This window comes from Podarcis gaigeae (genome assembly GCF_964106915.1).
Source record: "Podarcis gaigeae genome assembly, chromosome: 3".
In the NCBI taxonomy this organism is placed as follows: Eukaryota; Metazoa; Chordata; class Lepidosauria; order Squamata; family Lacertidae; genus Podarcis; species Podarcis gaigeae.
In genome coordinates, this window is record NC_139680.1 from 9135360 (window position 1) to 9207448 (window position 72089).

The 72089-nt window shown below is 44.9% G+C and overlaps 2 long non-coding RNA genes and 1 pseudogene across 3 annotated transcripts; 1 reads left to right on the forward strand and 2 right to left on the reverse strand.

Moving 5' to 3' along the window:
* Positions 1–12135: 12135 nt before the first annotated feature.
* On the reverse strand, positions 12136–12608 carry LOC310841228 (protein mago nashi homolog pseudogene; annotated as a pseudogene). The gene has a single exon. The product of its transcript is annotated as a protein mago nashi homolog pseudogene (transcript).
* A 10497-nt stretch (positions 12609–23105) lies between these two features.
* LOC310840696 lies at positions 23106–29957 on the reverse strand. Its single transcript, XR_014562003.1, has 3 exons — positions 29741–29957; positions 24055–24217; positions 23106–23284 (listed from the first exon to the last, which is right to left on the reverse strand). It is a non-coding gene; the product is annotated as an uncharacterized lncRNA (long non-coding RNA).
* A 162-nt stretch (positions 29958–30119) lies between these two features.
* On the forward strand, positions 30120–33562 carry LOC310840790. Its single transcript, XR_014562138.1, has 3 exons — positions 30120–30241; positions 30530–30709; positions 32784–33562. It is a non-coding gene; the product is annotated as an uncharacterized lncRNA (long non-coding RNA).
* Positions 33563–72089: the final 38527 nt, after the last annotated feature.

Here is a 72089-nt window from a genome sequence, read left to right on the forward strand (position 1 = left end):
GTTGAGGAAAGAAGCAATATCTGTATTTCCCCTCCTTTTTTATATGCTGTAAGCCACCCAGAGAGGCTGGGGAAACCCAGTCAAATGGGTGGGGGTATAAATATTATTATTATTATTATTATTATTATTAATTTCCTACTTTTATTTTGTTTGTTATATTAGTTAAATTAGTTAAATATATATTGTTAAATTAGTCCCCCCCCCCATTGCCTCCAGAAAGAGGATTCGGTCAACCCCACTACAGTACTATATATTTAGGGTACAGTTTGGGGCAAAGGGAAGATAGAGGGTAAGTTGGGAGAGGTTGGGGTATGAAAACCATAAGCCAGTGATTATTTTGCACTTCATTTTATATCAGTGGTTCCCAAACCTTTCCCCCCTATGGACCACTTGAAAATCAGTGAGTCGCCCTTTCCAGTACCTGCTCCTGGCTGCGCTGTTTGTTGGGAAGAAGAAGAAGAGGAGGAGGAGGAGTTTTGATTTGATATCCCGCTTTATCACTACCCTAAGGGGTCACAAAGCAGCTAACAATTTCCTTTCCCTTCCTCCCCCACAACAAACACTCTGTGAGGTGAGTGAGGCTGAGAGACTTCAGAGAAGTGTGACTAGCCCAAGGTCACCCAGCAGCTGCATGTGGAGGAGCAGGGACACAAACCCGGTTCACCAGATTAGGAGTCCACTGCTCTCAACCACTACACCACACTGGCTCTCACCACAACTTTGTCCAGATTTTCACTTTGGAGAATATGGCAACCCTATAGTCTGCAATCCACAGTTTGGGAACCCTGGTTTTATGTGATTAATAAACAAAACAATGAACTGCCAATCACAACAAAATCTTGGAAGTATCTGCATAATAACTGGGAGCACAGGGCTGGAGAGTCTAATTGAGATGGGCTTTCCCCAGAATAAAGCAAAGATCTAGCTCTGAAAGAGGCCTAAGCTTCGTGTAGCACTTCTGAGCATTCAAAGTGCTTCAGTGCATATTGTCTTGCAGTCCTTTCAAAAGCAATTCAGTTCATGTGTGTGCTTCTCCCCTCCTCTGCATTTTTAGTGATGTACACAAATGCATTGTTCAAACATGCACTGAGGTGATTGTATGTTCTGTGCAAGAGTTGCCAGGGCTCAGCAGCACATGCGCACCCACCACACCAGACAAAAGAGAAAAAGGAAAATCTTGATATCTCCTCATGCAACCACATAAAGGTTGTTGTTGTTGTTTAGTCATTTAGTTGTGTCCGACTCTTCATGACCCCATGGCCCAGAGCACGCCAGGCACTCCTGTCTTCCACTGCCTCCCGCAGATTGGTCAAACTCATGCTGGTAGCTTCAAGAACACTGTCCAACCACCTCGTCCTCTGCCGTCCCCTTCTCCTTGTGCCCTCAATCTTTCCCAACATCAGGGTCTTTTCCAGGGAGTCTTCTCTTCTCATGAGGTGGCTAAAGTATTGGAGCCTCAGCTTCAGGATCTGTCCTTCCAGTGAGCACTCAGGGCTGATTTCCTTTCAGAATGGATAGGCTTGATCTTCTTGCAGTCCATGGGACTCTCAAGAGTTACTGGTTGCCTTTCTGCAGTTTTTTTGCAATCTGTGTATGTACATTTATCAACATAATTCTTTTTAGAGTGGGAGAGGCACAAATTAACTGAAAAATGCAGCAAGCTGCACACATTCCAGTTCCAGAATTAATGGTAAAGACACAGAGTGAAATTCCAAAACAATATTGGAATTCAACAGGGAAGATCTGTATAATAATATCCCCATGAGTTACTTTCAAACATGTTCTAATGTAAACCAAAGTCTAACTGCTCACTCCATCTCTTATTCTTTCTCTCCTACATATACAACCACACACACACAAACCACAGGGAGGTATGTCAATTAGGGAAGTGTGGGGCATGTAGAGATAGGTGTGCCTATGGCAGTGATGGCCAAACTTGGCCCTCCAGCTGTTTTGGGACTACAATTCCCATCACCCCTGACCACTGGTCCTGTTAGCTAGGGATTATGGGAGTTGTAGTCCCAAAACAGCTGGAGGGCCAAGTCACTATGGTATGCTTAAACTGGTCAACTCAGGTAGCATGTGCTAGAGCAGCTATTGTAGAATGAAACCACTGTGTAACCACAGAGTATTTTAGCTTGTATTTATACGTATTGTTACATATATCTGTGTCCCAAACTTACTAGGTTTTGGGAGAAAGTGCTGAACTACATAAACAAGACACTACAGAGAAGAAAAAAAGATTTTTGGAGTTGTCTATGCTCTTGAACTCTGTACTTGCTGTGTGGAAACTGACAAGAGAACAGCAGAAATGGATTATGCACAGCCTAATGGTGACCAAGAGACTGATACTGATGACTTGGAAGAATAGAGATAGATTTCCCCTTAATGGCTTGACAGCAAGACAACATTGGCAATATATGAACAGACAGCTTGCAGACTTTCTTTGGATAGATGCAATATTTGGAATGAGTTTACACACTGGCAATTATACCTGCATTAGGATAATAAGAATAGACACATCTGCATATTAATATATGGTAATGTGGCAGTATTTTTTCCCTTTCTTTCATTCTCACTCACTTTGGGGTCCCCCTTCACTCTGCCATTTAAAAAATGAAATTCTCTTTTTAAAATGTATTGTTGCGCTCGCTGCTGTTGTAGTGAGAACCTACCTCTCATACAGCTGCTGATAGTTTTGTGCTTTGTTTGTGGGAAAAGAACAACTGTGGAATAATGTGCATTTGAGGATTTTGAGTTGCAGTCAGCTGAGCTGACCAGAGGGTGTGCTCCAAACTCTGCCTTGTGTGGTGTTCTGGAGCACTGTAATCTGCCTTAGATGGAGGGCAGCCTTTCTCAACAGAGAGCGAGGTTTTTCTTTTCTGGTAATCATCTCCATCTTTATCTGGGTGGAGTCTAGTGTCGAATCACAATGAGGTGGCTACAGCTAGCTTTGGGAGGACCTATGATATGCCTTACCACCAAGTATCAGGAAGTGGGCCAAAGGTGGAAAGGAGTGTCTCCTACTACTAGAGTATAGTTCATGTGTTTTGTGTCTTGTTTGTACAGCTAGTATGTGATTAGGGGGTTGAGTGGCTTTTTTATAACTTACAAATGTAGTTCCACTCGTAAGGCTTTCCTTGTTTGCAACGGGTTGCTCCCCAGCTGTGAAAACAACAATGATGCTCTGTCATTTTGGGTCCCCATCAATATAATTTCAGTTTCCTTCCCCTGGGAGTCTGCTGTACAGGAGTTCCTGTTTGAACAACTGAAATACAAAGTATTAATTTAAGAAAGCTAGGGGTGGAGGTTTCAAATCAGTCCCAAATATTTTGACTTTTTCCAGATCTCTAAAATCATTAAAGGGACCCTTGACCATTAGGTCCAGTTGTGACCGACTTTGGGGTTGCGGCGCTCATCTCGCTTTATTGGCCAAGGGAGCCGGCGTACAGCTTCCAGGTCATGTGCCCAGCATGACTAAGCCACTTCTGGCAAACCAGAGCAGCACACAGAAATGCCGTTTACCTTCCCGCCAGAGCAGTACCTATTTATCTACTTGCACTTTGACGTGCTTTCGAACTGCTAGGTTGGCAGGAGCAGGGACCGAGCAATGGGAGCTCACCCCGTCGCGGGGATTTAGATTGCCGACCTTCTGATCGGCAAGTCCTAGGCTCTGTGGTTTAACCCTCAGCACCACCCGCGTCCCCTAAAATCATTACTTTGCATAAAAGCAGGGAGAGATGTCCCTTAGGCTATCTTACGCATCCATGCAGGTTTTTAAGTAACAACTCACCTATAGCAAGGAAGACTTGCCTCAAGGCCAACAGGAGGGGATTTCTCTGTAAAATGGGGTTTCTTTTTTTCCACCACAGTTTCAGATCTGCAGTTTCCCATATGGCTGAAGAGGTGAGATCATTCTGTCCAATAGGTGAGATCATTCTGCCAGAACATCAGGTTCAGCAGAATATTAATTTTGTGGTCTCTGTCCACAACTGGGAAGGTGATAGGAATAGAGCAGGGACTGGATATTCATCTCAAACCTAACTCCCAGAATAAATTGCCATCTGTGATGATACTATCAGAGTTGGCTTTTATTCACAAGTTTCTAATCTGCAGTGCTCTTGGCTCAACAGACTCTGTGGGATACTTGCTAGTGACATTGAAATAATGCAGAGATCCCTTGTCATGTGACACTGATCAATTTGCATGTCAGGGCTGCTGAATCCCCTGCAAAGCAGTTTATGGCTTACGGCTGTCACCATTTCAGCCATGGGTGGCTGTGTGGGCAGGTTCACTGCAAGGTTCATTGTGGAGCCTTCTCCATGATTTGCATTTCCCACATCTGAAGGCAGCCCTGTTCAGGGAAGTTTTTAATATGTGACATTTCAGTGTATCTTTTATCTTTGTTGGAAGCCACCCAGAGTGGCTGGGGAAACCCAACCAGATGGGCGGGGTACAAATAATAAATTATTATTATTATTATTATTATTATTATTATTATTATTATTATTATGTTACCTTGCATTGATGCTCACAAGACACCTGCAAACCGAAGACATCATCAGTGTGGCAAAAACTGTTCATACTTAGTTTGCACACATTTGAGTTTGTTTTTGTTTTTTTTCCAAAAAAATTATTAAGTTTCACAAAATTATACACAAACAAAACACGCAAACAAACAAACATAAATCATAACCTCATTAAAATTATACTTATTAACATTGTTAAGTGACTTCCTCGCTTCCCCTTGGTTGAATTTCCATGCATATCCTTATAACGGCTTTCCAAATCATAATTCTTATAAACTTAACTTAGTCCATTAACATATTTTTTCAATTTGAAATTGTACATGTTAAACATCTTTTAACTTATATACATTCCTAAGCCAATCTGTTGCCTGCAAGCTATTTCCAATTAGTTAAACTTAACAAATTTAGCTAAATAATCATTAAATTTTGTCCATTCTTCCTGATACTCCTCCTCCTTCTGGTTGCAGACTCTTCTGGTTAGGTCGGCTAGCTCTGAAAAATCCATCATCTTGAGTTTGAATTGATATGAATCAGAAAGGCAATTTGTTGTAAGTAATTACAGAGCAGAACCAGCACTATAAATTCAGTATCTTCTACTCACTGCAACAGTTTGACCTTATAACCTTAAGGCTACAACAAAGGTCAGCCAGCAGTGGGTGGTGGGGCTCAATTACCCATACTGACTTGGACTATCCAACCAGTTATTTGGGTCCATCTAATGATTTGTTGTGTGGTTTTTATGGTGTATATGGTTTGCTTGACTTTTAAAATCTAGACATTCTGCCTCTTCAGAGTTGTATGGGTGCATGAGGAGGGAAATCTATGAGACGTGGATAACTGAATCACTTCATCTATTTTTAAAAGACTTTTTAGTACGCAGGGAAAGGGTAGGTAGACTTCCAAGCCCATTGGCTCTTACGATAATGGTTCAGATAACACAGTATAAAGTAGTAAAGCAAGTTCATGCAGGCATCTAGTGCTCTGTTGACTTCTGCTAAGCTAATAAATGGAGAAGTCTCTCCTCTTTTAACTCTGGGTGGCTAGTTTACTATAAATTCCTTTTGGCTCACAAGCAATTTGTGGTATTTTATCTCTGTAGCTACTGGCAATCCTGAGGTTGCCATTGGTGCTGTGCAGATCGCTTTGCAAAGCACCAGACAGCCACAGAAACCTGCCCAGAGTTGAATGAGGAGGAGTAGATTGGGCCGCATTCCCTGCACAAGGAAGTATCTCCTTGTTTAACGAGGGTTAAAACATTAATTACTGTAATTAACAGATTCATTAATCTGCAGATGATTACAAATTTTAAACAGAGATCACATAAGAATATAAGAAGAACCCTACTGGATTAAAACAAAGCCCTTTCTAGTCCACCCTGGTTCCCACGGTGGCTATCAGCTGCCTATGAAAAACCTACAAACAGGGCATGGGCACAACAGCACTCTTTCCTCTTATCCTGGAGGTAACATATACAGTTGTTAACATAGCAAGTAGCAGCCATATAAAGTCTTGCCCTCCAGGAATTTGCTTAATCTCCATTTATAGCCCTCTAAGTTGGTGGCCATCAACACATCTTGTGGTAGTATTCAGTACAGATAACACCAACACATCTTATTAACATTTGCATTAAGTGAGAAAGGACTTCCTTCCACCTGTCCTGAGTCTCCCATCATTCATTTCACTGGATGGTCTTGGTTTCTGGAATTATGAGAAAAGGAGAATATGTAGTTTGTAAAGGATATAGCTTGTGGTAGCTTTGACCTCAGTTCTCAGGATTATTTGGGAAAACTCATGTGCTTTAAATGTGCTTTCAATGTATGCTGTAGATAAGACAATCCACAAGATAGTGTACCCTACTACTATTGGATGCGGGTGGCGCTGTGGTCTAAACTACTGAGCCTCTTGGGCTTGCCAAGCAGAAGGTCAGCAGTTCAAATCAACTCAACAGGGTGAGCTCCCATTGTTTTGTCCCAGCTCCTGCTAACCTAGCAGTTCGAAAGCATGCCAGTGCAAGTAGATAAATAGGTACCGCTGCGGCGGGAAGATAAAGGGTGTTTCCGTTCACTCTGGTTTCTGTCACAGTGTTCTGTTGTTCCAGAAGTGGTTTAGTCGTGCTGGCCACATGACCCGGAAAGCTGTCTGTGGACAAACGCCGGCTCACCTTTGACTGGACTTAATCCATCCAGGGGTCCTTTTCTTTTACCTTTCTCTATAAGACCTTAGTCCGTCCACAAGAAAGTGTACACTACTGCTATCAGTAAGTTACAGTACTGCCATGGATATTTTGAGTTCTAAGTGCCCTTGAGTGGGCCCACCACACCTCTGTAAACAGGGAAATCTAGCCATTCAAGATGTCCACATAGCAGAGATTGTGATTTCACAAACAATATTGGGTGTGCAAGCACAGTAGCCAGAAAAAGGCAGTGTGGGCTGCAAATGCCTTGCAGATTTTGATGTGAGGTGTTCAGCATTTTGGAAAGAATACATTGAGGTGTTTGCAGAATGCCAACATACTGATTTTAAAGTTCTCATGGAGAAAATCATGCCCAGAAAAGATCCTTAAACCTTCAACTGCTCAGGAAAAAGGGTCATCACCCTCCCCAAGTTGAATTGCATTGCCCAGGACAAATGCAAATATTGTAGCCCTACTGGTAAGGACAATTATCCTGGGATCGTCTTCAGCATGATTGTCTAAAGGTTTATTTACTTCAGGAATAGGGACAGAACATGGATAGGTGCACAATCTTTTTCCCAAATGAGCCACAGGTTTAAATGTGAATCTGGACTCACAATCAATTGAGAGCAATGGAAATCATCCACATTTACATTTTGCATTTTGATTTACGGCAGCAATTCCTAATGTAAAGTCATGATAAACATTCCATGGAGTTTTTGTGGACGTCAAAAGGCAAGACATAGACAACTCTGCAGATATAAAGAGACATGATTGACAAATCCCTAGATATAACTATTCCAATATAGTGCATCTCCCACCCCCATGTCTTCAAGCCACGGCACGAAAAAGCACGAAGAGTCAGGCCTAGAGAAGTTGAACCCCATAAATTTGCAATTGTTTTAGCCACTGAATGTTGATAGTACTAGGAGAAGGAAAGGCATGCAGTGCTTATCACTTAATGAATTTAATTACTATCTGCACCTGCTCTAATTTAGCAAAGGCCTAGGAGATATTCTTAATAACTTTCAGGCATAAAGCAACTTTCATCCAATATTCTCAAGGACTTCTCCTCCAAATTTTAATTAATGAAGACTCTCTCAACATGCCAGGAGGCATGTGAATATTAATAATCTTCTGCATCCTTGATGGGTTCATGAAGGTATGGAGGTCAAGTTTATTCCCATATGGTCATACAGGTGAATCAGCAGAACTGAACAGAACTGGCTGATCTGAGAACTTGTGTTGCTTCAGCAACTACATAGACATCTAGCACTTTAAAGGGGTTACCAGCATTCCACAACCTGGTGGCTTCCAGGTATTGCTAGAGACCAACTCCCATCAGCCCTAACCAGCATGGCCAATGGTCAGGGCAGGAAATTTCAAAAATATATGCAAAGCAACAGACTGGGGAAGGCTAAGACAATCTATTTTTCATTATCTGTGAAGAAACTGGAATCTAATAGAAACCAAAAACTTGCAGCCAGAGCATTTCAATATGTAAAAGTATTGGTGCTGACCTTTCAAGCCCTAAACGACCACAGTCCAGCATCTCCACCCCCAATCGTTCAACCCAGACAACTGAGGTCCTCCTCCGAGGGTCTTCTGGTGGTTCCCTCACTGCGAGAAGTGAAGCTACAGGGAACCAGGTAGAGGGCCTTCTGGGTAGTGGCGCCTTCCCTGTGGAACACCCTCCCATCAGATGTCAAAGAGATAAAGAACTACACAACTTTTAGAAGACATCTAAAGTCATTTCTAATGTTTGATGTTTTACTATGTTTTCATATATGCTGTAAGCCGCCCAGAGTGGCTGGAGAAACTCAGCCAGATGGGTGGAGTACAAATAATAAAATTATTACTATCATTTATTAAAATTTGGCCCTATCACATGCTGTTTCTTGACCTCAGTTACCCTCTTTAGGGTTGCCAGGTCACAATGTTGCCTCCTCAGCTAAGGATGAGCAGAACCTCCTGGTTTTCTCCAATTCACATTAACCAAAAATAAATAATATCAGTGGTTGCTTCACTGACTGGTTTCTCAGGCTTCTCTCAGGGGGGCAAGGGTCTACTCATTACAAAGCAAGTCCTCTGAGAAATGCTGTGCCCTCAGAAAGACAACGCTCATTGGCCTTAACCCCCTGAGCTTGATGCATAATAGAACCAGCCAGGGCAGTTGGCCTTCTCTGTCCTGCATAAGAAGAGCCTAGTCCCAGAAGCTGAACGTGAGCACAAGAGCTGTCTCTCCTGTGGTTTCCAGCAACTGGTATTCAGAAGCATTGCTGCATTACCAGCCATTGTGGCTAGTAGCTATCAATAGCCTCTTCTCCATAAATTTGCCTACACCGCTTTTAAAGCCATGTGGGTTGGTGGGCATCCTGTAGAATCAAGTTCCATCGCTTAAATATGCACTGCTTTCTTATATCTGTCCTATCCCTCGGCTGTGTGCATTCCTTTCTTCTATGGCTTCATTGCCCCGGGTCAAGTCACATATCTACCATGATCTGATAGCTTGCAAATGTGTGAGCAACATTGTTGTAAAAGCAATGAAGTCCTTAGCATTGGTGATGGGAGAGAGGGTGTTCTTAGCTCTCTGGCACTGAGTTGTTTTGTGCCTTGTGAGATGTCTGGTGCTGTTTGGGCTACCTGTTCTAGGAATCCATTTTGATGCGCTACCCAAACTGGTGTTGAAAGCTACAGTACTGGGTAATTTAAATTAAATGTAAATACCCAGAAGAGCCATGGGATGCACTTGGCGCTGTGGGTTAAACCACAGAGCCTAGGAGTTGCCGATCAGAAGGTCGGCGGTTCGAATCCCCGCAACGGAGTGAGCTCCTGTTCCTCGGTCCCTGCTCCTGCCAACCTAGCAGTTCAAAAGCACGTCAAAGTGCAAGTAGATAAATAGGTACCGCTCCGGCGGGAAGGTAAATGGCGTTTCCGTGCGCTGCTCTGGTTCGCCAGAAGTGGCTTAGTCATGCTGGCCACATGACCCGGAAACTGTACGCCGGCTCCCTTGGTCAATAAAGCGAGATGAGCGCCGCAACCCCAGAGTCGGTCACGATTGGACCTAATGGTCAGGGGTCCCTTTACCTTTACCTTTTTTACCCAGAAGAGCCATTTATAGAAAAAAGTGGTAAATGCAGCCATTGTAGATTGCCCTCACACTTTTTGAGAATTTTGGTTGCTTGCCTAGATTTCACAAATCATGTAGTGGATTAGGAGATAACACTGTGGGCAACCCTGCAATCTCAATGGTTGCTTTCTTCTGAGGAAAGAAGCGGGATCCATTTGGACTTTGCATAATTACACAACATAAAAATACACGTAAGTGCTAGTAAAAAAGGGTTTTCCATACATCTGTATATTTATTTACTTGCTTAAAAATGCTTATCCCCTTTTTTTTGGGTGTGGGGCCTCGCAAGGCAACTAACTAAATGAATCTTAAATAAAATAAGCTATTTCAGAAAACAATTAGCAAATCATGGCACAGGAGTTAGAGGGTCAGGTAGCATCTTCCTCCCTCCCTCCTTGCAGAGCCAATTCTGCCATTCCAGTTTCCCCTGTATGTATAAGGTGGATTCAGAACTTCCCCATGTACTGCTTCTCACACCAACTGAATTGAAGACATGGGCTGGACTTGGTCTCACATAACTTGATTTCCACATGAAAGCAAGAGAAGTGTCATCTGCATACTGCCTTGATAAGCTCCACACATACCCATACATATGGCTTCTATCTCCATTTAACAGTGTGTACTTCCCATTGTGTAACAGAGGAGGTAAGCAAATCTTTTGAAAAAACAAAAACCCATTCTCACCTCCATGCCGGTGGAAGTTTGTTTTCTGCATTCTTTTAGAAGTAACTTTAAAAGCATATTATTCAAACAGGCCTTTGCAATGTGAATTTCTTCAGCCGGTACTTATTGGTGTTTTAACTGATTCTTTTATTGACCTTGCAATTTGGTATGCTGTATACCACCTTGCTTTCTTTACTTTACTTTCTTGGGCTCCATGATCACTGCAGATGGTGACAGCAGCCACGAAATTAAAAGACTCCTGCTTCTTGGGAGAAAAGCAATGACAAACCTAGGCAGCATCTTAAAAAGCAGAGACATCACCTTGCCAAAAAAGGTCCATATAGTTAAAGCTATGGTTTTCCCAGTAGTGATGTATAGAAGTGAGAGCTGGACCATAAAGAAGGCTGATCGCTGAAGAATTAATGCTTTTGAATTATGGTGCTGGAGGAGACTCTTGAGAGTCCCATGGACTGCAAGAAGATCAAACCTCTCCATTCTGAAAGGAAATCAGCCCTGAGTGCTCACTGGAAGGACAGATCCTGAAGCTGAGACTCCAATACTTTGGCCACCTCATGAGAAGAGAAGACTCCCTGGAAAAGACCCTGATGTTGGGAAAGATGGAAGGCACAAGGAGAAGGGGACGACAGAGGACGAGATGGTTGGATAGTGTTCTCGAAGCTACCAGCATGAGTTTGACCAAACTGCGGGAGGCAATGGAAGACAGGAGTGCCTGGCGTGCTCTGGTACATGGGGTCACGAAGAGTCGAACACGACTAAACAACTAAACAACAACACAATACCACCTTGTTGTATTTTAATGAAAGCGCGGTCTATAAACATTTCAATAGATAAAATTATATGCAAATACACATACACACACAGTTAACTGTTAGATTAATAGTCTAATCCGGTCTCTCCTCTACCACTCGGGTAGCTTGTATCTTTCTGTTCTCACCACCACAGCAATATCCTGCCTTGCCACATCTCTGTCAGTGTTAGCTAAAGCTGGCAGGGGATTTGCCTCTAGTCTAGACTTCAGTCTAACTGTAGTGTTAATTGTAGGTTGCAAGAGGCTGTATTCTGCATTTGCCATAGCTCTGGCCACTGACATCACTTTGATCTTTATCCTTGGAAATCACGTTCATTGAGAAAAGCTAAAACAAATTTCTCCCTCAGAGAGCTACCATCAAAGGCTGCGCTCTTTCAACTTGAACATTATCCCTGAAGCTTTGAGACTGCAATTAGAAATCAAATGCTGACTAATGTTCATCTGCTCTCAGTATCTTGCTGCAGAAATGTCAAAGCACCACAGGGCCTTACTCAGGGTACAATGCTGAATTTCATATCTACGTGCCAGGTTTAGATAGCTTTTAGAAAATGTAGGCTCTAAAAGGGAATAGCAGGAAAACATAGTATTTTATAGTTACGGTAATACTATGATCACTTGACACCGGAGGGCAAAACCATGGCATAAAAGAAATTAGCTGGCATTAGACAGGCATATTTATAACTGATGCAGTTGTTTGAAGGGGTGCCTAGAGAATTTTATTAAGGTTGCATTATCCCTGGTGTAGTGTGGATCTTGTCCTCACATCTTTCTTTTTTTAAGCTTTTTAGCATTTATTAAATTCACTCTGTAAAAAATCTGACACACATAAAACCAATGAGAGATAAAGAATGGAAAGTCACCCCACCGAAAGGAACTTTACAGTGCAAATTTAAATCCATACAATTTAATCTTGAACAGCAATTTAATCTTAATCTTGAAGTGTAATACAATGAGACTGAAGACAACACACTTGAGGTCCAGGACAAGGTAGTAAAACACTCTTAGACCTTCTGCATCCTTGGACTGATTTACATCAATAAGAGAACCAATTTTTGATGTGGTAAAAGAGATGTGTTCATCACCAATTACAATTTCAAGCTCCGGCCGGCCAACTCTGTCAGGAGGCGGCCATAATGCATCATCTTCTTTCGTGATTTCACTGTCATCGATTATCCTCTTTAGCTCTTCCATCAGACTTTCGTGTATGTAGGCTTCTTTTCTGATCATGACATCATTTTTATAATTGCTGTTATTTGCGTATCTCAGTTTCCCGTCAGGGCGGAACTCGAGAAACTTTTGGCCCAACTTCCTCTTCTGCCCAACGTAATAACGCATATTCCCCACCAGCCTGCTGAGACCTTGTCCTCACATCTTAAACATGAAGTTGAGAGTTCATTAAACCTCAGGACGTTTGGGTTCTAGAAGCCCAAAATGAAGCCCATAGCCCTCACACCACTGCAATAGTTTGCTTGTGTGGTTTTAGAAATGCCTAAGGCAAGGTAAGAGACGCGGGTGGCGCTGTGCGTTAAACCACAGAGCCTAGGACTTGCTGATCAGAAGGTCAGCGGTTCGAATCCCCACGACGGGGTGAGCTCCCATTGCTCGGTCCCTGCTCCTGCCAACCTAGCACTTTGAAAGCACCTCAAAGTGCAAATAGATAAATAGGTACCACTCTGGCGGGAAGGTAAACGGCGTTTCCGTGCGCTGCTCTGGTTCGCCAGAAGCGGCTTAGTCATGCTGGCCACATGATGACCCGGAAGCTGTACACCGGCTCCCTCGGCCAATAAAGCAAGATGAGCGGCGCAACCCCAGAGTCGGTCACGACTGGACCTAAGGGACTGGATCTTTACCTTATCAATGGCCACTAGCTACGTATAATGACTGATCTTTTCAGAGTTGGGGACAGCAATGCTTCCAAACACCAGTTGCTGGAAACCACGGGAGGGGAGAGTCCTCTTATGCACATGTGTTTCTCGCTGGTTTCCCGAAGGCATTTGGTTGGCCACTGGAAGAACAGGATGCTGGACTAGATGGGCCATTGGTCTGATCCTGCAGGCTCTTCTTATGTTCTCCACTTGTCACATTGCCACATATTTCCACCACAAGTTACTGGTAGGTCAGCTCTTTGATAATATAGCCGATCAACTGAAGTCTTGCTTTTGTAGTGTGACTGAGTGGTCTAAAGAGTTGGAGTAAGGCTTCAGCCACATACCAGTATATGGAGGCCCTAAATTTTAGGGGAAGCACCATAGCTCTGTGGTAGAGCATCTGCTTTGATCTGAGCATCTACAGTTAGGCTGGCCTGGGAATGTCCATTGAACCTCTGGAGAGACACTGCCAATGTACACAACACAGAGCTTGATGGACCAATGGTCAGACTCAAGGAAAGGTAGCTGCCTATGTCTTCTCAGTTAAAATGATGCATGTGGCAGAAAGAATTGTAGAGTTGGAAGGGACCATGAGAGTCATCTAGTCCAACCCCCTGCAATGCAGGAATCTTTCAACCAATATGGGGCTCAAACCCATGACCCTGAGATCAAGAGTCTCATGCTCTATCAACTGAGCTATCTGAGGCTATAACAACATATACATCAGAGGGGTTTTATTCAGCCCCTATTTATCATTTCCTCTTGAATGATTTGGCTTCCATTGCTTCTATGAATTTGGCTCACCAGGATTCAATAAGTGGACTGTTATGTACTGAGTTTAATGGGATCCAAAATGCAGCAGTCTGATTGGTCCTAGAACAATAGGATCCAAAATGCAGCATTCTGTTTGGTCCTAGAACAATAGGATCCAAAATGCAGCAGTCTGATTTGTCCTAGAACAATAGGATTCAGAATGCAGCAGTCTGATTGGTCCTAGAACAATGCAGCAGTATGATTGGTCCACAGGAGCCACCCAATCCAGCTCCAGGTGGAAGTGAATCCACAACCTGATTGGCCTACAGGAGAATCCCGGATTTAGCCAATCACATGCAGCCCATTGTGTAAATAATGTATATAAAGTATATTTCATGGACACAAAGCATACAATAGAAATCTGTTGGCTACCTCTGCTAAATAACGTCAATATCTGTCTATCTCGGGAGACAATGGAGGAGCATGCCTTTGAGGGTGAAGTCAAACTGTTGGAAGGTTGCAGCACCTGCTGTGGCTGTAGAGACTGTTGCAGGAGTGACATCTTCTGTTGCAGCTGGGGCAGAAGAAGGCATCTGGTTGTGCTGCTGCAAATGCACCATGGCGTTTCTTCTCCCTGCGCTCCTCCCAGCTGTCATTCCTCCTCTGGTCACTGCTATCGATATACAAACCTGACTATCTGTCAGCAAGAACTGCAGTCATCTACAAAGGATTCCCACACAGTGGGGTTGATGTTGCCAGTGTCCAGGTCACATATGCAGAAATCTTTGTAACACAGACTTGGTGCCTGGAGCCAGTTCCCTGTAGAGTGCATCCTTGGGGATCTTGCCATCTTCCATTCTGTAGACATGACCAACCCGCCGTAGATGTGGTGAGAGCCAGTGTGGTGTAGTGGTTAAGAGCAGTGGACTCATAATCTGGTGAACCATGTTCGCATCCTTGCTCCTCCACATGCAGCTGCTGGGTGACCTTGGGCCAGTCACACTTCTCTGAAGTCTCTCAGCCCCACTCACCTCACAGAGTGTTTGTTGTGGGGGAGGAAGGGAAAGGAGAATGTTAGCCGCTTTGAGACTCCTTAAGAGGAGTGAAAGGCGGGATATCAAATCCAAACTCTTCTTCTAGATGTCACTGAAACAGGAGTGCAAACATGTTGGGAATGTGGACTTGGGAGAGCACATCTTTGTACTGCCGTGTGATACCGACACAGCTCATGTGGATGGCTTTGAGGCATTGCTCCTCACATTTGTAAGTTGCCCATGACTCACTTCCATAAAGCAGCATGCTCAACACACAAGCCTAGTAGACCTTCATCTTTGCATTGGACATTAGTATCACATACTCCCATACCCTTTTGGAGATGTGAGCCATTGATGTACAGTGGTACCTCAGGTTAAGTACTTAATTTGTTCCGGAGGTCCATACTTAACCTGAAACTGTTCTTAACCTGAAGCACCACTTTAGCTAATGGGGCCTCCCACTAACGCCGCGCCACCGGAGCCCAATTTCTGTTCTCATCCTGAAGCAAAGTTCTTAACCTGAAGCAATATTTCTGGGTTAGCGGAGTCTGTAACCTGAAGCATATGTAACCTGAAGCGTATGTAACCCGAGGTACCGCTGTACTTGAGTTGCTAATACACTTGTCCAGCTCAGCTTTGATGGACAGGCTGCTCTATCAATAAATATTAGATATGAACAATTTGAGTGTAGCTACCAGCCTGACAGCAGTCACGAAATTAAAAGACTCCTTCTCCTTGGGAGAAAGGTGATGGCAAACCTAGACAGCATTTTAAAAAGCAGAGACATCACCTTGCCAACAAAGGTCCGTATAGTTAAAGCCATGGTTTTCCCAGTAGTGATGTATGGAAGTGAGAGCTGGACCATAAATAAGGCTGATCGCCGAAGAATTGATGCTTTTGAATTATGGTGCTGGAAGAGTCCCAGACTCTTGAGAGTCCCATGGACTGCAAGAAGATCAGACCTATCCATTCTTAAGGAAATCAGCCCTGAGTGCTCACTGGAAGGACAGATCCTGAAGCTGAGGCTCCAAATACTTTGGCCACCTCATGAGAAGAGAAGACTCCTTGTAAAAGAACTTGATGTTGGGAAAGATGGAGGGCACAAGGAGAAGGGGACAACAGAGGACGAGATGGTTGGACAGTGTTCTCGAAGCTACTAACATGAGTTTGACCAAACTGTGGGAGGCAGTGGAAGACAGGAGTGCCTGGCGGGCTCTGGCCCATGGGGTCATGAAGAGTCGGACACGACTAAACGACTAAACAACAACAAACCAGATGCTGCACCAACATAATTTGCTTTGCCAATTTTGGCAATCGGTATGTTTCTCGCAATGATGCACTGAGCATTTATTCTATTGCTTAACCATCCTGTATTTCTCCCGATGACGGACTCATAGTGAATCTCTGCATGTCAGATAGGCAAAGTCCATTAAGATCAATTGGGCAATCAAAAATGCAGCCTTCTTGCCTGCCGCATGCCTGCCATCGTATCTCCACCCTCAACTTTTTATTTGCTAAAAGGAACAAATGGGAAAGGGGAAGCAATTAAATTTTGTAGCTTTTAAAGCTGGCCTGTGTATATGGTAAGAAAATACCATAAATGTTTTTTGACTTTTTGCCAGTTGTTAGCAATGTGCAGCCCATGGAAATAATGTCAAGAAACCCCGTAAAGGCTTTTGTGGCCTGAATTGTAATGAATGTAGTTTGATACAAAGACTTTCTCACAACATGGCAAAGTGAATCATAAAAAACTGGACCTTGAAAGTTAATGCATTTTTTTTTTTTAACAATAGCCCAGGGACGGTTTACGTAATGAATTGTAATTAACCCACCTTCAGAATCTTTTATGAGTGTTTTGCCAATTAGCTTTGCATGCTTGCTAATGACTCATAGCCTGCGCATGTCTTTACAGAGCACACTTGTTGCTAGTCTGTTAAGTCAGCAGAAGTATGCAGCATGCTGATGTAGCTACAGGTAAGAGCCACCCGATACTAACAAACTTTAGCATTCGCCACTAAGAATGCATTTGCAAGGACTGAAAGCCCAAGGTAATTGTAATGTATAGCAACGGCAAGAGGCTTTTGGTTTCTGGAGGATTGCAAGGAATGTACTGGGCTCTGGTTGAAACATCTGTTGTTACTTAGTACTAACATATATAATATTGCTAATTGCTGAGACATCTTTGTTTTCCTTACTTAGCACTAGGGTTAGAATGGTTTTATTTTTGTGGATCATGGCTTCCTGCCATTTGCAACACAAGTTCTACTCTAAAGAAAATAATATGGCTTGCAGGCTGCCTACTTACGTGGTGTACAGGCTTTCTATTTTTAAGAAAAATTAAAGAGGATTAGTGCAGTAATGCAGAGCATACGGAATTGTTTCTTGCCGGCCTTGGATGAATATTTACAAGTGCCCAATTCCTGCCTCCCAAATACTTCAGAAGCAATTAAATGGGGAAATGCAGTCGAATGGCCTTTATATTGCATTTCCTGCTAATGTGATCTGTTGGATTAACTGATGCTAGTGAGGTACCCATAAAATTGTGCAAAACACATATTGTTCCCCCTGTTGTTGTTTAGTCGTTTAGTCGTGTCCGACTCTTCGTGACCCCATGGACCAGAGCACGCCAGGCACTCCTGTCTTCCACTGCCTCCCGCAGTTTGCTCAAACTCATGCTGGTAGCTTCGAGAACACTGTCCAACCATCTCGTCCTCTGTCGTTCCCTTCTCCTTGTGCCCTCCATCTTTCCCAACACCAGGGTCTTTTCCAGGGAGTCTTCTCTTCTCATGAGGTGGCCAAAGTATTGAAGCCTCAGCTTCATGATCTGTCCTTCCAGTGAGCACTCAGGGCTGATTTCCTTCAGAATGGAGAGGTTTGATCTTCTGGCAGTCCATGGGACTCTCAAGAGTCTCCTCCAGCACCATAATTCAAAAGCATCAATTCTTCGGTGATCAGCCTTCTTTATGGTCCAGCTTTCACTTCCATACATCACTACTGGGAAAACCATAGCTTTTCTATACGGACCTTTATTGGCAAGGTGATGTCTCTACTTTTTAAGATGCTGTCTATGTTTGTCATTGTTCCCCCTAACCCCCAATAATAGTCATGATGATAGTAGGAGGCATGGACACCAGCTTTCTTAACCTAGCAAAAAGCAGCAAAGGGGATAAATATGTTGGAAAGCTACCAACCCTTCAGCATAGGTACCTGATCTGAAGAATACCCGTTTCGCTATTTATCTGACATGGACCATTCCATTCTGGCTCCAAGTACCAGAAAAGCTGCTGACTGATCTGTGTTTGTCTTTGCCAGCACCCCTTGAAGGCATTGCTGAGGAGACACCTGATCACCCCATGTCATCTGGACTTGCCAGCCACAGATGTAATGAAATGGACAGGGTTCAAGAGCAAGTAGCCTCTTCTGTCGGTAGTGTGTGAGATATCATTGGGATAAGGTCCACTTATCAAAGAGATGCCTCAGGAGTTTCCCCAGGTTCGCCTCTCTCCCGGTGCCTGGCAACTGTAACTGTGTTACACCAAATATTATCACACTGAATGAATTGATTCTTCCCACAACATCCATGGTGTGGGGTTGGTGCTCTCAATTTGCCAGTTGTGAGGTTATCGAAAAACGGTCCTGCTTCACCCTGCAAATGGTGACTGGCAAATGTCATGCTACAACATCATAAAGGGTGTGTGTGACTGGGGGCTACTACTCAGAAGGGGATGGGGTAATCCTCATTGAGCCTTGAAGTTCATTGAGAGGGTGAATCTTAAAGTGTGTGGGATCCAAGCCAGTTAGAGCTTAATAGTTCAGAACCAGCACCTTGAATTTTGCAGAAAAGGTCATAGTGAGACTGTGCAGGTGCTGGAACATGGATGCAGTGTGTTCTCTTCTCATGAGGAGGTCATTATGCATCAAGCAAGCAAGGCCAGTCTTGCCTAAAATTCATCATCTGTAATCTAACCTCAAGATTGCAAAGCCATTAATTGCCATTGCTAGATCTGAATTGGACAAATCTCACCAGGTTCGTCTGATGAAAAGGGCTCCTTGCTCATCTCCATAACCTGTGTTTCCATGTATAATTAGGAGCACTCAACAACCACCAGTCTGAGGGAAGGTGAACACTACCTATTATGCAACTCCAAATGATGAGTCTATCTGACCATTAATGCTTCAGTCTTGACTGAGATGCTCTCTCCCTCTCTTTTGACTCGCCTACATTCAGTTTCATGGCATGATCAAACAATGGATAAGAAACCAGATTATAGGACCCAGGGGCAGGGGAGAATGAGAATGTGAGTAACAGCTATGGGTTATTTAGCATATGGTATGACACCTAAGGCTCTACCTCTGGATGTTGCCGAACAGTTTCGTATATTCATTAAACACAACTGGGGACAAGATGGCACTTTGAATAGAGAAGTCTCGGGGGACGGAAAGCCAACCACCCGTTGCTACATTTTAGATCTTCTGGTGGGTGCTGATGAGTGAAGTGTGGGATTTAACCTCTGCTAAGAGGACCTTTTTGTTGGGACGCGGGTGGCGCTGTGGGTTAAACCACAGAGCCTAGGACTTGCTGATCAGAAGGTCGGCGGTTCGAATCCCCGCGACGGGGTGAGCTCCCATTGCTCAGTCCCTGCTCCTGCCAACCTAGCAGTTCAAAAGCACATCAAAGTGCAAGTAGATAAATAGGTACCGCTCCGGCGGGAAGGTAAATGGCGTTTTCCATGCGGCTTAGTCATGCTGGCCACATGACCCGGAAGCTGTACACCGGCTCCCTCAGCCAATAAAGCGAGATGAGCGCCGCAACCCCAGAGTCGGTCACGACTGGACCTAATGGTCAAGGGTCCCTTTACCTTTTAAGAGGACCTTTAAATGTTACTTTACATAGCTGGGGCAACATTCATTCATTCATTCATTCATTCATTCATTCATGACATTTATACCTCATCTTTTATTCCAAGGAGCTCATTATGCTATGCCTGGTTCTCCAACTCCCCATTTCATCACCACTATAACCATGTGAAGTAGCTTAGGCTGGGAGTGTCTGCCTGGCCCAAGATCACCCAGTGTGCTGAGTGAGGACTTGACCCTCCTTTTCCCAGGTCCTAGTCTAAGACTCCAACCACTATTCCACACGGGCTCTGTTTCATGCTGGAATGTGGCGGAATGCTGTCTGTGCTGGTCCCAGGGGGAAGGTTACCGTTGGCGTAGTCAAAGTCCGGTCCTGGGTCACTAGCCTGGAAACAGTTCACAAGGAGCGGGGTGAGGTCCGAAGCAGGGAGCCAGGCGGGGACAGGAACACTGGAGGGTCAGGTCTGGGTCCGGGCAGGAGCAGGAACTCAACGACGTTGCTCCCACAACCTGGGACGGGGCTGACTGGCCTTTATCTTCTCTGAGGCCAGGGGCGGTCCCAGCCCCCAGGAGACCCGCCTCTCTTGGCCTTAAGGCGAGCACTCCTCCTGGGAGAAACCAGTTCCCTCCGCCTCTCTGCCCTAAGCCTCTGCAGTTCAGGAGAGGCTGGGGAGTTACTGGACCCAGGGGGAGACTCTCCTTCCTCTGGCAGGGCCGGGAGAGGCACACCTGTAGGCACTGTGTCCTTAATCACCTCTGGAGCTAGAGTGGAATCACCTGGTGCTGCTCCTGAGGCTCCGGCACAGGTGCAGGCTCTTCAGATCCAAGACCCTGCCCCAGCTCAGCTGGCCCTGGAGGCGGGGACTCCTGTGCAGGCTGGGATTCCTCCGGTTCAGCCTCTGAGTCGGATTCCCAGGCCATCACACTGTCATAGCTAGGGCCCTGTATAATATGGGGGGGGGGGCAAACAGACAGGTTTGTGGGCAGGTGTCGGACACCACCCCAGCCCCAACTTATGCATATTCATTTGATGTTTGTGGGGTGTTATTTGGTGTAGGTAAAAAGGTAAAGGACCCCTGGATAGTTAAGTCCAGTCAAAGGCGACTATGGGATGTGGGTGGAGCTGTGGTCTAAACCACTGAGCCTCTTGGGCTTGCTGATTAGAAGGTCGGTGATTCAAATCCCCGTGGCGGGGTGAGCTCCCGTTGCTCTGTCCCCGCTCCTGCCAACCGAGCAGCTCGAAAGCACACCAGTGTAAGTAGATAAATAGGTACCACTGCAGTGGAAAGGTAAACAGCGTTTCTGTGCACTTTGGCTTCTGTCACGGTGTCCCGTTGCACCAGAGGTGGTTAAGTCCTGCTGGCCACATGACCTGGAAAGCTGTCTGCAGACAAACGCCGGCTCCCTCAGCCTGAAAGCAAAGATGAGCACCGCAACCCCATAGTCTCCTTTGACTGGACTTAACTGTCCAAGGGGATAGGTGTACTGGCTTCCACCAGCAGAAACATTTAGTTGACTGTGGCCCAGAATATTTAAGTGACTGAGCTATACTAGTAGTGAGTGAAGCACAGACAAGTGAGGAGTGGGAAATCCCCCTGCCTGTTGGAAGGTTTACATCAGTGGTGAGGAACCCTTTTCAACCTTAGGGGTGAGCCGTATTCTGAATGAAGCAAAAAAATTATCTTTGTATAGTAGGCCAGTTTCTTGTAACACACACAGACACACACACACACAATACTGGTAGCTCAGTTGGTAGAGCATGAGACTCTTAATCTCAGGATTGTAGGTTGAAATCCCACGTGGGGCAGAAATTTCCTGCATTACAGGAAGTTGGACCAGATAACCCCTGTGGCTCTACAATTCTATGATTCTATCCTCCATCTAGACAACCAGGAGCCAATATCAGAGTGCAACATCTCAGCCAGGCAAAAATATTTCGGGTACAAAGCTGGGCCAAGTGAGAGTAGTCCCAAGGTCCAGACAGCAAGAAGCGGAGGGCCACATCTTCCATCACTGCTCTCTTTTTCAAGCTGTGTTCTAGCATGTATAGTTGTATGTAGGAGGGTATGAAGTTTTTCCCAGAAAGAGGTCGTTTTCTGACTAGGGCATAAGTTCCCCAGCGGAGCATGTGTCTCCAGCATAACAGCCTTGGTTCAGTCCTGGGAAAGGGGCCAGCTCAAAGAAGACTGCATGAATAGTGGCATAGCGGGTGGTGCTGGGACGCAGGTAGTGCTGTGGGTTAAACCACAGAGCCGAAAAGAAGGTCAGCAGTTCGAATCCCCGCAATGGGGTGAGATCCGGTTGCTCGGTCCCTGGCTCCTGCTAACCTAGCAGTTCGAAAGCATGACAGAGTGCAAGTAGATAAATAGGTACCACTCCAGTGGGAAGGTAAACGGCATTTCCATGCGCTGCTCTGGTTCGCCATCATGCTGGCCACATGCTGTATGCCAGCTCCCTTGGCCAATAAAGCCAGATGAGCGCCGCAACCCCAGAGTCGGTCACGACTGGACCTAATGGTCAGGTGTCCCTTTACCTTTACCTTTATGGGGGGCACAGGGGGACAAAATTTCTGGTGCTGCCTCAATACAACTGTGTACTTCCCTTGCTGGGCTCCATTGAAAACAGCTTCTCCATGCAAACCAGGAAGTGACCTCTCCAGACAATGTAATGCCTCTTCTTTTCTTATCTCTGTGGCTGCGATCTCCTGGGAGACGCAGACGCCATTAGGCAGTTGAATGGGTACTCCATCCATTTCCCTCCCTCCCTCTCACCCATCCCTCTGTGTGGGTACAATGCCAACATGCATGAAAACTGTTTCAGTAGCTGAAGAGACCAACATAGGACCAGATTCCTAACATATGCTGACTGTGTGTGTGTGTGTGTGTGTGTATTTCTCATTTAGCTTTCTACTCTATAAGGATGTCCCAAAGGTCATGTGGGAAAGTGCCAGTAAAATCTTGCTCAGCATTTATATGGATTACTCTAACACTGTAGTGTTAAGAGATCAAGCATGCCGTTGTACTTCATTTACCAAAAATATGTGTGCTTCTTTGCTTTTTGAGCAGTCCGGTGAGATGAAGCAGATTGGGTCAGCTGGAAGAACTGCACTCTCCTGGCAGTCTGAACAAACACCAATTCCACCTCATTAAAGATGTGGTGTGTTGGGTGATGATAACCGGAAGATGGTGTCTGGCAAAAACCACCATTCATATTCATAGTTGGATTTAAGTGAATTAATAACCAGACGAGGGTTATTACTGAAACAATACTGTGCTGAAAATTTGATCTCTTTTGTTTATTTGGGTTTAAAAAATAATAATCTTGGTATTTCCGACAGATCTGCTACTTTTACTATTGATTTTGTCCAAATCATGCACAGGACTTGGCATGCCATTTCAGGTGATCAGGGTTTGACTTTTCATCACTTCATTTAGCTCAGACAAGTTGACTAAAAAAAAAAGTGTTGACACTTTTTTTTATAAATAGAAAGCATATGGTTAGTTAATCATTTAGAATCACTGAACACCTACCCAGAGTGGTCATAATTATAGCAATAGTCACACAGTATGTGAAGCCCTACCACAGATTTCTTGGGTGTTGCTTGAACTGCTGTGCTTCCGTGTCTGGACAATTAATTTGGATGGTGATTCGTCAAGAAATGTAATCTTCAGAGGTTGCAAGTGAAAGGAAAACCCGAGGTTCCCCTTATGGTATTACATGAACAGGAAGGAGCTAGCAGACTTCAACAACTGCTTTCACAATTGCTGTGCTCCTGTAAACTTCTGGGGCATGAAAGCAATTAACAACTAATATAGGTTAGGTAGGACTCGTTACAGATAGGTAGCCGTGTTGGTCTGCCATAGTCAAAACAAAAAAAAATCCTTCCAGTAGCACCTTAAAGACCAACTAAGTTAGTTCTTGGTATGAGCTTTCGTGTGCATGCACACTTCTTCAGATACCAAAGAAGAAGTGATTGAAGAAGTGTGCATGCACACGAAAGCTCATACCAAGAACTAACTTAGTTGGTCTTTAAGGTGCTACTGGAAGGAATTTTTTTTGTTTTAGGTAGGACTTGTCATTGGAAAATATGCAGTCTCTGCTCAACAATCCTTCTGGGAAGTAGACCTAAAGTTAATTAAAGATATTAGAAAAAAATACTAGTTGTTCTCAACTAGTCATGCATACCAGGCACATAAACAGCCCCTCCAAACTGCTTACCTTTCCAGGAGTCAAGCAGGTGATCTCCACATTTTGGAAAGTTGAAACTCTCCCTCTGTTGGTGAATTGGCTCTCTGATACCTGGGATCCTTGAAGAAATGTTGCCAATTTAAAGTGGCCAGAAGTTTCGACAAAGCAGAGGTCTTCCTCTCAGTATGACTTTCTTTCATGTTGAAGTGAGAGGGGTTAAATAAAGCTGAATTCTATCTTCTATCTGTACATGGTAAGATGCTTCATAGTATACTTTGGCCTCTGCTACTGGCCAAGGGTAAGGACATAGGGGGTGCTGTGGGTTAAACCACAGAGCCTAGGACTTGCCGATCAGAAGGTTGGCGGTTCGAATCCCCGCAATGGGGTGAGCTCCTGTTGCTCAGTCCCTGCTCCTGCCAACCTAGCAGTTCAAAAGCACGTCAAAGTGCAAGTAGATAAATAGGTAACGCTCTGGCGGGAAGGTAAACGGTGTTTCCGTGCACTGCTCTGATTCGCCAGAAGTGGCTTAGTCATGCTGGCCACATGAGCTGTATGCCAGCTCCCTTGGCCAATAAAGCGATATGAGCGCCGCAACCCCAGAGTTGTCCCTGATGGGACTTAACTTTCAGGGGTCCCTTTACCTTACTGGCCAAGGGTGACTGTACCTCACTCCTCTAAGGAAGAAGATCATGGCAAGAACTTGGCCCCATCCATTGGCCAGTGAAGGAGCAGCTAAAAGAGGTTGGCTTCTGCTCTCCCTGCCAGGAAGAAGAGTCTGTTCCAACTTCCAGTTGCCCTGGGACTGCAGAGCTAAAATGAGATTCACTCTGGCCCCATCAGTCAGTCAGAGGACATGGGGCTGCGGGGTGGGAAAGGAGAGTTCAGGGTTGTTGTTTTTTGCATTATTTGTTGCTTGTAAGCTGTTACGATAATAGGGTTGAAAAGCAGGGCATAAATCTTCCAAATTAACAGAAGTATTGTTGTTTTGGCACTATAGCAATTGCACATTATGTGGCTTAATAAGCATAGATGAAGTGTTAAACTATGGGACGTAGAGTCCTCCAGGCGTTGTACAAATTCTGTTCACACATCCAAGAGTGTGCTTGGGTTGGAGCCACCTATTACTGCCATGCTGCCTCCAGAAAGTTGGCCAAATAAAGTCACAGTATTGTAAAATACAGGGACATGGGTGGCGCTGTGGGTTAAACCACAGAGCCTGGGACTTGCCGATCAGAAGGTCTGTGGTTTGAATCCCCGCAACGGGGTGAGCTCCCGTTGCTCAGTTCCAGCTCCTGCCAACCTAGCAGTTAGAAAGCACGTCAAAGTGCAAGTAGATAAATAGATACCGCTCCAGCGGGAAGGTAAGCGGTGTTTCCGTGCGCTGCTCTGGTTCGCCAGAAACGGCTTAGTCCTGCTGGCCACATGACCCGGAAGCTGTACACCGTCTCCTTTGGCCAATAAAGCGAGATGAGCGCCGCAACCCCAGAGTCGGCCACGACTGGACCTAATGGTCAGGGGTCTTTTTACCTTTACCTACTGTAAAATACAGTAGAAATGCATCAGGGACAAGTACATTGAGAAGAAAGCATAAAAAGCCAGATTCTTGGCAGGCAGCTACCTGTACCTGCCAGAATAAAAAATAATATGTATTTACCAAAGATAGAGAGGACCACCTGTACTTGTTTCACAAGTCAAGGTGTGCTGCAAATAGCCTTTTCATTCTCTCTCTCCATCTTAGATGCAGTGTTGTGGGAGGAAAAGGAAAAAAGAAGCCCCCAAAGTCTGCCGAACTAACTTCAGCTCCGACAGGAGCCACCTGTACAAATAGGAAACCTATGCTCCAGTTTCATTTTAATGAACCTCCTGAAGAATCCAAGAACCTTCTTCCTCCTCTGTGTACATGGAAGGCATTAAAAATTGACATCCATGTATGATAATAAGCTATGTGCTTTAAAAAATAATAATCCTGCTGTATCCCAGAGAAGTGTCACCACTCTATGTGATGCTTAGTTTGGGTGTCAGAGAACCCACTGGATAACACAGCTGAGTCCAAAGGCTGGACTAAGTTGAGAGCTCATGATTTTGGTGACACAGCTGCCCAGTCTGAACCATGTATTTAAACAAATCACCAATATATACTCTATGAGACAACACCACCAAGATGGCCTCAGGCTCCCTGCCCTACCCAAGGCCATCCAAGTCAATGGAGCTAAAGAGGGTGATTTTCTGCTTTTCCCCATTCAGCTCGAGGGCCAGAAATGCCCCTTTAGGATGGATTAGCCCAGGTTTTCAAATCACCACTCATCTGGTGGTCTGCAGGGAGTAAAAATTGTTTTAGGGGAGTCAGTTCAGTATATGCTATCACTGACCCCCTTCCACCTACCAAATTGCCCACAAACCGCTTTCATCTGCGATCTGATGTTTTTACATTGCATACTAGCAAATCTGATGTTGCTAGATTATCCCACGGGCCACATGAGCCTGTGGATGTCCTGGGAAGTGGCATCTCATTTTAGGTCATAGAAGTAGAGCAGAGTCAGAATGGAAGGGGAACACCTCTGACAAATACCTCTGACAAATAGAGCAATTTTTTGCTCTATAAGACGCACTTTTTCCCTCCTAAAAAATAAGGGGAAATGTGTGTGCGTCTTATGGAGCGAATGCAGGCTGCGCAGCTATCACAGAAGCCAGAACAGCAAGAGGGATTGCTGTTTTCACTGCACAGCAATCCCTCTTGCTGTTCTGGCATCTGAGATTCACAATACTTTTTTTTCTTGTTTTCCTCCTCCAAAAACTAGGTGCGTCTTGTGGTCTGGTGCGTCTTATAGAGCGAAAAATACGGTACTTTCTCCCACTGTGAAAAGCACCACATTTGCAGTGAGCTGCAAACCACTGATAACTGTCTTGCCATTCAGAATGAGCAAAACTTCATGACCTCGCTCTGAATATTCTTTGTGATGTCATGATGGAGTCAGATATGATTGGCTACATGGCTTCATTTTATCGTCATGGAGCCAAATCCATTTGGTTTTGTGATACTGTCGTGCTACCTTCATAATCTGTGATTGGCTGAGATCATATATTAACGAAAATAAGTTGGCAGTGTGTGTGTTTTTTTTTAAAAAAGTATTCTGATGTCACTGATGCCAAGAGGCAGCAAACAGGTATTTAAAAGGCACAAAAATGTGGTGAGCTTGGACAGGAGATATTTGGAAGGTCCTGGCGTGCTCTGGTCCATGGGGTCACGAAGAGTCGGACACAACTAAACGACTAAACAACAACAACAATTGCAAAATTGCCAATTGCAAAAAGGGAAAAGGAGTTTGCTAACAAATGTATCACAGCATTAAAGTTTTCACTGTATTCATCTGACCCCATTAATATTAACAGTTTAAATTTAAAGTATAAAATACCCCTGTATCAAACACGAAAGTTTGGTTGTGCTTGGACTAACCTTGTGAAGAATACAGAGAATACAAAGATTAGATGGACTATGAAAGAATTTAAGGAAAGGAAGTAACTGAAGAACAGATGTAAAGGTGAATTAGATAACCAAGAGATGTGTGGTGAATGCGGTGGAAGTCTTTTATAATATTTTAACTAGGATTTAAATATTGTAATGTTTGAAGTATGAATTTGGAATAATTGATTATGAAAAGTATTTTTTTCTCTTCATTCTTTTTCTTGTTTCTTTCTTTTATCTTTTGCCTTTCTTCTTTTCTAGTTTGCATTCTGGAAAATTGTGTAGATAAAATGTTTTTATGTATGGTTATGTATTGTTTCTATTTCTTTTTTTCTATTCATTATTTTTTTTGTAACATTTAATTAAAAAAAATTAAAATGATTTTTTTATAAAAGTATAAGATACCCAATTCCCTTCTGGATAAATTAAGTTTCTGGTTGTTGAAAAATGAGTTTACCATAAAAATTAAAAACTAGCTTTTCACTAGAAATACAGGAATGTGTGGTTCTCACAAGCAAAGCCCTCCACAACTTGGAGCTAGAGATTTTGTGGATTGAAGAGCTAAGCTGTTAGATTCTAAATGCAAGGCGCTATGTCTTTTGACGAAAGCAGATGATGATACAGATATAATATAATGGGAAGACACTCGTGGAATAGTTTAAAACACGCAGTGGATGGAGCCCTACTTGCTCTAAGGTCAAGTCTGTTAAAGTGTAGTGCTAAAGGTTTACCAAACAACCCTCTAACTTTTCCTCAGAATAACTTGGAAACAAGACCAGCAGACGGTTTCTATTTTTATGTTAAAATGGAAACTGAGATGGCAAGGATTCGTGGAATTTACTAAGCAAGGGAAATGCTTTTTCAATCTTAAATTCAAACGGAATAGAAATTATAGCCTTCCAGTGTTGTGGCACTATAATATTAGCCTTCTTCCTTCCCAGCTGTTAGCAGTTGAAGGAATTGGAAGCTGGAAGTATATTTCCTAAATCGACCTAATTCCTTTCAGAGTCTTTCTATGTGAACTACTACACCACTTGGCACAATTCGTGTTATTGATTCTGGAGAAAGAAAACCAGTCTTGTAATATTTTTTTGCAGATAAGTTACAGGAGAAACAAGGACAAATAAATTAAACAATTGGGGAGTTTCAAACAGCATTGTTTTCTCTGCCCTCCAACTTTCTCTGCCCTGAGATATTTGGAGTGCAACATGTCTACTCAGAAGAAGTAAGTTCCTTTGTTTTCAATGGGATTCATTCCCAAATAACTGTGTATAGGATTGAAATCTTAATTTATTTGTAGCTGTTGCAGCAAGAAAGAGTTTGCATTTGCACAAACCACATGGCATGAGGCTTCCGCAGATTTTGTTGTGATTGCATCTTTCTCCCAAGAATTTTAAAAGGCACAAATAATGGAGAAGCATTTATGATCTACCCATTATTCTCTGTTAATGCAAATATCAAATACATTCAACCACTTGGGTTTGATGTAAAAGTTATGGGAATGTTATATCATGAGCTTTGAGTGCTGCATTGTTTTTAATGTTGTAAAAGTTATTGTAGGCACAGGTGAGCACTGGGGTATGAGGGACCTCATAGCCTGCCTAGAGAAAAGTAGCATGGGAAGAATAATTTGCTATTAAATTAGCATCAAATAGGTTGGTTGTTTTTTAAAAGGTAAAGGACCCATAGACACTTAAGTCCAGTCAAAGGCGACTATAAGGTTTTGGCGCTCATCTCACTTTCAGACCGAGGGAGCCGGAATTTGTCCACAGACAGCTTCCAGGACATGTGGCCACCATGACTAAATGCTTCTGGTACAATGGAACACCATGACGGAAACCAAAGTGCTTGGAAATGTCGGTTATGGTACCTATTTATCTACTTGCATTGGTGTGCTTTCAAACTACTAGGTTGGCAGGAGCTGGGACACAGCAATGGGAGCTCACCCCCTTGCGTGGACTTGAACTGCTGACCTCATGATCAGCAAGCACAAGAGGCTTGGGGGTTTGACCACAGCGCCACCCGCGTCCACTTCCTGTAGGTAGAGAGGTCCTGTAATAGATGGATTGTCTACTTGCCAGCTCTTTGCCTTGCCTGCTGCTTCTCTGTCCGCATGCTGCTGCCCATTTCAGTGAGATGACCACTACACTCATACTTCTGCTGACCACCTCACTAAGAGAAGAACATACAGGGTCCACCATCTGCTCCCAACTAAGCCCACCTCACTGAGAAAGAGATTGTGCTGACATGTACCTGCTTTTGGCAGCTTCCGCAAGAGAAATAAATATTCTGCTCACATGCTACTGCCTGCCTGAGTGGAAGAGGAATGAAGATGAATGAATGCCTCTCCCCACAAGATGATGCTCCCTGCCTGAAGGACAGGGGCTGCCCACTGTGGCCCATGCTAGCCACCCGAGGGAGAAAAACTGGCCATTGTGATCTCATGCTGGTGCTGCCTATTTCACAGACTGGCCACTGTGTTCTCACATGGATGTGTCCAACCAGAAGGAGAGACACAGGCCATTGTGATGTCATGCTGATGCTGAAGGAGAGGGAAACTGGCCAGTGTACCAGCCTACAATTGCTGTTCACCTGAATAACAAGGAGACACTGCCTGGCACGCTAACACATTGCTCACCACGTTCATGAGAATTATGCCCTTTGCACCTTGGACCAGACTGGGGTTTCTTAACTTACTTTTACTCTCCTGTTCCTGCATATTAGGTTCTCTTACCAGAGGTCTATAATAACAAGGTAATGAATCAACCCCATTTATTTGTACACAAAAGGTAGGTAAAGGTAGAAGGTAAAGGACCCCTGGACGGTTAAGTCCAGTCAAAGGTGATTATGGAGTTGTGGCACTCATCTTGTTTTCAGGCCGAGGAAGCCAATGTTTGTCTGCAGACAGCTTCAAGGTCATGTGGCCAGCATGACTAAGCTGCTTCTGGTGCAACAGTTTCTCCAGTTGATTTTGAGGATTGCGATCATGGCCTCAAAGAGGTGTCCACTTGGTCTTTATGCATCTCCCATTGTTCTAATCAGGAAGAAGACAAATTTGTTGATAATCGTGATGGACTAAAGGCTTCTGAACAGTTTAGGCATGAAGAATACTTATCTTTTACCAGGCATAGAAGGAGCCTGAACTTGACTTGAAGAGTGAATGTCATGATTGCAGTAGGAAAAGAAGAAAGACTCAAAACATCATCTATTACTATTACTATGGTGGGTATTTGGCAGTTTCCTATGATGATGTCACAGGGATTGACAAATGCTCTGGCAGTCTTCCAAACAATGGTGGAACATGTTAAGAATGACATCACTATCACTGAAGTCATAGGATTCTTGGATTACTTAATATTTTCAGAAACCGCTGATGATCCTTAAGCAAGATGTATGAAGGTTCTTCCATGTTTAGTGGAGCAGGATTAAAACTGTCAGTTCCCAAGTGCAAGTTCTTCAGAACATCTGCAAAAGTTTTGGAATACGGAAGGATGCACTCTGGTCTTTAAGGAGGAAGATGTTGCAGCAGTTCCAGCTCAGGATGAGTTTCCTTGGAATGAAGATCACTGATGGGGTTTATGCGACGCAAGGTTTTTATTGACACAATACATACAGGCTGAGCATAAGATGGAAGAAGAGTTTGGATTTGATATCCCGCTTTATCACTACCCAAAGGAGTCTCAAAGCGACTCACATTCTCCTTTCCCTTCCTCCCCCACAACAAACACTCTGTGAGGTGAGTGGAGCTGAGAGACTTCAGAGAAGTGTGACTAGCCCAAGGTCACCCAGCAGCTGCATGTGGAGGAGCGGAGACGCGAACCCGGTTCCCCAGATTACGAGTCTACCGCTCTTAACCACTACACCACACTGGCTTCATAGCAAAGTTTTACAGCACTGTACAATGATAAACAATAGCAATATCAACTAAGTTCCTGCCTGAAGACTTCCAATCTAACAGGCACAATTCAGAAGGGAAAAGAGTTAGGAAAGGAGCAGGAAAACAAGCAAATTCAGGGAATAATTCCTCATAAAACTGCACAAATATTTGATGACAAGATGGAATGGCTTCTAATAGAAAACAGGACTGGGAGTGGAAAAGTCAAATATCGGCTGGTCCCAGATGAGTTGTTGGAGTGGCAAGTGTATGACCTAACCCTGACAAGTTATCAGCTTTGAAGGACTGCCCAAGGTTAAAAGCAGTAAGGATGTTTCCGGGATTTGAAAGGTACATTGTAGAATGGTCTGGTTACTGATGAGATGGTCATCCTGTGTCTGGGCTGCACTACTTGAGACTGCAGGTGGAGGCTCTTCTTACTGAATGTTCCACTAAGGGGGAAATATCCCTGCACTTAGAAAACTAGCCTGTCAGGGTGAGAGGTTCTATCCTAGCCTTCTCCTTGATTTGCCAGTTTTGCTTGTTTATGGGTTTCTCCATCATGTCCATTCTCAAGTGGTACAGTACAGACAAAAATGCAGTGTCTGAGTTAGAACTAGGCTAGCCCAGTAGTTCCCAGACTTTATTCCCCTGGACCACTTGAAAACTGCTGAACATCTTGACAAATGGCTTAATGATTTCTTTTTCTGCCTGTTGTAACAACTGTAATACACTGTGCTAGGTGCTGGATGATATTTAATGGTATGTTTTTGGCTTACTTTATTTCTTATATACAGTGGTACCTTGGTTTACGAACTTAATCCCTTCCGGAAGACCGTTCTTAAACCAAAGCGTTCTGAAACCAAGGTGTGCTTTTCCATAGCAGCGGGGGACTCATTTTACAAATGGAACATACTCAACATGTTCCTATTTCAAGGCAAAGTTCACAAACCAAAACACCTGCTTCCAGGTTTGCAGCATTCTTAATCCAAGTTGTTCATAAACTAAGCTGCTCTTAAACCAATGTACCACTGTACTGTATTTGATTGTATTCCATATAATTCAACTTGTAATACAATAAAGTAAAATTCAGTTAAAACCAATATGTCTATGTAATGCAGGAATAGGCAAACTCCAGCCCTCTAGATGTTTGGGACTACAATTCCCATCATCCCTGACCACTGGTCCTGTTAGCTAAGGATGATGGGAATTGTAGTCCCAAACATCTGGAGGGCCAGAGTCTGCCTATGCCTGATGTAATGAGATGGATGTTCCCTTTCCCATCTTCAACCACAAATCCACAGACACTCTGCAGACCACCTGAATGAAGCTTGTGGACCATTGGTGGTCCACAGGCCACAGTTTGGGAGCCTCTGAACTATCTTAGTAATAAACCTTTGATGTTACTTTTGATAGGAACAGTATAAGAAGGGAAGGAAGGATACCATGGCCTTGGAGTTGTCCAGAACTGAAAGATCAATGGACTGATGATCATCAAGAAGCAGCTGAACCCATAATACACATGCTGACAACTGAATGTGTCTTGGGGTTTGCTGAGTGGAAGCTGCCATTTATTACATACAGATGCTGGCTTGACAAGATTAGTAGGGGAGCTCTGGGTCAAGAACAAGAAGGATATCTCAAAGTCATTACATATGTCAGCCAAGGATGAAGTGCAAGTGAAAGGAAATCCTCTGTGCCTAAACTTGAGTTCCTTGACCTTTAATTTGCTATATCTGAGAAACTCAATGACTGTTTGCAGTGAACTCTGAGGTTAAAATTGATAACAGTCCTTTAACCTGCGTTCTTTAAACAGCAAGCTTGTAGGTTACCCCTCACTGATGGATAACAGCACTGGCAATGTATGATTTCACCGTACGCATGAGGTAGGCATGGCAAATTGAAGACAGATGGGCTTATCTGGCTGACCTCATGACTTTGGCGTAAAGGATCAAACTGCACTGAAATTACTTGGATGTGTTTCAGAAACATTGTCAAGAGCTGCACTTGACACTGGGGACTGGGTCATCAGCTGCATTTGGAAGAGCCTGTTAGGAGCGATCTAATAAACTTGCTATGGTCCTTCCCCCAGTTACTTAACACTTGATGCAGTTTGGAGGGTAAAGGGTTGTGAAGGCACCATAGACCAAAAGACTGTTCATCTGGATGAGTGTTGTAGTTATTTATACCCAGCAATTGCCTGGCTAAAAAGGTAAAGGTAAAGGGACCCCTGACCATTAGGTCCAGTCATGGCCGACTCTGGGGTTGCGGCGCTCATCTCGCTTTACTGGCCGAGGGAGCTGGCGTACAGCTTCCGGGTCATGTGGGCAGCATGACTAAGCCGCTTCTGGCGAAGCAGAGCAGCGCACGGAAACACAGTTTACCTTGCCGCCGGAGTGGTACCTATTTATCTACTTGCACTTTGACGTGCTTTCGAACTGCTAGGTTGGCAGGCTTTATACGTTGCTGGATTGCAAAAAAGCTCAAAGCAGTTCACCAAAGGAAAAACAGGAAAATTAAGAAAATTGCAACCCTATACAAAATATACTATGGGACGCAGGTGGCGCTGTGGGTTAAAGCCTCAGCGCCTAGGACTTGCCAATCGAAAGGTTGGCGGTTCGAATCCCTGCGGCGGGGTGCGCTCCCGCTGCTCGGTCCCAGCGCCTGCCAACCTAGCAGTTCGAAAGCACCTCCGGGTGCAAGTAGATAAATAGGGACCGCTTACCAGCGGGAAGGTAAACGGCGTTTCCGTGTGCGGCTCTGGCTCGCCAGAGCAGCGATGTCACGCTGGCCACGTGACCCGGACGTGTCTCCGGACAGCGCTGGCCCCTGGCCTCTTAAGTGAGATGGGCGCACAACCCCAGAGTCTGTCAAGATTGGCCCGTACGGGCAGGGGTACCTTTACCTTTACCTTTACAAAATATACTAAACTACCTCAACTTTCTAAAACACCTGGGTTGGCTGGTCTACACCTGTTTTTAGCAGGTTCTAAAGAGAGTACAATGAAAATGCCTGCTGGATTCCAAAGTTCAAGAGCTGCCACACTAGATGCGGAACAGTTATTATGTGGCACTTATAGCAGTGCCAATTCTCCCAATCAAAGCTGTCCAGTAGGCACATGTGGGGCTAGGCAAACTTGGAGGTAAACTGGTCCAAAATTGTTAAGGGCTTTAAATGCTAATAGTAACTCTTTGAACTTGGCCTGGTAGCAAATCAGCAGCCAGTGCAGATTTCTGAGCACAGGTGTCATATGCAGACAAGGTCTCAGTCCTATCAGCAATTGTGCTGCAGCATTCTGTCCTAACTGCAGGTCAAGGGGTGAGAGGAGCCCCACATAGACCAGCACTCCATCAGTCATTAATATATGTCTTAGGTTTATGAGATCTGATGCCTCTGCTGGGATTTCTCGTTCCATTCTGGGTAGTGGTGACGGAAAGAGGGGGAAACTCGCAGGGAAGGCCATCGATGGCAATCTCCCAAAGTTAAGCCACAATTTCCTCATGTGAAATAATGGAAACAATATAAGAAGATATCTAGATATTTCACCACATCACTGGGATATGTAAAGCAAACAAAGAGCAGTAACAATTCATACCGTGATAGAATGCATTCATGGGTGTTGAAATTTTTATTTTTAAAACATAGACTCAAAGTCCCATATTAAATATACATGCTATTTAGACTTGCAAGTAATATACTAGCTAGAGTAAGCTTTTAGACTGTGTACCAGAAGGAAAAGAATTGAAACTCCTGAGGTTTCCAGGAGATGGAAATGAAATAAGGAAAATTGATTCAGTCCTTCCAGGAACGGGCTGTTCTGCTACAGGAACATTCAGAGATTGATGATTTCAGACTGTTCTGTGGCAGCTTACAGCCAACCTGCCCATCAGCTAAAAGCCACAAATTTTAGGCAAACCAAACCAAAAACCAGCAATATGATGGAAAGGAATCTGAGCATATCTGCACGACAAACTCATATCTGTTTTGTATTACTTTTACTGTCCTGGCTGTCTTCCTGAAGGAATTCTGGGGATTTTAGTTTGGTGCAGAGAATTCTCTGAGTTCCTTTACCTTTACCTAGTGTATAAAGCTTACAAAATAGAGAAGCAAGTGTGTCCTAGTCCCACTGGCCGTGAAGTATGAGGCTGCTGCCTGTGTCTGCTCTTACCATTTTCCCTGAAAGAGGCAGTTTCACCTGTTGTAGGTGTGCTTGTCAAAGCTGCCCCCCCCCCAGGCTTCATTCAAAACAAAGCCTTAAGAGGTGGGGCAGAGGATAAACATTATTTGGGTGCAGTGGAGAGACTCTTTGTGCCACTTTTGCTGCGCCTATTCATTTGAAATGGGATTTCTACAAAAAGGGTGATTAGCCTCAATGGGGCTAATTGACAAGGGGACGATTAGCTTCCTGAGTGCTGTGCATTTGCACAATAAAGTCTTTGGAGAGTTACTGGAGCTTTTACTATTGATCTGTTAAAATAAGACATCTAACCCACCCCATTGTCCCTTTATGAAGTATGTGTGCCCTACAACTACCAATGTGCTATCATTTCCTGAATTTCACAAAAGAGAAGTAGCTTGATTTGTTTCACTCACAGCAGATGGCAGCAGTAGTATTTCTTTTTTTCCCCTTTTAGCGATAGTGTTTGCATTCACCCTGAGTACCCTTTCTAATCAATGTGTAATAATTACTCATTTAAGCAGGTGGGTTCACCTGTCACTGACCTACTACTTGAGAGGGCTATTTTACCTTTTTCTTACACCTGCCTCGCCCAGTGTTTTATCTTTCTAGTTTCCAATGATACTTGACAGTGATTAAAACACACCCACCCCTTAACATTATTATTACAATTTCCCTGTGTTAAACTGTTCTTTTGTTTACAGTGTAGATGCAGGACAATCCTACCCTCCCTCAAAATATGCAGCATTTCAATACACTAATTGCATGATCTCACCTTTCTCACTTACTCCAAATCCCTCCTCAAGGCCCATATTTTTCATGAAGCCCTTGGTACAAAAGAATTGATGGAGAACAAAAATGACTGAATAAACAGACACCACCGTCTTCAACAACCTAGTGTTACAATTCCCATCAACCCTGGCTGCTACAATTCCCATCAGCCCCAGCCAGCCTGGATGGCAAAGGCTGGCTTAAGCCCATAGCATGGGAAACAAGGACGTGTTCTTCCTCTGTTTACTCCTCTTTCCGCTTCCTATGCTGTTTCCTCCGTGTCACTTCTTTTAGATTGTATGCTCTTTGGGGTGTTAAAGGAGGGGTGGTACCTCTGGCAAGGGAGCACATCATGCTTCTTCTGGGGTAGTTTGTCCACCTTTGGTCTCCTCCCTGCACTCAGCAATCGCCTGTGACTCCTAGAAGCTGTCAGCATGCAACAGCGGCCACACCCTGGGAACAGTTTCAACTGGCTGGCTAATCCAGGTGAGGGTAGCCGATGGGTCTCAAACCCTCATTGGACTGGGGACGTATTCTGCATGCAAAGACAAGCTCTGGCGGATGGAGCGGATGAGACCAATAGCGGGTCTGATGGTCAAGAAGCTGATTACTGCCCAGGGCAGGTGAGGCTCATCAGTCTGGGAAGGTAGTGCACGGAGAAGGAAAACTCTGATCCAAAGCCTCCTCTGCCTTCGGCTACACAGTGGAGCAGATATGAAGGAAATCAATTTTCCCCAGCCCATGCATGGAGCTGCAGCTTTGCCTCCCCCCCTTTTGTCAGAACGGAGCGTGCAGCAACAAAGTGGGGCTAAGCTGGCGATGGCTTCTTGCCAGTTGGCCAATCGGGAGGCACCAGAGGTATGTCTGCTTAAGGTGGCCACACCTCTTCCTGGCCTCAGCTAGAGGTAGAACCAGCAGGACTAGCTCATCTGTCTGGCCTTCAGGCGGTACGGGATTAATTGATCGCCCGGTGTGGAATTTTTTTGGCTGCCTTCCTTTGATTGCCGAAGGAAAGAACTCTGTGCTGCTGGATGGGTGCTCGGTTTTGACAGCTTGGACTCCCAACTCCCATTATTAGCTCCAGGCGGCACAGTCCATGGCATGGTGGAAGTTGTGGCTCAGCAATATCTGGTGGGGTCATGTTGGGTTAAAGGTAAAGATAAAGGGACCCCTGACCATTAGGTCCAGTCGTGACTGACTCTGGGGTTGCGGCACTCATCTTGCTTTATTGGCAGAGGGAGCCAGCATACAGCTTCCGGGTCATGTGGCCAGCATGACTAAGCCACTTCTGGCGAACCAGAGCAGCGCACAGAAACGCCGTTTACCTTCCCGCCAAAGTGGTACCTATTTATCTACTTGCCCTTTGAGGTGCTTTCGAACTGCTAGGTTGGCAGGAGCAGGGACCGAGCAACGGGAGCTCACCCCGTCGCAGGGATTTGAACTGCCGACCTTCTGTTGTTTTTTTTATATAATTTTTTATTGGTTTTCCAACACAAATTAAAAACAAAACAACACACAATACATAGACAAACAAAACATATAAACATGTATAATTTCAAAACCTCTTTTTCATAAACCTTACTTCCCAGACTTCCCCTTACCTCCCCTTTTCTGCATCCCTGTTTTAAAAAATTTTCAACAACCCCTCACACCAATTGTCTAATTACTTATTTTCTTTTTTAACTTCTTCTCATACTTAATCAATTACAGCTATAATTCTATATTTTCCTTTCCCTTGACATTTTAGCACTCATTTATTTTACAACAGTTCTTAAGATATACTTTAAATTTCTTCCAATCTTCTTCCACCGTCTCTTTTTCTTGGTCACGGATTCTGCCGGTCATCTCCGCCAGTCCCATGTAGTCAATCACCTTCGTCTGCCATTCTTCCAGTGTGGGTAGTTCTTGTGTCTTCCAATACTTTGCTAAAAGAATCCTTGCTGCTGTGGTAGCATACATAAAAAACGTCCTATCCTTCCTTGACACCAATTGGCCGATCATGCCCAGGAGAAATGCCTCTGGTTTCTTATGAAAAGTACATTTAAGTACCTTCTTAATTTCGTTATAAATCATTTCCCAGAAGGCCTTAATCCTCGGGCAAGTCCACCAAAGGTGATAGAAGGTACCTTCAGTCTCATTGCATTTCCAACATTTATTATTGGGCGAATGATAAATTTTTGCAAGCTTGACTGGGGTCATGTACCACCTGTAAATCATTTTCATAATATTTTCTCTTAAGGCATTACATGCCATAAATTTTATACCGGTGGTCCATAACTGTTCCCAGTCAGCAAACATAATATCATGACCAATGTCTTGTGCCCACTTAATCATAGCTGATTTAACTGTCTCATCTAATGTATTCCATTTCAACAGCAGGTTATAGATTCTTGACAAATTCTTAGTATTGGGTTCTAACAGTTCTGTTTCTAGTTTTGATCTCTCCACCTGGAAGCCAATTTTCCTGTCTTGTTTGAACACTTCCATTATTTGATGGTAATGAAACCAATCTCGTACTTTAGTCTTCATTTTCTCATAATTCTGTAATTTGATTTTTCCACTCTCTTGCTCCAAAATTTCACAGTATTTTGGCCATTTGGATTCCATATTAAGTTTTTTCACCTCCTTAGCTTCCATTGGTGACAACCACCTAGGGGTTTTATTTTCCAACAAATCTTTATATCGAATCCAAACATTATATAGTGCTTTCCTGACAATATGGTTTTTAAATCCTTTATGAGTTTTTACCTTGTCATACCATATATATGCATGCCAACCGAATCTATTATCAAACCCTTCCAAATCCAAAATGTCTGTATTCTCAAGAAGTAGCCAGTCTTTCAACCAGCAGAAAGCTGCCGATTCATAGTACAGTTTTAAGTCCGGCAGGGCAAGCCCCCCTCTGTCTTTTGCATCAGTTAATATCTTGAATTTTATTCTGGGCTTTTTGCCCTGCCAGACAAATTTAGATATATCTTTCTGCCACTTCTTGAAACAGTCCATTTTATCCACAATCTGTAATGTTTGAAACAAAAATAGCATTCTAGGCAGTATATTCATCTTGATTACTGCAATTCGGCCTAACAAGGAAAGTCTCAAATTTGACCATATTTCTAGATCTTTCTTTACCTCTGTCCAACATTTACCATAGTTATCTTTAAATAGGTTCACATTCTTAGATGTCATGTTAATCCCCAAATATTTCACTTTCTTTGTCACCATTAATCCAGTTTCGCTTTGAAATCTCTCTTTTTCAGCATTTGTTAAGTTTTTCTCCAAAACTTTAGTTTTTTGCTTGTTCAACTTAAATCCTGCTACATGGCCAAAAACTTGAATTAGTTCTAAAACTCTTTTCGTACTAGTGTCTGGCTGTTGTAAAGTTAATACTAAGTCATCTGCAAAGGCCCTCAGTTTGTATTGTTTAGCTCCGACCTGAATTCCTTCTGATCGGCAAGCCCTAGGCTCAGTGGTTTAACCCACGTCCCCATGTTGGGTTAGGGCATTTTTATTAATGGCCCATTTGGTTAAGGTTAGAGAAAAGGAGCTTGGGGTACAATGACAAGCACCCTGAGACATTGTGGTGGCTGTTGCCCATTCAGCTTCTTACAATTTACCAGCCTGGGTGTCAGGGGCAGACAGAAATCTTAAGATATGTGCAAACGGGGGATCCAGGAGGAGGACCCAGCAATTTATGAGGTTCTGTGCCAACCATGCGAGAGCTGAACCATAAAGAAGGGTGGTCGTCGAAGAATTGATGCTTTTGAATTATGGTGCTGGAGGAGACTCTTGAGAGTCCCATGGACTGCTAGACGATCAAGCCTATCCATTCTGAAGGAAATCAGCCCTGAGTGCTCACTGGAAGGACAGATCGTGAAGCTGAGGCTCCAATACTTTGGCCACCTCATGAGAAGAGAAGACTCCCTGGAAAAGACCCGGTACCTTGTCTTCTGGTTTTCAGGAAAAAAAACCCTCTATAAAAATAAATTTAAAAAAATTAGCATATGCAGATTTTACGGAAATGCGTGTCCCGGCCCTGTGTCCCTGATTTCTTTATGTAAGTAGCAAAAGGTGAGCAGTTTAATGGTGTTTTAACTCCAGTGCTACAGCTCCTGCATCGGAGTGTGTGTGAGAAAAATAAGATTGCAGAGATGGTTTCTGTAATCAGGTGGCTCTTTCTTTTATTAGGCAAATTTCTTTGTCATTTCAGTGACTTTTCAGTAGGCTTGCAGCAAGCTACTTGAGTGGGAAAGCAAATGTGATACATCATTGGCACAAAATACACGTTCGAAATTGGATTACTTGAGTAAAGGTGGACAAAAGCCATGGAAACAGGTTCCAAACAAGAGGAAGAGGAAGAGGAAGAGGAAGAGGAAGAGGAAGAGGAAGAGGAAGAAGAAGAAGAAGAAGAAGAAGAAGAAGAAGAAGAAGAAGAGAAGTTTGGATCCAAGAGAACCACAAGTGGAAGAGAAAGAGCTGTTTGCTTTTTTCCACAAATGCTTGTGCAAGAGTTCACACAGTGTCATCATCCGAATGGAAGGTGGCATTTCTAAGGATACTGCCTCCGCCCTCCCTCCTGTAAGCCATAGCTGTCAACCATCCCTTATTTGGCAGGAAACTCCCTTAAACCAGTGCCGTGTCCAACTGCTGTCCCTTATTGATGATGTCCCATAAATTTCCCAGGCTTCAAAGGAAGCAGCTCCTCTCCCTCCCTCCCTGCTGGCCAAGGAGGAGGGAGGCTCCAACTGTGTTGCTTGGCTGCCCAGCCCACCCCCCTCTGGCCTCCTCTCACCAGCCCCGGCCCCCGGGAGCCCCTCCCTGCGGGGACTGGCGGGAGCCTTGGGCCCTTCTGCCGCCATCCTCCTCGCGGCCGCCAATCTGAGCATCTCTGCCTGGGGCCTCCCCTCTGCCCGTCGCCACTCCCACTAGGCCGTACTGCACCTGCGCCGTCGAAGGACCCGGATGAGATGGGCAGCCTGGCATGGCCTATGAATGGCTGAGGAGCCTTTAGAGGAGAGAGAGGGCAACCATAGAGAAAGCAGTTCAGAGAGAGGAGGAGGAGGCGGAGGCGTGGGCAGGTGTTCCACGGGCTAACCATAGAGGGGGAAAGGGGAGGAAGGACGGCAAGCGCTTCTCCCATAGATTTGTAGTGGTAGACTAGCATAGATGGTCCGATCTGCGGGTTTACTTCGGGCGCTATTCCCCCCCCCTTCCTCCCGCCCCGCCTGATGGAACTGAGAGCTGCAGATGGAGCATGAGAGAAAAGATACAGAACTGCAGCAGCATCGTTGTAGCTTGGACTTTGTTTTGCGCAAAAAGCTGTTGCTGCTTGTAGTTATTTAATTGCAGTGTTTCATCAGCTGGTGTCTTGAGCAGCAACCTCTGGAAACGAAGGGCTAAAAACTGGCGCTGCTCTCCAAAATTATCTGGTTCCTTTTAACTTCGCATTTCAGCTGGTTGACTAAAATCCCTTATTTTGGCTGCTGATCCCTTATTTTCGAGGCTGCTGGTCCCTTATTTTCAAATCTGTAAGTTGACAGCTATGCTGTAAGCAGAAGGCATTTTGTACATGGAGAAGAAAACCTTTGTACCCACTCCAGTGTTTTACAGTAATACATGCATGCGCGCGCACGCACGCACACACACACACACACATCCATTGATAATGGCCCAGATCCAAAGAGCTTCATGAGGCACACGGAACAGTCTGGGCATGCCCAGTGGGGATTTCCCACCACCACCACCACCTTTGAACAGCATTCCCCTCCCCCACACCATACCCAAACTGCTCTGGAAGCCTCCTTGCTCTCAAAAGAGATTTGTGCATGGCATGGTGGGTGGGGCCTTCCCAAACAAGCTCTAAGCCCCCGTGGGCACATGGAATTAATTGCATGGGTCCTTGGATCCTGGCCCCTTTTGCTTTTAATCAAAACTCCTTTCAAATTGTCATCCAGCTCTTGCAGCCGTCCTGCAGGAGAAAGGGATATGTCAGAATACAGTTGCTCCCTCTATTACTCTCGCCAATGTTTGCATCAGGGCTGCGAGTCCTGGAAGACCCGCTCCCTGCCTTGCAGGCTCTTCCCCACCTGGCCCTAACTGACTCCAGCTACAAAAACCTGAGGCTGCTGAACAGACTCTTGGGCTGGGGTATTGTTTTTTTTTGGGGGGGAGGGTATTGTTGGGGCACGGTGGGTGTTGTTGTTGCTAATGTTGCTTTTTTTGTATCTTTATTTTAGATTTCGTTGTGATTTATGTGGAAATGTTCAGTTTGGTTTTGTATTTTTGCTGCTTAATTTATTGCTTATGGCTACTTTTGTTATGGTGTAGTTGTGTATTTTTTTCAGGTTGAGCATGGTTTGAACTGTGGAAAGGTAGCATTCAAATAAAATTATGCATGCATGTATATATGTATGTATGTATGCACGCATGTGTAAGTTAATGATGGGTTCAAACTACTTTCTTATGTGATTTTGCATGTGGAGCAAATCATTTGCCAAATCATTATGCAGCTTTCATAGTTCAGTGTCAATTCTTTGTGCATCCCACTCAACACTTTGATATATCACAAACTGAGTTCACCTACATCCCTGACTCCCTTTCTCAGAGTAGACCCATCAAAATTAATGAACATGACTAAGGCCCATTAATTTCAGCAAAACTTAGTTGAATACCGACTGACTTTCCACATCACATCATAGCTGTCAAGTGTCCCTTATTTGAAGGGACAATCCCTTATTCCAGCGCCATGTCCCGCTGCTGTCCCTTATTGATGGATGTGCCTTAAATGTCCCTTAAATGATGTCCCTTAAATTTCAAAGGAAGCAGCTCCTCTCCCTCCCTCCCTGCCGGCCAGGGAGGAGGGAGGCTCCAACTGTGTTGCTTGGCTGTGTTGCTCACCCAATAAGAAGTCTAAGAACGACTGGGTGGTGGAGCTTGCATGCCTTGTGTGTGGCTAGTTAATGCAAGCTGAGGGGGGTTTTGAATGCTGGACGCCATTTTGTTTCACGTGCTGCTGCAAACTTTGCAGTGCAAAGCCAGGCCAGGGAGCCATCTTAAGTTGAGGCTCCATAGGCCTTGTGGTGCATGTGATTCAGATTCTATTCAGTTGAACCTCTGGTTACAAAGTTGGTTGGACACTGTTCTCAAAGCTACCAGCATGAGTTTGACCAGACTGCAGGAGGACAGGAAGACTGGAGTACCTGGAACAGGTGAGGCTGCAGGTCCCTTATTTTGGCTGCTGGTCCCTTATTTTCAAGGCTGCTGGTCCCTTATTTTCAAATCTGTAAGTTGACAGCTATGCATCACATTTAGCTTGGCCCTAAGGGCAGCAGGGAACACTGGGGAGAAAGCAATACTAAGCCCTGTATCGTTCCACCATTCTTTTAGGGAACTTTCTAATGAACAACAAATGAAGTCTCGTTTGATGAGGAAATGGTCAAACCCACTAGTATATACTACATTCCGGGTTGGCGGGAGGTGGAATTTGCCCTTCCTGCTGCAGATTTCCTGGAACTGGCAGAAAGAATAAGCGTGGGGTCATGCCGGTGTATGTAATAACGCAAGAAGAAGCCCTGAGGCAAAGGAGCTCCATCGCTGCTCTTGTTCCTGCTTGGGAATAGAGGACACTTGGCCCCTTGCCTGCCTGAGCTTCAGATGCTCTGAGCTGTCAGGATTACTCTATCTTATTCTCAGTGTCTCCATCTATAACATGGGAATGATACTTGCCTGTCTCCGATGGGTGTGGGGTTGAGACATTTTATTAATGTGCAAAGTGCTTGGAAAGCTTCACATCAAAGGTGCTATTCAAATGCAAAGCATTAGTATTCTGTTAGCAGTAAGGAGTTTTTCATATTAGCTCTGGAGAAAATTGCACAGTGTTGTTGAATCAAGCCTGGAAAAAGAAAAACGGCCAGGCTGCAAGTTTCATAACAGGATGGTTGATCACCAGAGAAAAGCCAGGGGAGTTTGCAAACCAGGACCTCGACTCAGATGGGTGGCCTTTGGGTTTTCCAAACTTGGTCTTCCAGCTGTTGTTGGACTACAACTCCCATCATCCCTAACTAGGAGGACCAGTGGTCAGGGATGGTGGGACTTGTAGTCCCAAAACAGCTGGAGACCCAAGTTTGGGAATCACTGCCCTAGAGTGTGAACCAGCTGGGTATTGTTGCTTTTCAGTGTGCAGCCGCTACAGTTTTTAAAACCCTATTTCACTGTTATTTTTAAGCTCTGTTATATGACTCATATTTCTAAGGCTGCAATTCTATGCTCTTTCCTTCAGACAACACCTTCAGGAGCAAATAACAACTGGGGTGTGCACATGTGAATTTTCGATGGAAAACTGGTGCAGGGTCTCTGTCCAGAACAGAACCCCTTCAGATGCCTTTCCTTCGAAATAAAAGTGACAACACCACTTTTTGTGAACGTGTGGTTAACATAATGTGTAGCTAGGGCCTTCTCTGAGAGCAAAACCCATTCAACTTAATGGGGCTCCCACATAAATCAGCATAGGACTGGGATTGCATTGTATTGTATGAGCTGAACCTCTTAAACTGAAAGGTAAAAGCCAGGACACCATCAGAATGAACAGTCTTGTAACATGAGAGAGATGAATTCACAGTAAAAGGAAGAAAAGGTCTGGGCTGGATCTCAGTGAACCATCCTTCGAATTCTCAAATAGGTAAAGGTAAAGGTACCCCTGCCCGTACGGGCCAGTCGTGTCCGACTCTAGGGTTGCGCACTCATCTTCCTCAGGAGGCCGTGAGCCGGCGCCATCCGAAGACACTTCCAGGTCACGTGGCCAGCGTGACGAAGCTGCAGCTGGCGAGCCAGCACCAGCGCCACACATGGAAACGCCATTTACGTTCCCGCTATAAAGCAGTACCTGTTTATCTACTTGAACTTAAGGGTGCTTTCTAACTGCTAGGTGGGCAGGAGCTGGGACTGAACGACGGGAGCTCACCCCGCCGCGGGGATTCGAACCGCCGATCATATGATCAGCAAGTCCTAGGCACTGAGGTTTTACCGCGTCCCATCTCAGTGAACCATCCTTCGAATTCTCAAATACGTCCCTATTATTTGCATTATACCAAAACATTCAGAAGTTTTCAAAAACTGAGCATGGTACCCTTTACTGTTTGAAATTTTAGGTCTTAGTTGTTGGTTTCCTGGACTGTTTGGTAACATAAGATTAAGTATTTTAATGATTTGATGCTACCATATTTATTTGGGTTGCATGCTGTTTGCTTTCTTTTTAATTTAGATTTATAAATAAAACTCTGGAAGCATGTACATGATAAAACACCGTTGCATTATCATCATCATGTCAAAAAGCACCACCCAACAATAGGCAGTTAACAAAATTAACAAATAATCCCAGAGTCCCCGATTTCCAGTATGTTTAGTACTATAATGGTGCCTTTGGTTATAGACCCTTCCGGTTACAGACTTTGCTAACCCAGAAATAGTACCTTGGGTTAAGAACTTTACCTCAGGTTGAGAACAGAAATCGTGTGGCGGTGGGAGGCCCCATTAGCTAAAGTGGTGCTTCAGGTTAAGAACAGTTTCAGGTTAAGAACCTGAGGTACCACTGTATGAGAAAAGGCCAGAACTATGTAGTCAGCATGATATTCATGAAGTATTGCCATGTCTTTGTGAAGAATGAGTTGAGTCTACGGATTTCTTCAGAGAGCGCCTTATCGTTCTAAATTTCAACATGCATTTAATCCTGGAGAATGACAACTGTGGCTTCCCCAGTAATCATCTGAACAAGTATTAAATTAGGATAAGTACTTGTCTTCTCTGGTGAAACTACCAGCCTGCAGGCAGTTCACTGGGTGGGAGGTAATAAGATTCAGTGGGAAACCAGGTACTAGATTTCTGAAATGATACCAGACAACAGAGCCAGTGTGGTGTAGTGGTTATAGAGTGTCAGACTAGGACCTGGGAGACCAGGGTTTGGATTCCACTCAGTCATGAAGCTCACTGGGGGACCTTGGGCCAGTCACTGCCTCTCAGGCTAATCCTACCTCACAGGGTTGTTGTGAGGAGAACCAGGTATGCCACCTTGAGGGCTGGGGTAGGAATGCAATCAATAAAATAGCAATAAGCATTCATACATTTGTGCATGTGCAGGAGAGAGAGTGTATGCATGCGCTGCTCAGATTCCTGTTCTGGAAACAGGGGTGGCATTACTTCTGTGATCATACCCCCTCTCTTTTGTGGCTTCTCCTGTTTTCATATTTTATTTCAGTTTTTCCCAAACTTGGAAGAAGAAGAAGAAGAAGAAGAAGAAGAAGAGGAGGAGGAGGAGGAGTTTGGATTTGATATCCTGCTTTATCACTACCCGAAGGAGTCTCAAAGCGGCTAACATTCTCCTTTCCCTTCCTCCCCCACAACAAACACTCTGTGAGGTGAGTGGGGCTGAGAGACTTCAGAGAAGTGTGACTGGCCCAACTGCATATGGAGGAGTGGGGAATCGAACCCGGTTCACCAGATTACAAGACTGCCGCTCTTAACCACTACACCATACTGTCTCCAGCTGTTTTTGGACTACGATTTCCATCATCTCTGACCACTGGTCTCGCTAGCTACAGATAATGGGAGTTGTAGTCCAAAAACAGCTGGAGACCCAAGTCTGCATGAGGCAGACATACAGAAATTGATTGGCGTGTCAGCTGAACAGGTACCACAGAGAAGTGTGTGAGCTTCTGCCATAAATGCTGATTAAGCAGCCCAAGTCACCTGTGGCTTGTTAAAGCTCTGAGAGGCACTCTGTGAAGCTCAAGCATGATATGCTATTCACCCTATTTCCTTAAGGCTAAGAAGGAGATGGCACTAAGACTTCAGTTTCTGCTTCTCCGTGCAAATGAGGTTAGGCGTCTCGCTGATAAAAAATGGGCACCATTCCATTGCAGCCCATGGAGCTGTGCCCGCTTTCTGATAAGGATCTAGCCCACAGTCTCGTCTGTTACGAAAGACTGAAGGCTGTAAAACGGTTGTGTAATGATTTAATGTGTCGAGCTTGCTTTGTGTGGTTTGTTGTTGCAGATTCCACGTTGGGCTTCCTAGCTGTGCAGCGAGTGAGTTTGAGGAGTAGGTAATCCAGGCATGGCTTAGCAAATCACCACAGCATTTTCATAGTCTCGGTTTTGGTGTGCGGCTGGGACAGTTGGGGAAAAAATGGTCTGCAAGGTCAGGGAATTTTGCCCGCCAGTCTGTATTTTATATCGCCCCTTTATGTAAACAAGGATCAACCTGTGCCTCAAAATTTCACTCATTCCTGCAAATGTATTTTCTTGCCTGCTAATAGGACAGTTTCTTTCACTGTAGTAGCCTGTCTTTTCTCAAGTTATGGCATAATCTTCACCGTGGCTTTCATCTCCTCTATAACAGTGCTCTTCAGTCCCCAGATTATGTTGGACTACAATTCCCATCATGCCCAGCCAACTTTGTCAACAATCAAGAGCGATGGGAGTTGTCGTCAAACAGCATCTGGGGACCCATAGTTGAATAAGTCTGATTTACATGTGAAGACGGGATAATTCTGAATTGGCCTTAGAACATTGTTGAGGGGTTTGGTTGGCTGGGTCATGGAGAGGTGGTTGTGGGCTTACAAATCCCTAATCTTTAAGGATCTGGTGAAGAAGTGTTGGCTTGAGTGAGGGCCAGTGTGGAAAGAAATTACAGGTGAAACTTGAAGCTTCAGTTTCTCACAGGAGGAAGACACTAGTCCTCTTCAGGTATTCCTTCCACACAGAGTCGCATTCCCTCCTACAAGAACTTAGCCTATCTCCTGGCCCCACCACAACACCTGCATTTCCAGTAAAGGATGCAAAGCCGCAGCCATCTGCAATACAGATTCCCAATTATATGGAACAGCTAAATACAACCATATATTCATAGGGCCTCTTTTGCAAATATCCTACTGAATGCATTGTTGGTGTTGAGGGTTGGGCAAACAGAGCGTGCCAACTGCAGAGATGTTCCTACTCCATGTATTTATCTCAAACAAGGAAGGAATTCCAGAATGGAATTAGTATGTATAGAGGTTCTGAGCTTTTTCTGCTAATAACTCAGAATCCTAGGCATTTTTCTAATCTTCTGTCTCATTGCTATCTATTTCTAGATCTCAATCTAGTAGAAATGCTTTAGAAATCTGAGTTGCAGAATAACTCAGAGTTCACAGAATCATCTCCAATGAAGGAGAGTCCACCACCTTCCGAGGTAGTCCTTTCCACTGTTGAATAGCTCTTAGTGTCAGAAAGTTCTTCCTAATATTTAGTCAAAATCTCCTTTCTTGTCATTTGAATCCATTGGTTTGGGTCTGGAGCAGCAGAAAACAAGCTTGCCCAACTCCTGCCCTCCTAGCAGTTTGAAAGCACGTCAAGTGCAAGTAGATAAATAGGTACCACTCCAGTGGGAAGGTAAATGGATGTTCCGTGCACTGCTCTGGTTCGCCAGAAGTGGCTTAGTCATGCTGGCCACATGACCCAGTAGCTGTCTGCAGACAAACACCGGCTCTCTCGGCCTATAGAGCTAGATGAGCACATAACCCCAGAGTCGTCCGCAACTGGACCTAATGGTCAGGGGTCCCTTTACCTTTATTATCATATCACTTCTCTGGCTTCTCTTCTCCAGGCTAAACATAGGCAACCATCGACCATAACATCCTTCTGGACCATCTTGAGGAGCTGGGGGCACAGTCCGACAGTGTTTCCGCTCCATCCTCCTGGGCCGTGTTCAGAAAGTGGTGGGGGGGGGATGAGTGTTCAGACCCCTGGGCTCTCACTTGTGGGGTGCCTCAGGGTTCTGTCCTCTCCCCCATGCTTTTCAACATTTACATGCAGCCGCTGGGGGAGATCATCAGGAGGTTTGGGCTGGGTGTTCATCAGTATGCGGATGATACCCAGATCTACCTCTCTTTTAAATCAGAGGCAGTGAAGGTCCTGTGTAAGTGTCTGGAGGCGGTTGGAGGATGGATGGTGGCTAACAGATTGAGGTTGAATCCTGACAAGACAGAAGTACTGTTTCTGGGGGACAGGAGGCGGGCAGGTGTGGAGGATTCCCTGGTCCTGAATGGGGTAACTGTGCCCCTGAAGGACCAGGTGCGCAGCCTGGGAGTCATTTTGGACTCACAGCTGTCCATGGAGGCACAGGTCAAATCTGTGTCCAGGGCAGCTGTTTACCAGCTCCATCTGGTACGTAGGCTGAGACCCTATCTGCCTGCGGACTGTCTCGCCAGAGTGGTGCATGCTCTGGTTATCTCCCGCTTGGACTACTGCAATGCACTCTACGTGGGGCTACCTTTGAAGGTGACTCGGAAACTACAACTAATCCAGAATGCGGCAGCTAGACTGGTGACTGGGAAAGGCCGCCGAGACCATATAGCACCGGTCTTGAAAGACCTACATTGGCTCCCAGTATGTTTCCAAGCACAATTCAAAGTGTTGGTGCTGACCTTTAAAGCCCTAAACAACCTCGGTCCAGTATACCTGAAGGAGCGTCTCCACCCCCATCATTCTGCCCGGATGCTGAGGTCCAGCGCCGAGGGCCTTCTGGCGGTTCCCTCATTGCGAGAAGCAAAGCTACAGGGAACCAGGCAGAGGGCCTTCTCGGTAGTGGCATCCACCCTGTGGAACGCCCTTCCAGCAGATGTCAAAGCGATAAACAACTACCTGACATTCAGAAGACATCTGAAGGCTGCCCTGTTCAGGGAAGTTTTGTAACGTGTGATATTTTACTGTATTTTTGGTTTTTATGGAAGCCGCCCAGAGTGGCTGGGGAGGCCCAGCCAGATGGGCGGGGTATAAATAATAAATTATTATTATTATTATTATTATTATTATTATTATTATTATAGGCAACTCCCTTAACTTGGTCACCAAGGTTTGTACTTAAAGCCAAAGAATTGCAAAGCTCGGTGACATCTCTCAGTGACCAGTTGCTCTAGCCCAAAGAGTACACAACAGATTCTGATGACATTTTTGCGGTGTTGCGTTAGCTTTGCGAGGTATCTGGCATGTATGTTGATGTAAAAACGACAACAGAACTTCATCTTCTGTATTTTAGCTTGCCTGTAAGAACACCATGAAATTTGTCCCCGAACACCACAAACAAACTTGTAACTTTTTGCTCACATAACACAAACCAACCAACCTTTGGAGCACCATTTCATGAAATTAACGTATTTCACTAAACAACTGGTCAAGGCATCATACAGGTATTTGAGTTTCAGAGTGGAAAGCACATATTGGCCTGAGGTTTTTTGGTGTGTGTTTTTTTTTTAAAAAGCACAGTTCTAACCAAGGTTAATGATGCTGGTAATAAGAACCTACCATTAGTGCCTTGTGAATCAGACCTCATGGTATTTTAAATAGTTAACATCACGGCATAATTTATAGGTTACTAAATTTGGTCTTCAAGAACTACCACAATCCTGAAGTGTATTCTGAATTACAAATCTCTGCACAGCTGAAGTTAGAAGCCATTTGGATGGCTTTGGGAGATACCGTATTTTTTGCTCTATAAGACGCACCAGACCACAAGGCGCACCTAGTTTTTGGAGGAGGAAAACAAGAAAAAAAATATTCTGAATCTCAGGAGCCAGAACAGCAGGAGGGATCGCTGCGCAGTAAAAGCAGCAATCCCTCTTGCTGTTCTGGCTTCTGTGATAGCTGTGCAGCCTGCATTCGCTCTATAAGACGCACACATGTTTTCCCTTACTTTTTAGGAGGGAAAAAGTGAGTCTTATAGAGCAAAAAATACGGTATATTTGCCTGCAATGTTGCTCAAGAATATTGTTGCAGGGAACGCATTGAATTGCCCCCTCCCTGGCATCCTTTCCTTAAAGCACAGATTTTCAAAGGATGGGACCACCCAGTCAGAGACAGCAAATTTTGTGGCATAGTCACCCCCCCCAAGGCTCATCAGGCAGGGAGGCCTTGCACTGCATCACTCCATACATGGGCAGTGACATCATCATGAGGCAGGCACACTGGAATTCCCCTGAGGGAAGGAAGAATCAGATGCACAAATACAGGATGGATGACATCTGGCTGGTTAGCAGTACATGTGAAAGTATTTTGGAGTTTTAGTAGACAACAAGCTAAATATGAGTCAGCATTGGTTGTGGCTAAGAAGGCTAACGTGACTCTGGGTTGCCTCAACAGTAATAATAATAATAATTTATTATTTATAGCCCACCCATCTGGCTGGGTTTCCCCAACCACTCTGGGTGGCTTCCAACCGAATATTAGAATACAGTGGTCTGTTAAACATTAAAAGCTTCCCTAAACAGGGCTGCCTTCAGATGTCTTCTAAAAGTCTGGTAGTTGTTCTTCTCTTTGACATCTGGTGGGAGGGCGTTCCACAGGGCGGGTGCCACTACCGAGAAGGTCCTCTGCTTGGTTGCCTGTAACCTCACTTCTCGCAATGAGGGAACCACCAGAAGGCACTTGGTGCTGGATCTCAATGTTTGGGTAGAACTATGGGGGTGGAGATGCTCCTTCAGATATACTGGACCGAGGCCGTTCAGGGCTTTAAAGGTCAACACCAACATTTTGCATTGTGCTCGGAAACATCCAGTTTATACGAAGTAATGACATCTCATTGTTCTGTTGTGGCGAGACCTCGTCTGGAATACTGTATCCAATTCTGGTTTAAGGAATATATCTACACATTGGGATATATAGCAGTGCGGAGACCTACCCCTCCATCTCCTATCGCCCAAGAAAAGTGGCCCACAGTTCAAACTGGTTGAAACTGGGAAAACTAGCTTCAACAGTCACTGTTGAAATTTACCTCCAAATGGGCCAGCTGAGAGGGAAATTAAACATTGCCCACACATTTGACCTTTAAAGTCCTAAACAGCCTTGGTCCAGTATACCTGAAGGAGCGTCTCCACCTCCATCGTTCTGCCTGGACACTGAGGTCCAGCGCCGAGGGCCTTCTGGCAGTTTGCTCGCTACGAGAAGCCAAGTTACAGGGAACCAGGCAGAGGGCCTTCTCGGTAGTGGCACCTGCCCTGTGGAACGCCCTCCCACCAGATGTCCAAGAGAAAAATAACTACCAAACTTTTAGAAGGCATCTGAAGGCAGCCCTGTTTAGGGAAGCTTTTAATGTTTGATAGGTTATTGTATTTTAGTGTTCTGTTGGAAGCCGCCCAGATGGGTGGGGTATAAATTATTATTATTATTATTATTATTATTATTATTATTATTATTATTATTATTATTATTTCACTGTCTTATATGTACACATCAAAGCGGATAAATTGTTTGTATCCTGGTTTAGAACAAGCTGCTTAGTTTCACAAGATGGCTTTGTAAACGACAGGTTTTGCCTGTGTCTTGTTGATAATTACTCTGTGTATATTTGGTTTGCTTAATAGTGTTGTGGTGCTTTTCTGTGGATACTCATTGATCACAGGCACTTGCTGGTTGTATGTGCGATGCGGCCAAGACCTTTGGGCATGTGTTGCTTATGGATATGCTGCATCCCTGTTCGGTATGATATGAGGAGGGGAAAGCTTACAGAAGGCATGTTGCATTGTTTGCATGGTGGATAATGGGAGATTAAACTTGACACAGGTGGGGCCATAATTCTTTCAGCCTATGGTACTTTCTATACGTTCACTGTTTGCAAAGCTGCACTAGAGTCATAAACTCAATAAATGCCATAATTCTTCTCCATAACATTTTGTAAGCCAGAAAAATTGTTCGTTTCGCCTACTGATTTATTCCCGGGTTCTATAAACGTTTTATGGAGCTTGACAATGGAAAGGGATGCTGCTTCCAGATAATGTGAGAAATACTTAGAGCTGTCTGGAAGAAGTAAATAAATTGTGCAGGGATTGATTTACCTGCATTTCAAGGCACGTTTTGTCACCACCCCCTCTATTGCTTGGAAAAATAGCTCCCAACATCCCTGTGTTGTATGTAGCACTGCTTTCCAAGGTGATCCCAAAATGTATCCAAAATGCAGCTACCCATCCATTTATTGCATGATTATCCTACATCTTCTCATTGCATTTATGCAGTGTGGCATAAATGGGTCTCTCCCCTTCCCTGTTTTATCCTCACAATAACCCTTTGAAGAAGGTTAGACTGGAAGGCTGTGTGACTGGCCCAAGGTCAGTGGCTGAATGGGAATTTGAATCCTGATCCAACATTCTTTTTTTTTCCTTCCCTTTTTTTCTCCCCCCCCCCCCCATCTCCTTTCCTTTTTCCTTTTCCATAATGGCTTATGTTCCATGCCATGTACTTTGATATTTTTTGTAGTTTTTTTAGCTTTTTTAATTTTGAAAAGTTTTTATTGTTAAAATAATTCAGCATTAATACACACATATTGCAAATATACAAACATACATTTCATACAATCCTTAAAAATGTTCAAACATACCTACACTCAATCCCACAGATAATTCCTTTTCCCATCACCATCCACCACCCCTCACCCCACCTTTGTGTTAGACTTCCAATCTACTCAATTGCAATTTCTTTCCACTTCTATTACTTTCTTTCACACACCTTTAACCTAATTTCATGCTTCTTTTTCTATTACACATTGTTATCCATCTTATTTAGCATTCCAGTATTTGAAACGAAACTTGTTTATTCTAATAGGAGTTCTGATTTTTCAATATGGTTTTGCAAGTATCCTGTAAACACCTTCCAGTCCCTGTCTATCTTCTCTTTTGAGATCCTTCCAATTTCTCCCATTGTTTTGGATATATTGTAGTACTCCAATAATTTGGCAAGCCACTCTATTTTTGTCAGTATAATAACAACATTCTTAACTACTACACCACATTGGCTTGTGTGAGCCAACTAAGTTCATGTAACACCTATTCTGAATTTTGTCATGGGTTCCCAGGTTCAAGATGCTGGCTTTAAAGGCCAATCTTGCGCTGAGTTTATTCTCTCCCCGATGAAATCCCCAGGCATTCAGATCTGCCATTGAAGGCCCCTGCTCCAAAGAAGACTGATTGCTCCAGAAAACCTTGTGTGCCACCTTGAACTCATTGGAGAAAAGTTGGTATATATAAATGCAATAATAAACAAACACAAACAAACAAACTAGCTAGCCTGTGAGTCCTGTGAACACTCCACTTCCAGGCATGTGTTCCATTATTGAATTTCCCTTAAACAGGAGTTGATGCTTAAATAAACTAGAGCAATGCAGCTCAGATTGCCCTTCTTCCTGACCAGGAGGACCCATCTATTTCTTTTCCAGTTTAAGACCTCTTAGAGGAATGGCATGGGAGGGAGGAATAGAAACATTGCTTCCCTTCAAACTATCCAACCCGAACCGTTTGCAGCCACCTGATTGTAACTAATTTGAGTATAGAATGCATCTAAATCAGTTAAAGTGTACCAGATCTTGAGCTTATTAGCAGATACCAGAATTTCTCAATCATGTGCTGTTTGCTCCTCCAACTGTGGTTCCTTGTGATTTTACATAAGCAGGGACAGACAGCAATACACAATATTTTCATAGAACTTTAATAGAAGATCTTGATACACTGATGTTGATCAGTGCAGTGCCCCTCAGCCACCTCATCTGCTATAAAGTCCTAAGTTGCCTCCCTCTGTCTGTGCAATTAATTAAAGCTTTTTCTACATGTAAGGGGCTCTCTTTTTGGGTTGGAGCCCCCATTCTCGGACAGGTCTGTTTTGAAATCAGCAGCATAGTTTTGCAAATGGAGGGAACCCACAAGGGCTACATCAAATCTGCTAAGTTCAGAGTCAGCACTATTCTTCTGAGCTTCAGTTTGCTGCAGAAGAGCAATGCAACAGGATACCGTTCCCTTTTGCAACCTGCCTGGCCACTGTGAGAACCAGATTACTGGTCAAGTTGGGCCTTTACTGTAACTCAACATGGCTCTAAATCAACAGGACTCCTTTTTCTGTCAGTGTTTTCCATTTCCCCCCTTCTGTCCTTGTCCACAAGGCAAGTTTATCACAGGAGCATTTCTTAATTTTTATTTTTTAAAAGCTGCCTGGGTTCTATGCTCCTCCTCCTCCTTATCCATGCTGCCCTCCTGCCTATGAGTTGCTGCTGGTCTCCTGCCAGCAACAAGGTGTGTCTAGTCTGGCTCTCAGCCTTTGAGTTCCTGCTCCCAGGCTGCCTGCCGCCTGGCCTTCCCGCCACAGTCGGTGCCCCGAGGTGATACATGCCTCCCACTTCTTGCTGTGTCTCACACACAGCGCCTCCTAGGAGTCCTCAGATAGTCTCCGCCGAACTGGAGGTTCAAACGGTGTCTCCCACTGACTCACCAGGTTACTGTAGATACACAAAGCTACACGCCAGCCTTTCTCAGCCTTGCATTTGTAGGTGTAGTTAGACTACAACTCTGATCATCCATAGCCAGCAAGGGCAGCAGTCAGGGATGATGGGAGTGGTAGTCCAACAACATTTGCAAGCACAAGGTTGAGAAAGGCTGGTCTGGACGCACACACATATCTCTCGCTAGCTATCTACACAGAACACACCTTTCCATGACTGTTAAAAACATATTTGTTTAAGGGTGTTAAATGTGGGCATGTGTTTTAATTTGGTTTTTAGCGTACCCTTTTAGGCCCTTCCCCTAACCAGAGCAGCACACGGAAACACTGTTTACCTTCCCGCCGGAGCGGTACCTATTTATCTACTTGCACTTTGACACGCTTTTGAACTGCTAGGTTGGCAGGAGCAGGGACCGAGCAACGGGAGCTCACCCCGTTGTGGGGATTCGAACCGCCGACCTTCTGATCAGCAAGTCCTAGGCTCTGCGGTTTAACCCACAGCGCCACCCGTGTCCCTGTAGTTATACTACAACTCCCATAAACCCCAGCAAGCACAGTCAATAGCTAGGGGTGATGGGAGTTGAAGTTTTATCAAGATCTAGAGGTCCAAACAATTTCCAACAACTGAGTGGGATAAAAGCAGCTGTCTACACCTCCAGGACTTCCTTCCAGTTTAATTTTGAGGACTGCCTTGGGATGGCAGAGGGGATGCAGTGTTCTGAAGCCAGTGTTTGCCACACTGTTGCTGTCCTGCATTCAAGATTGTTTTGTCATCATGTGCCAAAAAGGTGAATTACAGCAGTAGGCTGCGGGTGCTCAGGTGAGCCAGCCCAATGTGTTTTGCTGCCTGAGGTGGAGGACAGGATGGTGCCTTCTCCCCATTCCACAGAAGGCTGGGGAAGGAAAAGCATCACTGGCTGCTGCACCTGAGACAGCAGACCCTTTTATGGGGCCCAGGAGAAGCTGTGTGGCAGCATAGGGGGCTCAGGAGATAAAACTGGGGTTCCCAGAGTTCCCTTTGAAGAGGGATTGATTGTTAGACCACACTGGGAATTGTAGCTCTGTGTAGGAAATAGGAGGTCTCCTAACAGCTCTCAGCACCCTTAACCAACTACAGTTCCCAGATTTCTTCCTAGGATTAAAGAGGTATAATACCTGAGGAGTCGCTTGGTTGGTGTTGTGGGCTGCAGATTTTGAGAGAATTGGCCTTTAGTACCAATTGCCGCTGCTTCTGCTGCTGGTTCCCTGTACCTATGCTGTAGGTAAAGGAGCAAATTTGCATGGTTTAATAGTGATGGCAGCCACCCAGTTTGAAGAGGGGTGGGTAGGTAACGGAGCCTCCTTGTAAAGGAAATCGGTTTCTCATTATTCCTCTCAGATCCGGACACCTTTTAAACTTTGGGTGGTCTCTGCACACAGTGAGCTCAAACCTAGATGCTAATCTTGCTGCTGATAGTTGCCTGTGCCTTCAAACGTTTAGAGAGCTGAATGGACTTTGAAGTTCCTCCATCTCGCATGTGAACATTTATCAAAGCATCTTTCAAAGAGTAAATGAGTTATGTTTCGGAGAGTCAAGTGTGAGCTCCCGCATGCCAAAAAATTATTAGTGTTCCCAAGCTTCCAGCAGCGCTCGCCTGTGTAGAGCAAAGCTCGAATTGTCCTGTTGACAGATGAGTATTTCCTCTTTGACAATTTATTATTAGGTGGGTTTCTGTTCCTATTATTTCAGAGGCATTAGCATTCAACTTTCTTTCCTGATCCCTCTGAAAGAGCTGGCAGGAAAAAGCCTGTGTCTCCCCTCTTTGACATCTGGCCAATATCTAACATTTTGTCTATCTGCATTTGTATTCTGGCACAAGGAGAAATTTACCTTGAAGAGCCACCAGACCCTTTGTTAAGAGGAAGAGAATATTTAACAAATATTTAACAAATTTTCCACCATAATAATAAGCTTAAACTGGTAACAGCATTCATACCTCGGCCCCTGACTATTTCCTTCCCATGCAAATGATCTGTGGATTTGAATAGCATGGATTGGGAGGGGGAGTTCTTTCTTCATATTGTACAGAATATCCCAGTTCACATGCCCTACTAAACCAATCCTTGGCTTATCAAGACTTGCATGGGATCTCAGAGGGTAGTTCACAGCAAATTTCCTCCTCCCTGGTCCTTTCCTCTGCTGCACCATGGTTAGCTAAGACAGGGTTTGGCATAGTGTGTCACCCAAGCAAAGAATTGAGGTTAAGCTCTCTTGCTAACTAGGAGCTGTAGACAAGTTTGTGTACAGTGCAAACCAGTTCAACATATAGTATAGTGGTACCTTGGGTTACAGACACTTCAGGTTACAGACGCTTCAGGTTACAGACTTTGCTAACCCAGAAATACTACCTCGGGTTAAGAACTTTGCTTCAGGATGAGAACAGAAATCGTGCTTCGGTGGCACAGCGGCAGCAGGAGGCCCCAATAGCTAAAGTGGTACCTCAGGTTAAGAACAGTTTCAGGTTAAGAACAGACCTCCAGAACGAATTAAGTTCTTAACCCGAGGTACCACTGTACTGATTGATTCTTAATAAAATAATCCCTGGCCTCTGAGCTCATGTGGCTTCCCTTGCTGTGTACCTTTCTATCTTTCTTGTAAGAGCCCACCCTGAAACTTGACATTGACCAGAATCCTGTGGGATGGAGAGGAGGCAGTCTCTGTGCTGGAGTTTTCAGCGACCTATTGCTTCTCCCCACACAAAGGCTTCTTACTGGGCAGAACTAGACATGATGGGAAGGCACAGCCAGGGCCGTCTTAAGCATATCTGCCCGCCCCCCATTTCCCAGAGCTGCTGACCTTTTTTAGGGAAGACGGCACTGCCGGTGATGCGCCCAGCTTTGTGGGGCTGGGGGAGGTGGGTAGCAGCTGGAGGACAGCTCCTCTGGCGGGGAAGAGGCGGAGGCTGGATTTGGCAGTTTCCGGCACAGCTGGCCGCCTCGTGCCATGGTGACCATGGCAGGCAGAGGCTCCGGGCGGGCGCTGCTTTAGCGCGGCATGGGGGAGGCAGGCAAGGGCAGTGAACTGATGCCCAGAGGCATCGCGTCCAGCCTCCGCCTCTTCCCTGGCATCCTCCAGAACTTGGTGCCCTGGTGCCCTGCGCTACTAGCCTCTATGGGTAAGACGCCCCTGGGCGCAGCAGCTCCTCTCATCTACCTGTCTCCCCTTGGTATTCAAACAGTGCTCTGCCATGCTTTGTCAAAGGTGTGCCTAGGGGAGCGCAACCAGTTTGGTCACACTGGCTGCAGAGGTTGGTCACGCTGGGTGCAGAGGTTCTGGGGTGCCACAGCAGGTGCTGCAATTATGATGTCCAATGGTGCCAGTTGTCGGCATCGCACATGGTGCCCCTGAAATACAAGATGCCAAGGTCCACTGCTGGCTTTGTACATGGACAAGGCAGGCAAAGAATATGTTGCCGCTGCCACCACCATCAAAGCACAGCCTTCTCTTACACCATCAGTTGTTGTTGTTGATGTTGTTTTATTGTATCCCTCCTTCATCACTTCATCATTGTTTTATTGTATCCCTCCTTCAAGTTCTTCTCAAGTGAGCCAGTGTGGTGTAGTGGTTAAGAGTGGTTGACTCGTAATCTGGTGAACCGGGTTCGCATCTCCGCTCCTCCACATGCAGCTGGTGGGTGATCTTGGGCTAGTCACACTTCTCTGAAGTCTCTCAGCCCCACTCACCTCACAGAGTGTTTGTTGTGGGGGAGGAAGGGAAAGGAGAATGTTAGCCACTTTGAGACTCCTTCGGGTAGTGATAAAGCAGGATATCAAATCCAAACTCTCCTCCTCCTCCTCCTCCTTCTTCTTCTCCTTCTCCTTCTTCTTCTTCTTCTTCTTCTCCTTCTCCTTCTCCTTCTCCTTCTCCTTCTCCTTCTCCAACTTCTCCTCCTCCTCCTCATGGTGCCTAACATGCAACTGCTCACCTTTCTGGGCTGAGATTCAACTAACCCATTCCTGCTAGCAGAACAGGGCTTCCCTAACTCTGTGCAGACCCCATGAAACCCCCAGATCTTCTCTGGAAGATCAGGAGAACCCCCAGAACAAAGCATGGGGAGATGAGATGAAGGGAAATTGTTCCATCAAGCTGAAATGCTTGCACTCATCGAACGATTTCCTTGGTGATTCCACCCATGGATTCTTTCCTCTCTTTCTCAGAGGTAGCTTGGCAGGCCTAAGAAAACTGGTGAAGCACTGGATAGGTGCTGTTGATAGTAGTAGCAAAGAGTCAGGAACCTAGGAATCTGCTTTATCCCATTGGTCCATCTAGTTCATTATTGTCTACACTGACAATAATGAGTTCTTCGAGGTTATAGACAAAATGGATTTATTCGACAGTTCTGTATGACATGGGGGCAGGAAAGGGGAGCCAAAACCACTTCTTCCTTTAGTCTAAAAAATATATATGATCTCAAGGCCTCAGTTAAAGAATGTCCACTTGATCCTATTTAAAATGACTTGAGATCAAGTGGTTAGAAGAGGCTCTGTTGCCCCAAACTTAATAAACAGTGTGGCTGGCTGAAAATAGGTCTGGCTTCTTGAGGTACAAGAATTTATTACCACCATTTCTGAAATCGGTGGATATGGTTATAGTTCTGACAACCGCAACAAGAAGCTTATATCCATCAAAAGGATATGAAAGCAAACCTGTGGGAGAACCACAAATATTTTTAATGAAAATCCTAATGCCTGAAATGTGCAGGAGAAAAACGTCTGTGATGATGCAACGAATGTTTGTGGTATTTGTCCTGGGTAGCAACAAAACAAAACAAAAATGTGGCATACACACAGCAGTGGATAAGAATATGTGTGCCGTTGCATTGACAAGGCGTCACATGTCATCATGAGTTGGTATGCTTAGAGTTGGAGTGCAAATGGTGCATTGATTCCCAGTGGTCTAATAACTGTTTTCCCTTTTCCCTCCTTCCCCATTACCATGGCTTCCTGTGGAAGTTGCCTCTTGACAATAATTACTTCCATAGCCTGCTTCATGGGACATGGGTGGCTCTGTGGGTTAAACCACAGAGCCTAGGACTTGCCGATCAGAAGGTAGGCGGTTCGAATCCCCGCAACAGGGTGAGCTCCCATTGCTCGGTCCCTGCTCCTGCCAACCTAGCAGTTCGAAAGCACATCAAAGTGCAAGTAGATAAATAGGTACCACTCCAGCGGGAAGGTAAACGGCGTTTCCGTGTGCTGCTCTGGTTCGCCAGAAGCGGCTTAGTCATGCTGGCCACATGACCCAGAAGCTGTATGCCAGCTCCCTCGGCCAATAAAGCGAGATGAGTGCCGCAACCCCAGAGTCAGCCACTACTGGACCTAATGGTCAGGGGTCCCTTTACCCTTCACTAGCCTGCTTCATAGAGTTTTTCTTCTTTCTGTGCACTGTGCCAGGCTCTCAATATAAGAGGCGCTCCGACAGTGCAGCACAGCTGAGTGATGGGGAGGGAACGTTCCCTGCTGGCACCCCGAGCTCCCTCGCTCTTCCCCTTTTGCTGAGAACGGAGAGTTAACACAATTGCACATGAGCCATTTCACCTACAGCGAGAAGTGAAAACATGCGACTACACCCAGAAAGTGATCACAGAGCACCCTGCAGGAGTTTGCTTCCATTTCAAAGGGAGAGAGAGATCAAAACCCAAAGGAGGTTTTTTAAAAAAGGGAAAAAAGAAAACCCACTTCCAAAAGTTTTTCTTCTTCTTTTCTTTCTGAGCCCATGTATATAAGAGTAACATTTGAGCTTAGCCTCTGAAGGTGATTAATAATAATAATAATAATAATAATAATAATAATAATAATAATAAATAAATAAAAAACAAGATAAATTTAAGCCAGAAAATTAGACGCAACAGGGCCAGATTACGTTTCCTCCATCACCTAGAGGGAAATTGGCTGGGAAAGAATAATCTGACATCGTAAGTATCTGATTGTGTTGAGCAAGAACAGGCGGGCAGGCATCAGACTTTCTGGATCCACTCCTCCCCCCTTTATCAGAACCTGGAGGTCCACCAACCAGAGCCAGCTGTGCTTGGAGGGGCAAGGATGACATTCTCCTGGAATTAATGAACCCTCTGGGCACATGCTCAGCCAATGCATTTGTTTTCAACACCAGAACTGAGCTTGCAGTGCCGCCACACAGAAATCCTTCTGGTTTCTCCCCCAAGCTTTTTGCAGCCTTATTTCAGCAGCCTTGTTTAGAAGGCCTTTTTCCTGTTGTGATTGTTGAACAATCGGCAGTCAGAATTCATACTGATTTACTGCTGCAAGTTGCTGGAAACTACCTATAGATCCTGATCTCCCTTTTTCCTCACCAACAATTCCACAAAGGAAAATACAGCAATACAGTGGAGGGTGATTCTTAATAGTTGTTGTTGTTTAGTCATTTAGTCGTGTCCGGTTTTTCGTGACCCCATGGACCAGAGCATGCCAGGCACTCCTGTCTTCCACTGCCTCCCGCAGTTTGGTCAAACTCATGCTGGTAGCTTCGAGAACACTGTCCAACCATCTCGTCCTCTGTCATCCCCTTCTCCTTGTACCCTCCATCTTTCCCAACATCAGGGTCTTTTCCAGGGAGTCTTCTCTTCTCATGAGGTGGCCAAAGTATTGGAGCCTCAGCTTCAGGATCTGTCCTTCCAGTGAGCACTCAGGGCTGATTTCCTTCAGAATGGATAGGTTTGATCTTCTTGCAGTCCATGGGACTCTCAAGAGTCTTCCTCCTTAAAGGTAAAGGTAAAGGTACCCCTGCCCGTACGGACCAGTCTTGACAGACTCTGGGGTTGTGCGCCCATCTCACTTAAGAGGCCAGGGGCCAGCGCTGTCCGGAGACACTTCCGGGTCACGTGGCCAGCGTGACAAAGCTGCATCTGGCGAGCCAGAGCTGCACACGGAAACGCCGTTTACCTTCCCGCTGGTAAGCGGTCCCTATTTATCTACTTGCACCCGGAGGTGCTTTCGAACTGCTAGGTTGGCAGGCGCTGGGACCGAGTAGCGGGAGCGCACCCCGCCGCAGGGATTCGAACCGCCGACCTTTCGATCGGCAAGTCCTAGGCGCTGAGGCTTTAACCCACAGCGCCACCTGCTTCCTCCTTAGGCGAAGTTAAATAATGGGGAACAGAGACAAGCAACATATTTCCAAACAGATCACACTTCTGGACCACAAAGAGCCACTCTGTAGTGGACACTTTTATGGTTAAGGCCAGATTATATGTTTCCACTGCTTTGTGATATTGTGAGCATTGCAAAATTGTAAAGTCAACGTATAGAAACGTAAAGAGGCAATGGTACAAAGTGTAAACCCTGATAACTGCTTTTGCTAGATTTCCTTCAAGTGCATTCTAGGAACCTGTCTCAGCTCCACTTAGATTTTTTTCCCCCTTTAAAATATCCCTCCTGTACCAAAACATGTTCTCCTTAAGAGGAATTTTCTCTTCAGAGGAATTTTTAAAAAGTGTTCAATGGTGTTGGGTCCTGATGCAGAAACAGCTATAATAAATTATTTAAACAGATGGAATATTTTATCTTAAATTATTTCCTCTTTATATTACAGGTTTGCCTAGTGCGATCCAGTAAGATGCTTTTAGCTTCCATAGACGTACTGGTCACTGTTAAATATTCTCCTGGGTTTGCATTAGCAAAAGTAGTCAGTTTTTATCACTATTGATTTTTTAAAAAAATTATCTTCGTATTTCATCCTTTCTTTCTGAAGTAGTAATTATTCACATGATTCAAATCTTCTTAGTTTGTATTTGTTCAGAATGCTTACGTTGTACACCTAGATTCTCACACTTGGCTAAGCTGGTTTATAAGGTAAAGGTAAAGGTACCCCTGCCCGTACAGGCCAGTCTTGCCAGACTCTGGGGTTGTGCGCCCATCTCACTCAAGAGGCCAGGGGCCAGCGCTGTCCGAAGACACTTCCGGGTCACGTGGCCAGCGTGACATCGCTGCTCTGGCGAGCCAGAGCTGCACACGGAAACGCCGTTTACCTTCCCGCTAGAAAGTGGTCCCTATTTATCTACTTGCACCCGAGGGTGCTTTCGAACTGCTAGGTTGGCAGGCGCTGGGACCGAGCAACGGGAGCGCACCCCGCTGCGGGGATTCGAACCGCCGACCTTTCGATCGGCAAGCCCTAGGCGCTGAGGCTTTTACCCACAGCGCCACCCGCGTCCCTAAGCTGGTTTATAGCAATATTCAAACTAAAGTCTCTCATCGGGAACGAGAACCCCTTTGACCTATTCCTCTAAATTTCATTGTTAATTATTCTGGAGGAAGGAGAAAACAGACTCACTTCAGACGTTATATAAATTGGTTGTCAAACCATGTTTGGCATTGGAGAGCACCACTTCCCCCCTCCCCCCGGGCAGTCACACTCCTTTTCTGATGCACAAATTATCTCCTAATTCCCCTGATTCCTTCTAACCATCATTTGCAGCAACCGTTTGCAGTTTAGCATTAGCCAGGATTTGCCTCCAAACCAGGATTTGAAACCATGGTTCGGGTTTGAAAACGATGATTTGGAGATAAACTATGATTAATGCTAATCATAGTTTACCCAGCTTGGACAGTGGCAAACCATGTTTGGACCAAACCAGTAAAGAGAGGAGAGTTGCGTGTGCAAATTGGGAGGAGGAGGAAGGAACCTATGGCAGGAATAGGGGAGTTGTGGTCCTGTAGATGTTGGAGTATGACTCCCATAATCCCTGACCATTGACTATGCTGGCTGGGGTTGATGGGAGTCCAGGAACCCCCAGATATCCCTATCCAACTATACCAGACACTGTGACATTGCCATGTCTCAAAAAAACTGGACACGGGACTTTCTCAGTTTTGGCCCCAATACTCTTAATTTAACAATTTAAAGAACAAAAAGTTATATAAACCTTTTTGCTTACACCCAACATTTTAACTTTTAAGACTCTGCTACAATTCCTAACTTAGGTGTCGTCCCCCCCTTTGTTAACCTATAGTGATTATTCTGTTGTAATTATGCTAAGTTTTTATGTTTCAACACTTTTGTATTTTTTAGTTTAATGAAAACTGTAAAAAATAATAACGTACGTATGGATTATTTTAAGTGAAATGACAGCTAGCTTTGGCTAGAAATTAGAAGGAAACGTAATCTTTCTTGTTCATCAAATTTGGCACAGAGAACAGTGCATCTGTGCAGATTCCACAGCAGAACTCTCTTCCATCTCTGCCCCAGTAACATTTGGGGGTGGGGCAGGGGGTTAATCTGTGATTAAAGCTTTTAAGTTGGTGCCTTACTCTGCATAAACATTTTCAAAAATGTGAAGCTCTTCTCACATCTGAGTGACAGGAGGAGGATTGGAATATGCTCCCTGCATGTGAAAATATAAACACGAGGAATGACCTCATTCTTACCAACCCTGGGGCTAATTATATGGACTCCTAGCCAGAATTTTCCCCATTTTTATTTTTTGCTCCGACTGCCTATCTGTTTGAAAATAAGAATGACCATAAAAAGGAAGTGCTATGCCTTAGGCTGCCTCTCCTTCAATATCCAGCAGATCTGTTCCTTGCCCACCCACTCAGCCCCAAACTGTTGGCCTGTTTTATCTTTCTATAAACTATTTTTCAAGCAGAGGCCACTGCCAGGTGACCTTTTGAACAATTCTCTGGGTAAGCGTGGGTAAAAATTGCATTAAAATTATTTTTCATTCCTAACACTAGAAACATGTTGGGTGGTTACAATAAAAACCCTAGCAGCACCTTTGGGATGGAGTTGCATTGTTCACATTTGTCTGTCTTGAGAGACAATGGAGTGCGCCTGGAGGGAGGGGTTGAAGTCAAGCCACTGCATAAGCAAACAGACGCAGGTGGCGCTGTGGTCTAAACCACTGAGCCTCTTGGGCTTGCCGATCAGAAGGTTGGCGGTTCGAATCCCTGCGACGGGGTGATCTCCCGTTGCTCTGTCCCAGCTTCTGCCAACCTAGCAGTTTGAAAGCATGCCAGTGCAAGTAGATAACTAGGTACCACTGTGGCGGGAAGGTAACCGTCATGGTTTCCGTCATGGTGTCCCGTTGCGCCCGAAGCAGTTTAGTCATGCTGGCCACATGACCTGGAAAGCTGTCTGTGGACAAATGCCAGCTCTCTCAGCCTGAAAGTGAGATGAGCGCCATAGCCACCTTTGACTGAACTTAACCGTCCAAGAGTCCTTTACCTTTTTACTGCATAAGCTGTACCAAAGTGAACTTTCCAGCATACAAGCTGGGCAGTGCATTTGGAAGTCCTGGGCTGCCCAGATGGCAGGTTCTCTCTCTTGGTTTTGCTGGTGTGGTCCAAAGGAAAGCAGAGCAGTACGGTGGGTGGCAGCTTAGCTGCAGGAGTTGCCAGAAGGAGGTGCATCAGCTGCTATCCAACCATCTGAGGGGCTCCTCCACTCTGGATTTGTGTAGGGTTCACTCCTTAGCCTTTTCTTCTCCAAAGATATCCCACAAGGCAACAGAGGTTGTGCTTGTCCGAAAGTCTTGCGAAGCAGTTCCTCCTCTGGTGAGAAGGAAAGCCCCACCTCCAGTGGGGAGGAGGTGGTGGGACCAGGAGATGCTAGGGACAGCCTCAACACTGACCCTGAGCAAGCTGGAGAGGAGGGAAGTACCTCTTTGTCAGTGCCCAGTTTGCAGAGTTGGTTTTGGCGCAGAGAGGGGAGGAGAAGGTTGGGGGTCAACCGCCAACCTTCCAATCAGCCAGCCCAAAAGGCTCCTTTGTTATATAGGACTAGCCAGATGGAGCATATTATTCCTGTGCTATTCATATTTCATCTGTTGGCTTCCATACTCAATTCAATGGGCCGGATATTACCTTTATAAAGCTTTAAGTGGCCTGGGACCATGGTATTTTTAGGTAGCCAGAGGCAGACCACTGGAACATAAGAAGTACCAAGTCAGACCCTTGGTCACCTAGCTTAGCATATTCTACAGCAGCCTTTCTCAACATGGGTCCCCAGATGTTGTTAGACTACAACTCCCATCATCAGTGGTCCTGCTCTCTGGGAATGATGGGACTTGTAGTCCAACAGCATCTGGGGACCCGTGATTGAGAAAGGCTGGTCTATAGCAACCGGCAGCAGTTTTCCAGGTTTTCAGATAGAAGTCGTACCATTCCTTAATGCAAAGCAGATGCTCTGCCACCAAATTATAGACCATCTCTAAGGGTCATCTGCATGCCTCCCAATGCACCCCAATCAACACCAAAGCTCATGCTGCAAATTTCACCATGTCCACCACCAACTGAATTGCAGTACCGTTTGGGGGCTGTTTTGGTTGCGGCATTCATACACTATGGGAAGTCCACCTGGTCCTCACTTTAGGTCAGTGATGGCCAAACTTGGCCCTCCAGCTGTTTTGAGACTACAACTCCCATCACCCCTAGCTAACAGGACCAGTGGTCAGCGGTGATGGAAATTGTAGTCCCAAAACAGCTGGAAGGCCAAGTTTGGCCATCACCGCTTTAGGATAATTTCAATTTCTGTATATGTGCTGCCAAAGCAAGCACTGACTTGAGCTTAATTCTACCACAGGGCTAAAACACATATCTTAGCTCTGTGGTGGTGGTGGTGTTGTTTAGTCGTTTAGTTGTGTCCAACTCTTTGTGACACCATGGACCAGAGCACACCAGGCACTCCTGTCTTCCACTGCCTCCCACAGTTTGGTCAAACTCATGCTGGTCGCTTCGAGAACACTGTCCAACCATCTTGTCCTCTGTCGTCCCATTCTCCTTGTGCCCTCCATCTTTCCCAACATCAGGGTCTTTTCCAGGGAGTCTTCTCTTCTCATGAGGTGGCCAAAGTATTGGAGCCTCAGCTTCACAATCTGTCCTTCCAGTGAGCACTCAGGGCTGATTTCCTTCAGAATGGAGAGGTTTGATCTTCTTGCAGTCCATGGGACTCTCGAGAGTCACCTCCAGCACCATAATTCAAAAGCATCAATTCTCTGTGGTACAATTAAGCTAAAGTCAGTGCTTCGCTATTGAGGAAAGTTGGCTGACTTGGTTTCTCTCTCTCTCTCTCTCTCTCTGCTGTTTGTTGACAATTGTTTGGTTTTTTCCTGTTAGTGGTTTTAATCTGCCCTTACACTTCAGTTAGTTTTTGTTCTTGCTGTTGCTTGTTATTCATTTTGCGATTGTTATTGCTTTGCATTATTTTGTTAGCTGCCTTGGTTTGCTTGGTTTTTGTTTTTGTTTTTTTTTTTTAAGGACGGCAAGGTATATACATTATCAAATAAAGAGTGAAACAGATTTGCTGCAAGGGAGTTTCCCTAGGGGCAATGAATGGGTGAGATGTAACTTTTTGGTGCAACCTCTGTGCTGAAAGGCATTGTTCCTGCATTACCCATACTCAATAGAAAGCACACGCACATGCACACGTGAATTGTTGATGCCCTAAAGCAAATCATTTCCCTATTAGGGTGTTAATTGACCTCCTTTCTTGCACCGCACCCCTCCCTTACGTTTGCATTATGGGACAATTGCCTCTAATAGAAAAAGGCACTGAAAGAGTAAAAGGTTACAAAAAGAGTGTCCAATAATGGGAGGGGTTGAAAGCAAGCTTGTTACAGAATGGATGTACTTTTAGCAAAGAGAAAGGGAAATGTAGCTGTAATTCAAACGTTGCATCTTGATTGGAGACATCTACAGAGCAGCAGAATTAAACAAGACACTCACTCACCTGGGTCTCTGCAGTCTGGAACAATGGAGATCATTGTTACGCTGTTTGCAGTTTGCAAGCCTTCCTTCCCTTTGTATGGGGGGCAGTGGCAGGTTCTTCACCCACCTGCTGTCCTCCAGCTATTTGGGACCACACCTCATCAGCCCAGGCCCCCAGCTAGCACAGGGCTAATGGGAGTTGTGAGCCAAGACAGCTGGACGCTACCAGGTTGGCAAGAGCAATGGAACACCAAAATGGGAATAGGAGGGGTGATGCCCTGTGGTTTCAATAGTACAGTGCATACTTTGCATGGAGAAGGTCCCAGATCCAGAATTTGGCATCTCCAGCTAGAGCTGGAGAAGATGATACCAGAAGGCGGAGGAGATGTTAGCGCTCCTTCTCCAGCCTCTTTTTCCTCTCCTGAATTACTGGCTTTAATATCATTTTTTTTGAGCTTGCCAAGAGAGCTTTAGCAGCATCAGTGGGTCTGTTTTGGTATTTCTGTGCTCTGCATAAATTACACCCAGCTCTACCTCTCCTTTAAATCAGAACCAGTGAAGGCAGTGAAGGTCCTGTGTGAGTGCCTGGAGGCAGTTGGAGGATGGATGGTGGTTAACAGATTGAGGTTGAATCCTGACAAGACAGAAGTATTGTTTTGGGGGGACAGGGGCGGGCGGGTGTGGGGGATTCCCTGGTCCTGAATGGGGTAACTGTGCCCCCTGAAGGAGCAGGTGCGCAGCCTGGGAGTCATTTTGGACTCACAGCTGTCCATGGAGGTGCAGGTTAATTCTGTGTCCAGGGCGGCTGTCTACCAGCTCCACCTGGTATGCAGACTAAGACCCTACCTGCCCGCGGACTATCTCGCCAGAGTGGTGCATGCTCTAGTTATCTCCCGCTTGGACTACTGCAATGCGCTCTACGTGGGGCTACCTTTGAAGGTGACCCGGAAACTGCAATAAATCCAGAATGCGGCAGCTAGACTGGTGACTGGGAGTGGCCACTGGGACCACGTAACACCGGTCCTGAGAGATCTGCATTGGCTCCCAGTACGTTTCTGAGCACAATTCAAAGTGTTGGTGCTGACCTTTAAAGCCCTAAATAGCCTTGGTCCTGTATACCTGAAGGAGTGTTTCCACCCCAATCATTCAGCCCAGACACTGAGGTCTAGCTCCAAGGGCCTTCTGGCAGCTCCCTCATTGCGAGAAGTGAGGTTACAGGGAACCAGACAGAGGGCCTTCTCGGTAATGGCGCCCGCCCTGTGGAACGCCCTCCCTTCAGATGTGAAGGAAATAAGCAGCTATCCAATCTTTAAAAGACATCTGAAGGCAGCCCTGTTGAGGGAAGTTTTTAATATTTAATGCTGTACTGTTTTTAACACTCGATTGGGAGCCTCCCAGAGTGGCTGGGGAAACTCAGCCAGATGGGCGGGGTATAGATTATTAATATTATTATTATTATTTACCAAAAAAGGGAAATGGCTGCAAAAGTTGAGGAGTCTACTCCAATCACTATCCTATCTGTGTCTGTAAATCCGCATTTTCCAGTGTGGTTGTAGCATTTAGTGCAGACGTGGGGAACTTTTGGCCCTACAGAAGTTGCTGAACTACAACTCCCATGAGTTCTTTGTAGTGTGACTGTGTATTATTGTCTTGGAAAATATTCAATAGCACCAGTTCTGCCCGCCCCCCAATCTCTCTCACCGCCAATGAAAACTAATAAAATAATAGAAAGAGAACCTACCCACGTGACGCGGACCTAAAAACCTCACATATACACTATGTAAAAGACTGAAAGTTTACTACTCCACCTCTCTCCTCACCTCTCTTCTCCCCCAACTTTATACTGTCTACAACATTAAAGTCTCACATCAAATATCACTGACCTGTAGAAAGGACTTTAGGATCTGAAAATAGAGATGATGTATGTACTTTCATAACCCAAGAAAATATTTAATAAAAACATTTAAAAAAAGAAAACTACAGTTCCCATGGGCCTCAGCCAGCATTGCCAGTGACCATGGATGATGCGAGTTCTAGTTCAACAACATCTGTAGGGCCAAAGATTCCCCATGTATGTATTGGAGGAGAACTGAAGAGAACTGGGTTCAAATCCAAACACAGATGTGTAGCTCATTGGATGAACTTGGGCCAGTCACACACACTCTTTCCATCAGTCTGACAGGGTTGTGGGATAGAGGAACCATATATATATATCATCCTGACCTGAACGGCTTGGATAAAATATGCAATAAATATAAAATCAATCAAGAGAAATCTAGCCACAAATGCACATGAAGCAGGTCTGATGGCTTCTGGGTGGGGGTTTTTTTTTGGGGGAGGGAGTTGTTAGGTGGATTTTGTTTTCGTTTTGGGGAGGGATATATAGTGAGCAAAGAAGCAGTAGATGAGAGAAAATGATAACTGTTTGCACCCTGCCTTCACCTCACTACAGCTGAATTACAAGCATTTGTGTGTAACATGTAGTCAGCCCCCAAAGTGTCAGCTAGTAAAGAGACACAAAGTTCATTTTGAGTAGATGATTTGTGTGTGCGCAATTTTAACAGCTTCACACAGAATTAATAGGTTTGACAGATGGAAGTTGGAAACCTCTATTCCTCTGATAAACCTTCAGAGGCTAAATTGTTAGAGACATTAAAATCTCTGCTATTTCTAGGCACCAAATCTTGAAAATGTTAGTCTACAATCTTCCCTACCCCCCCCCATTAAAAAAAAATTGTTACTATGTCATGCTTGTGCGTGGATGTGAAGTTAAACACACTTTAATATATAAAGCATAAAAAGATGTTGCTTTGGTAATAAAGTTTATTTCTGCAAAGCTTGGCTTCATCACACTAAATGTGCCAAATTTGTGGGTGTGGTTTGAAATTAGCAGATGTTCACCCACACTATGGACGCAGGTGGCGCTGTGGGTTAAAGCCTCAGCGCCTAGGACTTGCCGATCGAAAGGTCGGCGGTTCGAATCCCTGCGGCGGGGTGCGCTCCCACTGCTCGGTCCCAGCGCCTGCCAACCTAGCAGTTCGAAAGCACCTCCGGGTGCAAGTAGATAAATAGGGACCGCTTACCAGCGGGAAGGTAAACGGCGTTTCCGTGTGCGGCTCTGGCTCGCCAGAGCAGCGATGTCACGCTGGCCACGTGACCCGGAAGTGTCTCCGGACAGCGCTGGCCCCTGGCCTCTTGAGTGAGATGGGCGCACAACCCCAGAGTCTGTCAAGACTGGCCCGTACGGGCAGGGGTACCTTTACCTTTACCTTTACACCCACACTATGAACAGAGATCCCATTTGTTGTGTTTGTAATGGGGTTAGATTGTGCAGCTTTTGGAACCAGTTAGGGTTTTTTAAATTTCTACCTGGGGCCCCAAACCCTCACCCAAATTAAAACAAAAGCAAATGCAAAACGTTTATGACAAGAACTTAAGAGTTCACAGCTTAGGTTAGATGGGTACAGATAATGAAAACTCATTGATGTTGATGAGAACAGGATTTTGAAACATTCCCATTCATACCTCACACTTGTCGAAATCTCCCAAGGGGGGGAAAACACCCTTCTCCAAACTGCTTGCAGTCATTGTAGGTGCTAAAGAGCAATGAGGAAATGATACAAAAGACTGAAGCTGGGGGTTAGCATGTATCATTGTGGATCATTAGCTTGAAAGGTTTCTTGTGTGCATCCATAGGCACAAATCTTTTTGAATTTTTTATGGAAAATTTCCACTTAAAATGCAATAAAAGCCAAACTAATCTAAAAACAAAAGAGAGGAAAGAAATGAGAAGGGGGAGGGGGGAGA